At 34.4% G+C, this 72089-nt stretch overlaps 1 protein-coding gene across 1 annotated transcript; it reads left to right on the top strand.

The window, feature by feature from the left end:
* Positions 1-39133: 39133 nt before the first annotated feature.
* LOC128035477 (uncharacterized) lies at positions 39134-71408 on the top strand. The gene is made up of 7 exons (XM_052625222.1): positions 39134-39212; positions 39494-39733; positions 60871-60995; positions 61319-61608; positions 61740-61929; positions 62041-62408; positions 70937-71408. The coding sequence occupies exons 1-7, from the start codon at positions 39134-39136 to the stop codon at positions 71406-71408; spliced, it is 1764 nt and encodes a 587-aa protein (XP_052481182.1).
* The last annotated feature ends 681 nt before the right edge of the window (positions 71409-72089 follow it).

The following is a 72089-nucleotide window of genomic DNA, read 5'->3' as shown; positions in this document are numbered from 1 at the left end:
TGTTTTCATAAACCAAATATCAGAGAATAGATCTAAACCTTTTCTCTCCCAAAATTCTCTCTAAAATCTCTTGAAATAATTTTTACAGTTGGGCAAAAAGTCATCTGAATTTCTTCAAGCATTTTGATTCAAACTTCCAAATCAATGATTTGAGTTCAATTGAAGGTAATCCTCGTCTCTAAACTTATTTTTAAGTTGATTTCAATCATTATTTGTTAATTAAAGTGATTAAAATGGATTTTCAACTTTAATTTCTTCTTTCTTGAACTTGAGGATCAACAATGGTGGATCTTTAATTTTGAGTTGGAATCCAAATATTAATGGATGCCTAAGCTCAAAATAGGTCTAATAAGAGGTTTTTAATCTTAAACCAAAGATCAAACACATTTTATGGATCAATTTTGATAAAGGCAAATTTGATCAGGAACATAGATGATTTTTATGGAAAATTATGAAACGGATTAAATGATGAAATTAACACTTAGAATACATGTTATTATTCTAGGAATGAAGATTAGAAGTGGTTTGAGGTCTTGAAAAGGGAGTTTTGTTGAGGAATTCCATATTTCGACTTTAGATTCGTATACTTTTTCAAATTTTGTGTACCTTGTTGCTATTGTTAGTTTGTAATGTGTACTTTGTCTCTGTTAAAGCTCCACATCAAGATGAGAAACGTGCAAGTCAGAATTGAAGCTAAAACTTGCTTGTTTAAACACATTTTTGCTTAAAGAGCTAAGTGTGGAGGTTAGTGATATTAAGGGCAATTTGGTAAATTGGTCTGATTATGTGTTAATTTAATGGATTAATTGGTGTTATTTATGACTTAATCGCATATGGATGGTTGGATTTGCAAAAATAGGTTTTATTTTATAAAAGAGCAAAATGGCAATTGGTTTGGTAAGTTGTGTATTATGTTTTTAGCATGATTAAATTGTATGGAATAAATTAATATTTGGAGCCTGAATTGCTAACTTATTGAACATTTGATAAAGGTGTTCTAATTGGTATATGAATCTTGGGAAAATGATATTTGCTATGCTTAATTTTATTGATGTTAAAATTGCTTAGCAACATGATTTTAGTTGCATTTTAACATCCTAAATTAAGTGATTAAACAATAGATTTTATACCTAATGTATGATTATATTTGCAACATTGAATGGTGGATCCATTAGATATAGTTGGCATGCTATAGGGTTTGTGAGTACTCACCATTATTTGTGATATTGTGAGCATATGGCTCTTGGTGGACTGATTTGTTTGGAGTAGGTAAGGGAGTGTTGAACTTGAGGGTCCACTCATCGGGTTATTTGAGGCGCTATAAGGGAGCGTGTGGCTTCGACCACTCAATTCGGAGGACTGTATTTGATTTTTCGGAGTTTGGAGATCCATTTATCCAATGTATGATCACACGTTTACTTATTGCCATGGATGTATTATGCCAATATATTGATTGATTGTGCTAATATAATTTAATGTTTATATGTTAAAAGATGATTTCACATGCCAGAGAAAAATTGATTATTAAGTATTGAAATAACATGTGATGTTATTGTGAAATGTTAACATGTTGTGACTCAAAATTTAATGCTTAATTGCTTTGATTTATGCATGATTGGGTGTAAATTACTTGATGTTTTTACAATCATTCACTGAGCTTTTTAAGCTCACACCCTTACTTTTTGTGCAGAGAATTTTCGGGCGTAAGGAGTTGAAAAGCGAGTGCAAGAATGACCTAAGAATAAAGCTCGGTAGTGGCTTAAGAAATTTACTTTAGAGACTATATAGGGGAATGGTGATGCTTTTTGGACTAGTGTTATTTTACTTGTAATGGACATTGGACATTAAATTTTGAAGTTTAATTTTGGTGATTTTATAATTGCTTTAATACAAATTTTTTTTGTCTAATTGATGTTTGATTTATGGTATGTTGATGAGTGTTCATACGGTGGTTGATAACACGGTGTATGAAGCATTTATTTTATACTAACAATGTTTAATTGAAGCTTGCCATGGAGTGGATTGCTTGTGACTAAGGTATATGGCTTGTGTGAATTAATTGTTTTTGCTAAGCGTGTAATTGGGTGTTAAATTTTGATTAATTGTTACATATTTGTTGTAAATAAATTAAATTAGAGTTGTATGGATGTTTATGGTAATTAATTGTAGCAATTTCAAGTCTAATGGGTAAGTAAAATATGTAAAATCGGGTAATTAATTTTTTTTGACAAAATAGGTGCAGTGGTCTACACATGGGCGTGTGAAATGGGGACACGAGCGTGTGGAGGCTGGGTGTGATCACACACGGGCATTTGGAAATTCCACACGGGCATGTGCTATCAGCCTGAATTTTTTTCACGATTTGAACATGGGTTTTTAAACAATACATGGGCTAGGGACACAACCGTGTAGGTTTTTTGGGGGTTTGATTTCTGGTTTTTGTAATCTAGTATTCTAATTTGCTTAATTTATAATTTAGTCCTAAAACTTTATTAGATTAATTGAAGCCTTTAGTGATAGGGAAACTTGGTAATGTTTTAGGATTAGACTTGTAACTGTTAACATTTGGTAGAAACACTCTTAATTTTTAAATTGGAAACTATACTAAAAGTTTGTAAAAGTTACGATTTAATCTCTAATAATAAAACTTGAATTAGACATAGTAAATGAAATCAAATTAAACTAAAATTTTTAGTGCTTGCGTAATTTAAATAAAAGAAGGTTTGTAACTATTTAGAAATAAAATTGGGATAGTTTAACCTTAGGTGGTAAAATGACCAAAATACCCTTAGGTTTAAATACATAGAAAAACTTTAGGAATGGTTCCCAAATTGCTTCTGCATTAATAAATGATAGATAATTAGTCATGAATAAGGTGTTATAAGGTTGGGGTGTACGTCGAGTGGTCGTTATCTAGAGAGTTGCTTCGGTGGCTAATGTAACGCTTCAAATTCGGGCTAGTCCATCCCGATCGGGTTTGGGGTGTTACATTTGGTGGTATTAGAGCTATAGGTTTAACTTTAGGTTAGCCTAGATTTGTTAAGCATTAGAGGTCTCGGATTATTTAATATTGAATTCTAGCTTATCTGTAAATATTGTTTGAAATTGTATGTTTTGCCTACGCATGTTCTTTGTGACAGAAACTGTTCTATGGGGTAGGATTTAGGAATACAATGCTCTCTAGAAAATTATACTTAGTTAAGTCTTGGATCATTTTCCGCTACTCACCCCTGATATGTTTTCCCTACTTTTTCTTTAGCATACGATTTACATTATGCCTTCGAGACGCGAGTGTGGTAGTCCAGATAATGATGCGCCGCCGCAGCCCCGTGATGATGCTCAAATGGGTCGAGTTGAGCATTTTATGTTAGAGATGGTTAGGGTATTGCAGTGTATCACTGGTGCCAGTACTGCTCCTGTTCGTCAGGGATTACCATTATAGTGTTTGTCAGCTCTAGGTGGTAGGGAATTCCGAGGAGTTAGGGTTGGAGATCTTATTCGTGCTGAGTATTGGTTTGACAGAGTTGTTCATATCCTTGGTCAGATGGGCTGTTCTGATGAGGATAAGCTCAACTGTGTCGTGTCGTTCCTTATAGATGAGGCTCATCGTTGGGGGATGATTGTCGAGTATGGTACTGCACCCGAGATAATGACTTGGGACTTTTTCCTGGAGTCTTTTCGGAGGAATTTTATGGGAGAGCAGTATCTGGAGGCAAGGAGACATGAATTCATGGATTTAGTCCAAGGTACTTTGTCTGTGGACGAGTACGAATATAAATAACCCACATTGCCTATTTTCCCAATACCAATATAAATAATATAACACCTACGATGACTAACCAGTCTTTCTTGATTCACTCCCTCGGTAACCACACTGCCCACATCGTGATGTCATTAATCTGCATATGTTGAAATGAGAGGGTGAGCTTCAACAAGCTCAGTGAATGTAAAGAGTTTCCACAATGCAAACATAACATCATGCAACACAACCAATCATTTACTTACAAGTACCTTATTCTTAAATCTAACATCATGAAGTATTAAATCATGCTTCATCTAATAGTTCATTCTCACAATGCATACATACTCATTCAAGCATAGAACATATTCCATACGATTACATAAAATATGATAAAATGACATTTGGGTTATGAAACATATACTGAGCTCTATCATCACACATTGGATACACAGATCTCCATTAAGCCACATGACTCATAGAGTCAAACATGTCCCAAAAGTGAAGCATTTAGCTAACACTCTCCTTATTTCCCCTCACATATCCTGTTGAATAGAGCTTAACTCTTATTCGCTTATCCTTCCAAACATGTCCCAGTGCCCCAGCGCCCAAAACCACTATACATATAAGTGAGTACTCACAATCCTACGGTATGCCAACTATATCTAATGGTTCCAAGATCACAAGGTCAAAATATCTGAAAACAACATATATTACTTACCGATTATTCGTGCACTATCACTGCATATTAGCATCTTTTGCAAAACACCAACATAGTCATATAACACATAATTACACATTCATTTCATGTACATAATTTCACTTTACACAATAATCACCATACTCACTTATCACATTTCATGCACAATACATAACCACAATATAATTATAGATTCAAGAAAACTTATGTTTAAAGCTTAGAGTAAGGGTTTAGGCTACATATAAATTTACTCAAACCAACTAAAACACAAAAATCATATAATAACCACAGTCAAATAACAACCAAAATTCACTCAAACCAACTAAAACACAAGCTTTAAGCTAAGTTCCCATGTAACTTAAACTATTAACATAACAAACTTTCAATTCTAATATCTTGGTCTGTACTCAATCTTTTTCATAAAATCAGTTCCATTCATCTAATTAATCATCTATGCCTAATTTGCAACCTTCAAACTAGACAAATATACTCAATTGATGGTATCAATATTTTTTAACATTTTTTAGGCAATTTTCACAAAATTCATTAAAACTTGAGAAATCATCAACGAAACTTCAAGGTAAGTTTAAAAACCTTCTAATCATGACAAAATAAGTTGAAAAACACCTTGAAACCATGTTTTTATTCAAAATCCCAAAATCCACCATTAATGGCTCAATTTTCGATTTTTATTTAAAACATGCAATTTGAGGGCTAATAATTCAGTTTTAAGGACTAGATATCATAAGAAACTCATAGGAATCCAAAACGTTACCTTTGATAGAAGATTAGATGAGTTTTGACACAACTTTAAAATACCCACGTTTGGAGATTGTAATGAAATCTATGGAGTTTTAGGTGTTTTTCTTGAAGATTTATGATGGTAAATGACTTGGGAATGATAGGAAATCAAGGTATTATGGTTTGGGAATAAAAATCGATTTAAAAATAAAGGGGAATGGTAAGGATGGCACAAACTTGAAATAAGATGAGATAATCATGAAAACTGTAGGTGGGGTGACTTTTAGGTTCAATTTTAAAAACTGGTTAAATTGTTGCATAAATGCTCACTGTTTTGACCCTTTTACAAATCAGTCCATTTTCTAAAATTAATGACATTTAATACTCATTTCCAATAATTGTCTTAACTTTACGAAAACCATTGTCGAAAACATTGTCGAGTACTAACCTTACGAAATTCTGAGCTCATATAGGCCAAAATCCCTAAAATACCCCTAAAACTCTTAGGCCCTATTTTGGGGTGTGACAACTATCCCCCACAGAAGAAAAGAATTTCTTCCACTTTGTGATTGCGCCACAAAAGTTTAGCCAATGGAACTCTTTTGTTTCACAACACTTTCACTTCATGATCTAAAATCTATATTGGTTCCTTATCAAAAGTGAGATTATGTTGAACCTCAATCTCCTTTATTGGCACAATATGGGATGGATCTAAATGATACTTCTAAAGCATAGACACATGAAAACTATCATGGATTTGCTCAAGTTTTGGCGGTAACTTGAGCCGATATGCTACCGGTCCAACCCTCTCGACAACCTCATATGGTCCAACATACCTTGGACTTAACTTACCCTTCCTTCCAAACCTCAAAACCTTCTTCCAAGGAGAAACTTTCAAGAACACCTTATCGTCAATTTGAAACTCGATGTCTCGATGTTTCAAATTCGCATAAGATTTATGCCTATCTGTCGCTACCTTAAACCTCACACATATCAACTTCACTTTCTCTTCATTCTTTTCAACTAAATTCGGTCCAACAACTCGCATTTCATCCAACTCCGTCCAACACAAAGGAGTTCTACACTTCTTACTATACAACGCCTCAAATGGTGCCATGCGAATACTCGCTTGGAAACTATTTTTGTAAGCAAACTCTGCTAAGGGCAGATATCACTCCCAACTACCACTAAACTCGATCACACAACTTCACAACATGTCTTCTAGAACTTGAATTACCCTCTCAAATTGGCCATCAGTTTGGGGGTGATAAGTTGTACTAAAAGTAAGCTTAGATCCTAAAGCCTCTTGCAAACTCTTCCAAAGCCTTGAAGTAAACCTCGGATCCCTATCACAAATAATCAAAATTGGAACCCCGTGAAGACGAACAATCTCAGCAATATACAACTCTATCAACTTCTGCAATGAATAATTGGTTCCCATTGCTAAGAAATGTGCACTCTTCGAATATTGATCAACTATAACCCATACCAAATCTTTCCCCGATAGAGTCAATGGCAAACCCGAAACAAAATCTATAGTAATCTTTTCCCACTTCCATTCAGGAATCGCAAATAGGTTGCAACAACCCCGAAGGAAATTTATGTTCAGCTTTCACTTTTTGACACACTAAACATTGAGCCACAAAATCTGTAACGTTACACTTCAACCCAGGCCACCAATAAATCTCACAAAGATCATGATACATTTTACCACTACCGGGATGCATAACATAATGACTATTATGCACCTCAATAAAGATCACTTGCCTTAAATCCACATCTTGCGGCAACACAATCTACTACATCTTGCTCTACTTGTTGAATCCTTTTCAACAAATCTCCCTCTAATGGTTGTTTTTCCCTAATCTACTGCAACAAAGTCTGCCTCACTTGAATTTCAGCACACAAACCACCATTACTAGTTAAACTCAAGTGCACAAACATAGCTCTGAACTCCGTCGCTGACTTCCTACTTAAAGCATCAGCAGGGACATCTACAGTAAACTATATTCACAATAACACTATCTCCAAAGGAACTAGTTATAGTCATGCCAAAATCAATTATCCCTACAGGAATCCCTAGCTGACTAGCTAATTCACTCAAAATGTACGAATGTGTATATCTAGAATCAACTAAGGCAAACAATGGAATAGATCACAAAGTGAAAGTACCTGCAATAGCATTAGTCAAATCTTGATCCTCGGGTTCCCTAATAGTATAAACACAAGCGGGACCACCAGACTCAACCTGTGAGGCAACAGTGTGAGCAATAATTCACTGCCGAACCGGCGTCCCGTTACGTCTACTGCGACCATGGGCTCACACAGGCACAATAATAGGAAATCCCTCAGAAAATATTCTTTCAAACCACATTAAAAACTTCCACCTATCAACTTCCGACAATCTCCAGAATGCCTATGCTCATAGTGTATACAAAGTGGCCATCCAAAACTACCTACTAAACTAGTAGCACTAACCACAATACTACTCTACTACTCAGGCTGACTCAGTCGAGTCCCACGTCTCGCACCTCTACCAGAGACATGACTATCACACCTTCTCTTAGATGGTCGACCCATTGCACTATCAAAAGCTCTCTTTCTATAATAAGTAAGCATAGAACGAGGCGACTTAGCTAAGGTCTCCTCAACAGTCTTAGCTCTCTCAACTAACTCATCAAACATCTTTATATGCTGAGCTACCAAATAAACCTGAATCTCGTGGTTTACCCCAAAACGGAACCTCTTACAACGAACCCTTTCAAAAAGAATCATCTCAGATGCATACTAACTAAGTCGCACAAACTTTGCCTCATAATCAGCCACAGATAAATCACCCTAGTTCAGGTCTAAAAATTCACGCTTACGAGCCTTCATATACTGCTCGCCCATATGCTTCCTCTTAAAAACCTCAACAAAGTAGCTTCAAGTCAATTTATCAGAAACTGTACCTCTCCTAACTGTATTCCACCAACGATGAGCCTCTCCCCGAGTAAGGACACCGCACAACCCAACTTCTCCTCATCAGAACAGAACAACTACTCGAGGATCCTTTCAACTCCTTCCAACCAGTACTCAACTATGGTTGGATCAATACCTTTCACTCTAGAAAACTCTTTACCACCCAATGCACGAAGAAGTTCAAGCGGCAAACCTCGATTAACTGGTACATGATTGACAGGTGCAGGGTTAACACCAGCAATCCACTGAAACGCTCCTATCGTGGCTTCCATCACTAGGCTTACAACCTCATCAAGCATGCTCATTCTATGCGATGACACATGTGGTACAAAGGATGTACAATCCTCTTGAGCACTAGCTCTCACATGAACACGTTTATGAGGCGTATCTAATAATCAAACAAATAAAAGATGTGAGTGGCGAGAATGATCCAAATCTCGTTCCTACAAACAAACTTTAGGAAGAAGTGAGAGAGTGGAGGTAAAAGCACGAATGGAAAAAGAAAGTCAAAAAGAAAACGATAGTGGTAAAATAAGCGTGTTTGCGAGGAAAAGAGAAGTGAGGAATATTTGTTCGATACTAACAGACTTGATAATACATTGCCTTCTTCTGTTGTTTCTTTGCTTCAGGAATTTGAGGATGTACTTCCGGAAGAAGTGCCTAGTGGGTTGCCTCCTTTTCGAGGCATAGAACATCAAATAGATTTCGTGCCCGGAGCTACAATTCTGAACTGAATGACCTACCAAAGCAACCCCAAAGAGACTAATGAGTTGCAGTGACAAGTGACGGATTTAATGGAGAAATGATATATACGGGAAAGCTTAAGTCCCTGCACAGTGCCCGTTCTATTGGTGCCCAAAAAGGATGGTTCGTGGAAGATGTGTGTGGATTGCCGAGCCATCAACAAAATTATCGTCAAATATCACCATCCTATTCTTAGGCTCGACGATATGTTAGATGAACTCAGCGGTGCTAAATTGTTCTCAAAGATCGATTTGAAAAGTGGTTAACATCAAATACACATGCGTGAGGGGGACGAGTGGAAGACGGTATTCAAAACCAAATACGGTTTGTATGAGTGGCTAGTGATACGATTTGGCCTCACCAATACCCCAAGTACCTTAATGGGATTGATGAACCATGTTTTGAGATCTTTTATTGGTCATTTTTGTGTCTACTTTGATGACATTTTAATTTATAGCAAATCTCTTTCTGATCACATTGAACATTTGCATGTTGTTTTGGAGGTTTTACGAAAGAAAGTATTGTATGTCAACCTTAAGAAATGTAGTTTCTGTACAGATAAAGTTGTTTTCCTAGGTTTCGTTGTAAGTGCGGGTAGCCTTGAGGTGGATCAAGACAAGATTAAGGCGATCCAAGAATGGCCTCGTCCCACCATCAGCCAACTTAGAAGCTTTGACGGCCTTGCAAGTTTCTATAGGATGTTTGTACCAAACTTCACCACCCTAGCTGCCCCATTAACGGGTATTATAAAAAAGAACTCTCCTTTTGTTTGGACGAATGAACATGAAGCTACCTTTAACAAAATCAAGGAATGCTTGACTAACGCTCCACTTTTGTGTTTACCCAATTTTAACAAAACTTTCAAAGTGGAATGTGATGCATTAGGCATAGGTATAGGTGTGATTTTGACACAAGATGGGCGTCCGGTGGCCTACTTCAATGAAAAGCTCAATGGGGCTATGCTCAACTACCCCACTTATGACAAGGAAATGTAAGCTTTGATACGTGCATTGGAGACATGGTAGCAATACCTTTGGCCAAAAGAGTTTGTTATACACACAGACTATGAGGCCTTGAAGCACTTGAGAGTGCAAACCAAGCTAAATAAACTCCACGCCAAATGGGTCAAGTTCTTAGAATCCTTCTCATATGTGATTAAGTATAAACAAGGTAAGGAAAATATTGTTGCGGATGCACTATTGCGTAGGTATGCTCTTATTAACTGTTTGGATGTTAAGTTGCTTGGGTTTGCTTATTTGAAGGATTTATATGCTAATGATTTTGATTTTGGAGAAATTTAAAAGTTACGTGCGTAAGGTTCTTATGATAAGTATTTTCGGCAAGACGGATTCCTTTTTCGAGAAAACAAGCTGTGTATACCCCAAGGGTCAACTAGAGATGTGTTAGTTTTTGAAGCGCATAGCAGGGGGTTAATGGGACATTTTGGCATAGCTAAAACTTTGGCTGTACTTCAGGAACATTTCTATTGGCCGAAGATGAAACGAGACGTGGCTAAAGTGTGCAAGCATTGTATTGCTTGCAAGAAGGCTAAATCAAGGATCAAGCCACATGGACTATACACTTCATTGCCAATTCCGGAAGCACCATGGGTGGACATTTCCATGGATTTTGTTCTAGGGCTTCCTAGAACAAAGAACGACAAAGATTCTGTGATTGTCGTAGTAGATATATTTTCAAAGATGACGCATTTTATTACGTGTAATAAAACTAATGACGTGTTAAATGCTGCTAACCAATTTTTTAGAGAGATCGTGCGGCTGCATAGCGTTCCTAGGACCATCGTTTTGGGTCGTGATACTAAGTTCCTCAGCCATTTCTGGAGGACCTTGTGGGGTAAGCTTGGCACCAATCTGTTGTTCTCAACAACGTGCCATCCCCAAAACCACGGCCAAATGGAGGTCATTAAACGGGTTTTGTCAATACTATTACGGGAAATTATTCGAAAGAATTTAAAGACTTGGAAGGAGTGTCTACCACACATCGAATTTGTGTACAACCGATCGGTGCACTCGGCTACCAAGCATTAGCCATTTGAGGTAGTATATGGTTTCAATCCCTTAACTCCTTTGGATTTGTTGCCTTTACCTTTTGATCATTTGGTGCATGTAGATGGAAAGAAAAAGGTAGAATTTGTGAAACAATTGCATCAACGAGCTAGGGACATTATTGAAGGAAGAACCGTGCAATATGCTCGTAAGGTCAACAAGGGACATAAACGAGTAACATTTGAACCCAGTGACTGGGTTTGAATTCACATGCGTAAGGAAGGGTTTCCAACTCAATGACGTTCCAAACTCTTACCAAGGGGAGACGGTCCTTTTTAAGTTTTGGAAAGGATTAACGACAATGCTTATAAGTTGGATTTGCCAGGTGAGTATGGAGTTAGTGCTACTTTTACCGTTACTGATTTATCCCCTTTTGATGTAGGTCACGATTCGGGGACAAATCGCCTCGAAGAGGGGGGATGATGCCACCCTAGATCAGGAAGTTACGACTGATCCAATTGAGCTGCCTCAAGGACCTATAACTCGGTCTCGTGCCAAGAAGCTCCAAGATGCTTTAACAAGTTACGACGATCCAAGCTCCAAGATGCTTTAACAAGCTCCAAGAAGCTCTAAGATGCTTTAACAAGTTACGACGATCGACCAGTTCAATGGCCGTCCCATGCAGCTTATTACAAGCTGAATTTTGGCTCACTTTAACTCATTTAGTTGCTGGAATAAATTAGTTAATTTAGTTTCAGTGCATAAATGTGTCTTAATAATTTAGTTTTAAATGTGTTTAATTTTAATGCATGTTTTAAATATGTCATAGTTAGTACATGATTTTAATATGTCTTAGTCTATTACATATTTTTAATATGTTTTAGCTGAATTAATGAGCAGGTATTATGGTGTCTTAGCTCAAACATGTTTTCTTTAACGAGTCCTCACTGCTGTCGATTTATTGTGTCTTAAGCTGTTTTAATTTGTTGAATTGAATGTGCAGGTACATCAATGGAACGACATTGAAGGAGCTAATGATTCCTCTTTTTCATGTGACTATTCGTGGAGGTCATTGGAAAATGAGCTGAATTAAAACCCCAACTGCTGCCTTTAGCTTCTCTATGTGCCTTTTCATGAAACACAAACAACCAAGAAGTGTGTTAATTATTCTTCCCAAGATGACCTATCGTGAACACCATCAGGCACAACTATTTTCACCACATTCGACTGAACCATTGTTTGACTATTGGAGTGCCCAAGCTAAATTTTAATATTCCAAAGGTTGTTTAGCTAACCAAAGCAGCAAATTAAAGTCCATGCATTTTCTTTGGCCGAATCTATCAAGGACTATTTAGCTCAACATTAACTTCCAGCTCGTTAGGAAACTTCAAGGGAACTTTAAGGAAGTTTTAGCTCTTTTAGCTGAATCACAAGCTAGCCATTTAGTTTCCTATGTGGCTAATCAGCTCCCATTCATTCCAATTAATCCCAGCTGCATGTAGACATCTTAAAAGTTGTCCAATGATGTTCTCAAGGCTGGAGAAGTTTCATGGAACCTTCATGTATTAATCTGGAACTTTTAGCTCATTAAAAGTTGAAATCAAATGTCCATTTAGTTACTCATTGACTATTCTGCTAGCCTTAGGATTCTATTATAAATTTTTACCCATTTGCTGGTTGTATAGAACTTTTGCCAATTTTATGAATCAATTGAAACTTGTGAGATTTCCAATTCTCCTTGTTCTTTTCGGGACTGAATTGACTTGTCAAGTTTTCTTGTGGCGTCATTCTTTCCTTTGTTAAACCGAACTTATCACCTCTGGTGAGGCGTTCAATATACCTTTGGTTCCTATCACATTTGATAGCGGGTCAAGGTTCTTGCTAATTTCCTAAACCAAAATTCACCTAAAAGCTACTTTGAGACTCGAGTCAACAATCACTATTGTTGGTTCATTCTCTGCCCTTAGCCGAACTATCCATTCATTTTTAAACCTACTTCCTTCTAAACCTTTTTTTGAAGCCTATCATATATTCCCTTGAAACGAACTTAGTCTTACTGAAATTCACAATCAGGCAAACTAATACAACTCGTAACAACAACAACTGAGCTCGTATCACTCTCGTCTCATGTACATCAAATAAGAAACTAGATCCAAGCAAACCGATCTTTTTTTGTTAACCCGTTTAAGTTTTAAGTCATCCAATTAGTTAATTAACATTGTTACATGCAAATCATTCATTAATTAGTCTAACATACAATTAGAATAATGCATAAGGGCTATTTAGAAAAATTTCATAAAATTGCTCCTAGGTATCAATACTAACATTAAGGTATCCTTATTTTCTTTGAGTGGTATCGATACCACTTGGAAAAATGATAGCAAAGTAGCTTATAGTTTTCTAGCCAAAAATCCCAATCATCGAATATTATTGGTACTTGTTATAAATTATCAATACTTTAGTCTCGAGTATCGATACTCGAGATAAGGTATCGATACCAAATCCCTATTTTGTTTTCTGGTACATTTTAATTCATACAAGTAATGATTTTCAAAGCCAACTATCGATACCTCCGCTACTGAAGCTAAAAATGCAGCATAGAAGAGCAAATAATTCATTCCAAATAGTTCCTAAGCAATATGCATCAAGTACTTTGTTTATTCCATCATGCTATGGCTAAATTTGTTAGTGCAAAATGTCCAATCGTCCAAGCAAGAATCGTTATGCCAACATCAATGTTCAAAAATTCTAACATAAAAATAAAATGAAATTCTTATAAGTCAAATCAAAATGTTAAAAGATCAATAACCCTAAATAGTTTACCATATTACTTATTTTCCCAATACAAATATAAATAATAGAGCACCTACGATGAATAACTAGTCTTCCTTGGATCACTCCCTCGGTAACCACACTGCCCACACCGTGGCGTCACTAATCTGCATATGTTGAAATGAGTGGGTGAGCTTCAACAAGCTTAGTGAATGAAAAGAATTTCCACAACGCAAACATAACATCGTGCAACACAATCAACCATTTACTCACAATTATTTTATTCTTACGTCTAACATCATATAGTATTAAATCATGCGTCATCTAATAGTTCATTATCACAACGCATACATACACATTCAAGCATAGAACATATTCCACATAATTACATAAAATATGATAAGATGGCACTTGGGTTATGAAACATATAGTGAACTCTATCATCACAGTCAGATACACGGATCCCCATTAAACCACATAGACTCATATAGTCAAACATGTCCCAAAAGTGAAGAATTTAGCTAACACTCTCCTTATTTCCCCTCACATGTCCCATTGGATGGAGCTTAGCTTTCATTCCCTTATCCCTCCAAACATGTTCCAGGGCCTCAGCTCCCAAAACCACTATACATATAAGTTAGTACTCACAATCCTATGTCGTGTCACTATATCCAATGGTTCCAAAATCACAAGGCCAAAATATTTGAAAACAACACATATTACTTACCGATTCTCTATGCATTATCACTTCCTATTAGAACCTTTTCCAAAACACTAGCATAGTCATATAACATATATATTACACATTCATTTCATTTATATAATTGCAATTTACACAATAACCACCATACTCACTTATCACATTTCATGCACAATACATAACCACAAGATAATTATAGATTCAAGAAAACTTATGCTAGGAACTTAGAATATGGGTTTAGGCTACATCTAAATTCTCAAATAACACATGACTCGTGTTTACGAGTAGTAATTCCATACACTCACCACTTTATGCTTTTGTCGAAAAGCCGAAAGCTCAACTAACGCTTCCCTAGCTTATAACAAGCTCTAACAAATCTGAGGCTTTACACACAAAAATCATACAATAACCACAGTCAAATAACAACCAAAATTCACTCAAACCAACTAAAACACAAGCTTTAAGCTAAGTTCCCATGTAACTTAAACTATTAACATAACAAACTTTCAATTCTAATATCTCATTCTATACTTTATCTTTTTTCCTAAAATTAGTTCTGTTCATCTAATTAATCATCTATGCTTAATTCACAACCTTCAAACTAGACAAATCTACTCAATTCATGGTATCTACATGTTTCGACATATTTTAGACAATTTTTAGAAAATTCATTAAAACTTGAGAAATCATTAACGAAACTTCAAGGTAAGTTTAAAAAGCTTCTAATAATGTCGAAACAAGTTGAAAAACACCTTCAAACCATGTTTTTATGCAACATCCTGAAATCTACCATTAATGGCTTGATTTTCGGCTTCTCTATAAAACATGTGACTTGAGGGCCAATAATTTTGTTTTAGGACTAGATATTATGATAAACCCATAAGAATTCAAAATGTTACCTTTGATAGAAGATTAGACGAGTTTTGACACAACTTCAAAAAACACATGTCTTGAGAACATGATGAAATCTATAGAGGTTTTGGGTTTTTTTCTTAAAGATTTATGTGGTAAATGACTTGGGAATGATAGGAAATCAAGGTATTGTGGTTTGGGAATTAAAAAATCATTTTAAAACTTAAGGGGAATGTGATAGTACTAGAAAGAACATATGTTTTCTCCCTACTTATTTGTTAATTTGTTCCCTTTTAGTTATCTTTAGCACATATTTTAGTATTTTCAAATCAGTAATTTACATTTTATGACTCAGTGGATCTTAGCTTATTTACCCTTAATTTTTGTCATATTTGGTACTGATGTCGCTGCATAAGTAATTTCAAATTGTGCCCAGAATTATCGCCGCACTTGACAACTGTCCAGATAGGAACAAAAATACGTGAGCTATCCAGTCTGATACAACTAACTTGTACTTACAGAGGCAGCATGATTCTGATGAAAGAACATCTGGGCTATTTGGGGAAAAATATAAATGTTCACATAAAAAGAAAAAGTAGGGGAGAGAGCTTTTTGGGATCATCTTATTCAACTTATCCTTTGAAGCTTTTGGCTATGGCGGCTTAAGCTCTGGCGGGTGAACCAACGTAAAAAGGAAGTAGCTTAGCTCTTGACGAGGAGCCCTGAGTGCGACAGAAGAAGGAATAGATAGATTCAAGTTGAGTTGTCCAGGAATAGTATTCTTCACTTGTTTCTTTTATTTTTCTTTTCTAAATGCAGGTGGTTACTTTCTATTTCATGTTTGTATGGAAGTACACATGATTTTTGGGTTAATTGTTATTTTATTCAATCTTGCTTCTACGGTTTAATATTTGGGTTTGAATGCTTAGCATGGAACTGTTATTGCGGTCACTGACACTAGAAGGTGTAGTGACAGTTTAAACTAACAAGCATGATAACGAAAGTTGCTTGAGGATTAGAGGAATTTAATCTTTTTCTTAATGGTGTTTCATTTCCATCATCGGAAGGTGTGGCTAATGTGCATGTTTAAGTCTTTGAATAATTATAGAAGTTAAGCTTGGTAAGATATTAATTGCAATTTAATGCATCGACAATCACCTTTCCTTTTATACCTTGTGAGCACTTAGCATTCTATTGAATATTCACGTTGGGGATCCCAATTTATCAGTATCATATTTTATCTTATTGTTTGCAAGTTATTTCTTCGACAAATGCATTCACAATTTATCTCATTCCTATTTAATTATTGCACTGACATTGTTAGACAAAAGACAACCATCCTCGTGGGATCGATATCTGATAAACTCATATCTATCTACTATACTTGCATCGACGGTGTACGCTTGCACATTATCACTATGACGTTAAACAGCCGATCAAGTTTTAGCGCTGTAACTTGGATGCCATTTGTTTAATGTTTATTTTTTTTTTGTTTTTATTTCATAATATTTAGTTGCTACTAACTAGTTTTCTTTTTGTCATTATTTGCACATTTTATTTCAGGTGTTGTATGACCCGAAGCAATTCAAAGTTTATTGTCGATTGTGATCCAGAAATTGAAAGAACCATTTGGAGGAGACTTTGAAAAGAAAGGAATATGGCTTTGCCAAGAAACAATGCAGTCATACTCTCGATGCAGACCCAAAATGCTAATTACCCACCCTTGCAGCAAGACGCCCAAATACAAAACGGGACTATATGAGATTTTGTAGTACTTGTCTTGGATGACTTACAACCAGCAATTGTTAGGGTAGCAATCCAAGATGGAAATTTTGAACTCAAGCCAGTAATGTTTTAAATGTTGAATTCTAATAGGTAATATGCTGGGCTGCCACATGAAGATGCACAAGAACATCTTAAATCATTTTTATTTATTTGTGCTTCCTTTAGTCAACAAGGCATTCATGATGACACTTTGAAAATTCAATTATTTCCTTATTCTTTACAGGGAAGAGCTCGTACATGGTTCCTTAGGCTACCTACCGGATTAATTACTTCTTGGAATGCACTAGCAACACAATTTGTTTTACAATTTAACTCGCCGACAATGAATGTTCGTCTCCAAAATGATATTACAGCGTGTCATCAGCTGGACGATAAGAATATTCACACCACATGGGAACGTTATAAATCTTTGCTTCGATGCTGTCCCATGCACAACATTCAACAGGAAACACAAATTAGGATTTTTTATAATTGGTTGAATTCACACACGAGGAATCTTGTCGGGGCACCAGCCAATGGACCTTTTCTGGATTGTAGTTATAATGATGTGATTAGAATTCTTGAGAGAATTGCTCAGAATGATTATCAATACCCTATCTCTAGAGCTGCATAAGCAAAAGCTACTCCGAGAGTTATTAAATTGGATGCAATATCTGGACTTAGTGCTCAAGTTTCTTCTCTTGCAAATATGATAAAAATATGCAAGGGACTAGTGACATTGCACCTATACAAGTCGCTCAAAAATTTGATGTTCTTACCTTTTGTTGTGAGATTTGCAGTGACAACCACAGCTATGAAGATTTTCCACAACATGCAGAGAACGCCTTTTATGTCACTACCATTCACAAAAATTCTTATGGTAACTCTTATAGTAATTCTGCACGTAATCAAAAGTCATGGGGAACTTAGAATGCTAGACAAAATGCTACGACATTCTGATATGGGAATATATCTACTCAAGGCAATTATAATTCAAAATAAGGGAATTAGAATCAACAACAGAATAACTACAATCAACATACTCACATACAGCTACAACAAAGCTAGATGCACCCACACCAAAATCAGACGCAATCATAACACTCTTCAATGTCGAATCAGCATGGTCCAAAACATCGACGACAACAGTACACACGAGCTTCTTCTTTTGACCCATTAGCTACTATTGAGGCTTTAATGTGGAAGCATATGACTCGTACAGAAGCGATTGTGCAAGGGAATTCATCTTCCATTTGGGAGTTGGAGGCACAATTAGGACAGTTTGCTTCGAATCTGAATACTTGACAACCAAGCACACTACCTAGTGAGACGAAAAATCCCAACCGAAGGGGGAAAGAACACTGCAAGGTTATCATGCTTAAGAGTGGTAAACAAACTAGTTAGCTGACTACAGACTCTACTATCGCACCTCAAACTACTGGTGAAATGATCTCTAGTGAGAAGGTTGAATCTAAAGAGCTTGTCGATGCATCAAACATAGAAGTTCCACAAATTATCACTCATATGCCTAATGTCTGACCCTCGAAACTATCAGTGCAACCAAAGGTGTCGATGCAATCAGATGTATCTCCACCCTTACCTTTTCCACAAAGATTCAAGGAGAATGAGCAAGATAAGCAGTACCAACAGTTCCTGAACACACTGAAGCAACTTCAAGTCAATATTCTTTTAGTAGACGCTCTTGTGAAAATTTTGAATTATGGAAAATTTATGAAGGAGCTCTTGTCCAAGAAGAAGAAGCTCAGTGATATAGAAACTATTGCAAAAGGCTGTAATGGTCTTTTGACAAATAAGTTGCCCCCCAAAATGAAAGATCATGGGAGCTTTACTATCCCATGTTCAATTGGCAACAAATATTTGGGCAAGGCTTTATGCGACTTGGGAGCTAGCATCAACCTAATGACGCGATCAACTTTTAGAAAGTTGGGAGTTGGTCACATGAAACCTACTGCAGTGACATTGCAACTAACTAATCGATCTTTGGCTCAACCTAATGGGCAAATTAAAGGTACTAATTCATTTTTTGAACTGATTTTATCATACTTGACTGTGAGACAAACAAGGAGGTTCCCATAATCTTGGGATGACCATTTTTAGCCACCGAACGAACTCTTTTTGATGTTTACAAAGGTGAACTGACTAGGCGGCTTAATGCAAGGATAAAATAGAATGTCATACTGTCGATGTGATAAATGATTTAATTACAGAAAAATTCAATGACCAAAGCACAATACTTTCTGAGGAGTTTGTAGTGACATTTGATGATGAATTCTTAGATAATTGTGACAACAGGGTTGACGCTAATAATATTGAACTCAGACATGGATGGCAAATTGAATCTTTAGACTTAGCTAACAGAATAGCTCTAGTTTTCAAACCATCTATCGACGAAGCTCCTACTCTTAAATTGAAACCAATACCTACTCATCTTAAATACGTCTTTCTTGGCGATAATAATACACTCCCAGTTATTGTCTCCACAACACTGGATGTAACTCAAGAAGAGAAATTGGTCCATATTCTTAAGCAACATAAACAAGCTATTGCTTGGAGTATTGTCGATATCCGAGGCATTAGTCCATCTTTTTACATGCACAAGATCAAGTTGCAAGATGAAGGCAAGCAGTCGATTGAGCAATAATGAAGATTAAACGAAAAGATGAAGGAAGCTGTTAAGGAAGAAATTATAAAGTGGTTTGATGTTGGAATTATCTACCCTATTTCTGATAGCAATTGGGTAAGTCTAGTGCAATGCGTTCCTAAAAAGAGTGGCATTATAGTGGTTAGTGGAATGATGGAAATATGCAAGTATACACAATCGCAACAAGTAATAAAGTGACAAGTAAATGTCGAGTTATCGTACCCACAGGGATTGTGAAAAGAATTATTTATGAATGCTATTTAAAACACTTTGGGGACGAAAAATACTTTGTTTGAAGAGGGCGGTTAAAAACTAAGATTTTAAACTAAGTAAACTAAATAAATAAATCTCAAATACACGATTTCAAAATACAATTTTAATCAAGATGACATAATTGTGTTAGATTAATTACATTTCTTAACTTACAATTATTAAACTCATGTTTATATTGTTACGAATAAGTTCACAGCAACTCAGTAATTTCCTAACTTATGAACATACTCACCTAGCAAATTTCATTTATCTATTGACTATATCCCTATGTCAATTCAACCGATTAAACAAATCTTAATAGGCAAATATGTTATTGCACATACATACTTATTAAATGGAAATAATCTCTTGTACATATCACTATGTGAATTCAAACAATTAACTCGATTTAATAAGCACATAAAAGACTATGTGAGGTAACAAAGTATCTTACCTTGAAACAATTTAATCACAATAATCTTGCAAGTTATGTAAGGCAAATGTATCGTTAGATACCGTTGCTAATCTAACCCTCAGCTACCTTAGATGATTAAACATGCACCGATTAAGTACTATGTCCATTAATTACAATTTCAATCCATTTAAATAATTAATTCATCAGTTACCTAACAATTGTAATGCAAGAATAACTTAGTCATGATTTTACTTAATCAAGCATCTTATCGAGGCCTATAACAACATAAACACAATTTCAATAATTTTAACAAACAAAATGTAATCAACCTAACACGAACTAAATTCAAGCTAAATTGATTAAATTAACCATTCCAACAACATAAATATTCATAGATATGTTCAGCATAACAACAACAGAAATTAAAGAGATAAGGAACAAGAATCAAATCCGGTGTTTTTCCGTGGCTTGACTAGTTGCTCCGTTCATCCTTCTCCGTTGTCCTCGTCAACCAAGGCTGCTATGAACACTTAATTGCTACTCCAAATGGCTGATGAATGCCCCTTTCCAAAGAGGAGAAATTGGCAAGAGAGTAAGGGAATTTTGGGATGGAAAAGAAGAGAGAAAGTGGAGAGAAGAGAGTAAACATGTGAATCATTGAGGTGTGTTTCTAAAATGACCAGCCTAAGGGGGTTTTTATAGCTGGGGAGGGCTGCTAAAAATAGCTAAAGTTATCAGCCAAAGAGCCCTCCCTTGGCCAGGCACACATGTGGCAAGGTTGATAGTTTCAACTTTGCTAATTTAGGCTTGGGGCAAATCTATAAAGCTACCAATTGTGGAGGGGTTTGAATGCAACTTGAACAAGTCTTCAAGGGTCTCTTTTTCATAATTAATTAATAATAATTTATTAATCCAAATTTAATTGGATATAAATTAAAATTAATTATATTATGAATTAATACATATAATTTTGGACCATCTTAGGTTGAAATTTAGTTTCCCTCGATACTTCAAGTTGCTTCTCGATTTTGCACTTCTAGTAGTGTCTGCCGAGCCATTTTTTGCCCTTTGTGCAAATCTATTGAAAATAACAGAAATTCATCAAAATTAATTATAAAATTAACTAAAATTCAACCTGTTCATATTTTAAGTGCACTTTGATTATTTTGTAAAATTAATTATTTTTTCGACAAAAATTTTATCGAAATTGTATGATTTTATGTTAAAAATGGTATGTAAAAATGTGTAAATTTTCGTGTTTCCACACCTCCAAACTTAATTCATTTCTCGTCCCAAGTAATGCACAAATTAAAAAGAATTACTCAGAAAACACCTTTGAAAATTCCTTGAATAACATTCTTCTTAGAATTATGAATTTTATATACTTATGCTCAAAAATAAGAAATTTTATAGTTATGCAACTTAAGTATACATATCGTTCAAATTAATCTCAACAACTATTATAATAGCACAATTAGACTAAATGCTTCATTAACAAGACATGTTAACCCTTACCAATTTGATTTTCTTTCCTTATTCAAGATTAAGTTGCAATAATTAAATTTAACTTATGCCTTCGTAATAGCTAAGTCTAGGGTTTAAAAGCCTAAATTTATCTATCTTTTACCTACCTCTAGCCTAGCTACGTTACAACCTTTTTAAAATACCTATTGATTCAAGTTTTCTATGCTACCTACATTAGTGGAGAAAAATTGCTATGTTCAACATATGAAGGCATAAGTTAAATTTAATGATTGCAACTTAAGCTTGAATAAGGAAATAAAATTAAATTGGTAAGGGTTAACATGTCTTGTTAAGGAAGCATTTAGTCTAATTATGCTATCATAATAGTTGTTGAGATTAATTTGAACGATATGTATACTTAAGTAGCATAACTATAAAATTTCTTGTTTTTGAGCATAAGTATATAAAATTCATAATTGGGAAAATGTTATTCTAAAGGAATTTTTCAAAGGTGTTTTCCGAGTAATTCTTTTTAATTTATGCATTACTTGGGACGAGAAATGAATTAAGTTTGGGAGTGTGGAAACACGAAAATTTACACATTTTTACATACCATTTTTAACATAAAATCATACAGTTCCGATAAAATTCTTGTCGAAAAAATAATTAATTTTTACAAAATAATTAAAGTGCACTTAAAATATGAACATGTTGAATTTTAGTTAATTTTATAATTAATTTTGATGAATTTCTGTTATTTTCAATAAATTTGCACAAAGGGGAAATAAGGCTCGACAAACACTACTAGAAGCGCAAAACTGAGAAGCAATTTGAAGTATCGAGGTGAACTAAATTTCAGCTTAAGACGGTCCAAAATTATATGTATTAATTCATAATATAATTAAATTGAATTTATATCCAATTTAATTTGGGTTAATAAATTATTATTAATTAATTATGAAAAAGTGGTCTAGTTGAACTGAAACGAGTGAACCGAACCAACCAAGAAATGGACAGCCCAAAAATTGTCCCAAGAACTTACTCAAATCAACTTATTAGCTGATTATTTAAGCTTGCAAAGAGACCCTTGAAGACTTGTTCAATTTGCATTCAAACCCCTCCACAATTGGTGGCTTTATAGATTTGCCCCAAGCCTAAATTAGCAAAGTTGAAACTATCAACCTTGCCACATGTGTGGCTGGCAAAGGAAGGGCTCTTTGGCTGATAATTTTAGCTATTTTTAGCAGCCCTCGTCAGCAATAAAAACCCCCTTAGGCTGGTCATTTTAGAAACACACCTCAAACATTCACATATTTCCTCTCTTCTCTCCACTTTCTCTCTTCTTTTCATTCCAAAATTCCCTTGCTATTTTTTCGACTTCTCCTCTTGGGAAAGGGGCATTCAACAGCTATTTGGAGCAGCAATTAAGTGTTCACAATAGCCTTGGTTGACGAGGACAACGGAGAAGGAAGAACGGAGCAACTAGTCAAGCCACGAAAAAACATCGGATTCGATTCTTGTTCCCTATCTTTTTAGTTTTTGTTGTTGTTATGCTGAACATATCTATGAATATTTAAATTGTTGGAATGGTTAATTTAATCAATTTATCTTGAATTTATTTCATGTTAGGTTGACTGCATTTCTTTTGTTAAAATTATTAAAATAGTGTTATGTTGTTATAGGCCTCAGTAAGATGCTTGATTAAGTAAAATCATGACTAAGTTATTCTTGCATTACAATTTTTAGGTAACTAATGAATTAATTATTTAAACGGATTGAAATTGTAATGAATGGACACAATACTTTATCAGTGCATGTTTAATCATCTAAGGTAGCTGAGGATTAGATTAGCAATGGTATCTAACGATACATTTGCCTTGCATAACTTGTAAGATTATTGTGATTAAACTATTTCAAGGCAAGGATACTTTGTTACCTCACATAGTTTTTTGTGCTTATTAAATCGAGTTAATTGTTTGAATTGACATAGGGATATGTACAAGAGATTATTTCCATTTAATAAGTATGTATGTGCAATAACATATTTGCCTATTAAGATTTGTTTGATCTGTTGAATTGACATAGGAATATAGTCAATAGATAAATGGATTTTGGTAGGTGAGTATGTTCATAAGTTAGCAAATTATCGAGTTGTCGTGAACTTATTCGTAATAATATAAACTTGAGTTAATAATTTTAAGTTAAGAAATGTAATTAGTCCGACACAATTATGTCATCTTGATTAAAATTGTATTTTGAAATCGTGCATTTGAGATTTATTTATTTAGTTTACTTAGTTTAAAATCTTAGTTTTTAATCACCCTCTTCAAACAAAGTATTTTTCTTCACCAAAGTGTTTTAAATAGCATTCATAAATAATTATTTTCACAGTCTCTGTGGGTATGATAACTCGACATTTACTTGTTGCGATTGTGTACACTTGCACATTTCCGTCGTTCCAAATACGCGCCATAAAAGCAATATAGTTGCTTTCTTTCAATGTGAAACCTTTCATATAGGCCAAAATTCCTAAAATACCCCTAAAACTCCTAGGCCTTATTTTGGGGTGTAACAATATTGGCAACATTGCATGGTGGATCCATTGGATATAGTCCGCATGCGATAGGATTTGTGAGTACTCACCATTATTTGTAATATTGTGAGCATATGGCTCTTGGTGGACTGATTTGTTTGTAGTAGATAAGGGAGTATTGAGCATGAGTCTCCACTCATCGAGTTATTTGACGCGCTATATGGGAGCGTGTGACTTCAACCCGCTCAATTCGAAGGACTGTATTTGATTTGTGGGAGTTCAGAAATCTGTTTATCCAATGTATGATCACACGTTTCCTTATTTCCATGGATGTATTATGCTAATATAATTGATTCATTGTGCCAATAGAATTGAATTTTTATGTGTTAAAAGATGATTTTACATGCCATGGAAAAATTGATTCTTAAGTCTTGAAATAGCTTGTGATGTTTTGATGAAATATTAACATGTTGTGATTGAGAATTTAATGCTTAATTTCTTTAATTTATGCATGATTGGGTGCAAAATACTTGATGTTTTTGCTATCATTCACTGAGCTTTTTAAGCTAACATCCTCACATTTCATGTAGAGAATTTTTGGACGTAAGGAGTCGAGAAGTGAGTGCTAGAGCGATCCAAGAATAAGGCTTGGTAGTGGCTTAATAAATTTACTTTAGAGACTATATAGGGGCATGGCGACACTTTTGTGACTAGTATTATTTTACTTGTAATGGACATTGGACATTAAATTTTGGACTTTAATTTTGGTGATTTTATAATTGCTTTAATACCTAATTTTATGTCTAATTGATGTTTGATTTATGTTATGTTGATGAGTGTCTGTATGGTGGTTGATAACACAGTGTATGAAGCATGTATTTTATACTAACAATGTTTAATTGAAGCTTACCATGGAGTGGATTGCTTATGACTAAGGTATGTAGCTTGTGTGAATTAATTGGTGTTCAATAAGGTATGTAGCTTGGGTGTTAAATTTTGATTAATTATTGTATATTTGTTGTAAATAAATTAAATTGGAATGTGTGGATGTTTATGGTAATTAATTGTAGCTATTTCAAGTTTAATGGGTAAGCAAAATATGTAAAATCGGGTAATTAAAACAAATTTTTGACAAAATAGTAGCAGTGGTCTACATACGGACATGTGAAAAAGGGACACGGGCGTGTGAAGGCTGGGTGTGATCACACACAAGCGTGTTGAAATTCCACACTGGTGTGTGCGATTGGCCTGAATGTTTTTCGCGATTGGAACACGGGTTTTTAAATGAAACATGGGCTTGAATTAGACATAGTAAATGAACTCAAATTAAGCTGAATTTTTTATGGCTTGCGTAATTTGACCAAAAGAATGTCGGTAACTATTTAGAAATAAAATAATGATAGTTTAACCTTAGGTGATAAAATGACCAAAATACCCTTATGTTTAAATACATAGAAAAAGTTTAAGAATGGTTCACAAATTGCTTCTGCATTAATAAATGATAGTTAATTACTCATAAATGAGGTACTATAAGGTCAGGGTGTGCGTCGGGTGGTCATTAGCTGGAGAGCCGCTTCGGTGGCTAATGTAACATTTTGAATTTGGGCCGGTTTGTCGTGGTCAGGTTTGGGGTGTCACATAATCTCACCGCCACCGCTTTTTTTACACTAATCGCAGGTAAACGCACCACCCACCGTAACTTCGTATGAACTTACTTTCTTACCTTTTGTTTCTCAGGCTTGTTGACTGAAAGAAGGCTTTTTAATAAAGACTATGCTAGAGTACTACTACTATAGTGAGTTAACTGCTTTGTTTCGTATCATGCATGACTCGTGGGGGTGGCACATAAGTGTATCTGTAAATGATTTGTACAAAGAATTTATGTTTTGATAATACATTATTTTTATGAGATTTCTATGAAGTATTAATGCTTGGTTTAAAATTAATACATTTTGTTTGATGAAGTTATTTGAACTTATATGCCATATGGCTTGTACATTAATTTTAAATTGGTGATGTTTTCATTCAAACCTTGGTAAAATAATAGCTAATATATGTTTTATATTTATAACTTTGTAAGAAATATATAAAGCTTTAGCTAGAATGTTTAAAAGTTAGTTTGATATTAAGTAGTGACACACCATACTCAGATCCTATTATAGGGTCGGGTTTGGCGTGTTACACTTATACTTGTATATATTTTTTTATGGAGTCATATGTTTGAATTTCTTTGACTTGTTTTCTTTGTAACATATTGTACTAGCTTGTTTGAATGTGAAAATTGTAAATAGTTCAGACATCTAGCTAGAATTAATGGTTGAGCAAATCTTCCTATTTTTAGCACTCCAACCCAATCTCATGTATAACCATGCTCATGTAATTTAGTTATATTGCGTGTCTTTCTTTTCTTTTCTTTTTTATTGTTATCTTGTTTTCTTAAGGGCAAGCAACGAGTTAAGTATGGGGGTATTTGACTTGTCACAATTTATAGTGGCAAATTAAGTACCTTCCGGCACTTAACCAGTTTGGTTTTAAGTCGTTTTATGTTATTTTAATGCATTTTCAGTTAGTAGTGTAGATTTAATTTCTAGAAAAATAAGAATTTTTACACATAATTTAGTGTTAGTTGACCTATTGGGCTGATTAGGGCCTAAATTAGTTTTAATGAGCAAAATCGAGTGTGCAAGACATTTATTTTAGGGTCCAAAAGCATCAAGAAAAACAACCAAGACGTAACACAAGCTTTCGGGGTAGCAACACAACAGAGCCAACTCTAGAATTTCGGTTCGAACTTGTGTGTCGCGACACACATAGCCTGTGTTGGAATATGGCTATGATGAGGGCCAGAAATTAAGCTAGGGTGTTTAACCAATTTTAGGTTAGGAACTCGCATCGTTAACACTAGGAATAGGAAATTCCATTAGATTGTATTAGGTTTTATTAGGTTAATTAATTTATTTTTTTAATTAATATTTTAGTTCTACATCAACACTACTAATTAATTTAATAACAATTTTCTCCAATTTGCAACCTCTTGGGTACAATCCTTGAAATACTTACCAATGTTTCATTGTAACATTTCTATATTACAATTTGACATGTTCGCTTGTAGATACCTCACTTAATTTTATATCTTTTATTTGCACAATTATAGCCTAAACGTTCACACATTTGTGTGTGGTCATTTACACTTTCCTTTACCCAAGGTAATGTCCACCTAAGTTTTCTTAGAAAATGTTTTTAATTTTGTAGATTATAATGGGAGATTATGAAATTTTTTCTAATAAAGTTTTAACAAATCACATTTTCATTTATTGAGAATACGGTAGGGCAGGTGTAGGGCAGGTGTCCCCACCAAAAAAATACGGTAGAACTTGCAACTTCTAAATGCCCATTCAATTTATTGAGAGGTTCGATATTCCTATTTATATTATTTCAGCCTATAAATGTTAAAGCCCTATAGATTGAAGCCATGTACAAGCTTATGAGATACAAGTGGAAAGAAGAATTATCATTTCATTTTGTGTCTTAACTTTTCTCCTATATTTCTTTCTTCCTGTTGTTTCCCTTAGTTTTAAAACAAGATTGTAATTCTTTTTATATATTTAAAATGTAACATATTTTATACGACTAGAGAGAGATGGAGGGAGGGGGAGAGAAGGGTAATAAGGAAATTAAAATAACAATAATAACAATATTTTTACTTATTAGATCCATTGCATGATAATTTATTTCAAATTACACCATAAATCCCACCATTTAATTCAACCATAGGAGTATGTAGATTCTAAGACTATGGAAATGGAGGTGGATTTGAAAGGCAAGTACAAAAGTGATTAATACATTTACAATGGGCACACTTGGCACAAAAACGTCCACAGTCTTCGACTTTGTTGCATCCAAATAAAACGATAGGTCCTCTTGCCTCCACCATCATCGTTGAATCTTCAGCCAAAATTCCCTTGTATTAGATTAAAGAAAAATGATAATATTCATACGAAAGGAAATAAAAGAGTTACATAAGAAGAAACTAACGACTTGCAATGATTAAGATGGCAGCAAATATAAACAAATTGAATGAAAACTTCTCCATTTCTTTATATCTAATAACCTATGTTGGTGGAAATGTATAGCTTATGGCTTTAATATATATAGTATCTTACTTTGTGTTGCATTCTTTTAGATTATTATGGTTTAATTTTTATCCCAATGAAACTATGTCTAAAAAATAAAGTAAATCGACTAAACAACCCGGAGAAGATTTAGGGATTTTTTACTAAATATTATTATATTGTTTTAAGGGTAGTCATGGAAATAAATGCTACCAAATCTTGAATGCATGATGCCAATAAATTGATTATTAGCCCAACAATTTAGAAACAAATATGAATTATGTTTGAAATTTTTATTTGTGGTCTACAAAAAGAAAAGATTATCTTATTTTTTGTTGGCCAAAGTTATTATTTTACTAATTTTAAATATTTAAATAATAAAAACATTAAAATTTTGAAAAAAAGATTGAGAGAAAGCGGACCAAAAACTTGCCCCTTTCCTTGTAATAGCCCATTTTTAGTGAAATTAGAACATTAGTTTTGGGACCATAAATTTGACAAGTAAATTTCTATTTCATTATTATTTTTAATTTCTATGGGATGTTAGTAAGGTCGTATTAAAATTTCATTAAGATATTTTGATGTTTGCATGATTAATTAAGTGAAAAGAACTGAATTGTAAAAAGTGTAAAAGTAAAGTTCCATTTGTTAAAAGGGTCAAATGGCTATGAAATTTTAAATTGAAAGGACTTAAATGGCAACTATATGATTTGAATAGTTATTGGATATTCATGACAAGGTTTTATGCAAATTTTGATAGTTTTAAAAGGGTAAAATGGTAATTTGGTAATTAAACTTAAAATTAAATTAAAGAAAAGATGGTATCATCTTCCTCATTGATACGACCACGCCTCGGGCACACTTTTGGACCAGCTCCCTAAGCATTGTTTGCAAATCCATGCGAGCTGAATTAGTTCATTTTCTTCTCGTTGAGCTCTGTTTAGCTCGCTTCCACTCACTTGAGCTCAAGTCACTCATTCGAGATCAATTCAGCTCAATTTTAACCCAATGAGCTTATTTTTAGCTTTCTTTAGTTTGCATTTATTTTGCTGAAATAAACCATTTAATTTGTCTTTAGTTGAATTAGTTGTTTATTTTAAGTTAATTGATTTGTTAAAATCGGACCAATAATTAATTAAGTGTTTTAATTATATCTAAATTAAATACTTAATTAATTATGATGTTTTAAATATGTCTGAATTTGTTAATATGTATGGTCGAATTTAATGTGCAAATTATTGAGTTCATATGTCGCTAATTTAATGTGTCCGAAATGCATTTAACTTGTCGATGTTATTTGTTGCAGTTCATGAACGGATTGGTGCAATGTATGGGAGTGTGCATGCACAATTGAGGTTCAATGGATGGCATTTAAAGTAACACATGCATTTGGGACGTTCATGCAAGAGGGAGTTGCTGAAAGTTAATGTATTTGAAGATTCATGGATCATATTTATGGGGGAAAGTACATGGGACGTTTCATGCATTTTCAAGATGACCATTCAAGTATTTTAGGCACATTAATGCCTCATTCAGCCAAGGAGATGTAGGATCATTAAAGGGCTGCACATTCATGGAATTATGGAGATTCTTCAGGGCTAAGGATGCATGAATGCATCTAGTGAAGCAACATGATGATTCGGTCAATCCATGCATCATCTCCAGACATGAACCGAATTTTTAATGCTTAATTCATGCACATTCAGCAAATTAATTATTTCTTTCTAGAAATTTCTAGCATATTCATGGCTGAATTCTTAGCCATTAAGTTGCCCATTCGGCTAGCTTAGTCATTGCCTATAAATAGCTTACTTGTTTATTGTAAAAGGTTACAGAATTTGATTATTGAAAACTTTATTGAGAGGTATACTCCTATCCTATTTCGTACGAGTCTCGTTCTGACTTATCTAGCTCGCTAGTGGCGTCAACCCGACTCCTTGAACTTATCACCATTCTGGTGTGGCGTTCCCCACCTTTTTTATACCTTTGATTCTTACCTCAATATAGGTAACGGGTCAAGGTCCATCTTCGACTATCCATCAAATTCACCTTAAGCAACATAAGTCCCGGGGCAATACTTCATATAGTATTGAATTGTTCTTCAGCTTGAGTTCACTTTACCATCTCCATTTTAACTTTAAAATTATAAACTTTATTTTTCTTGTAAAACCCGAACCTAACATCAATCATCAAACTTCACCTATCCTTTGAACCCTTTTTCCAACTTCCGCTTAAAGTTAATCAAAATCCATTTTTCTCACCAAACGAACGACTTTTCTCATCGACGATCGGGCAAACAAGTGACTCAACTCTACATCATCGAGCCGGATCACATCATTTGGTGTCAGAGCTTGCAAAACGAGGAGCACCGACGTTCGTAACAAGGCCACAAGTAGGTTCGGAACGTGAAGAAAAAAATAAAAAAAAATTTTGAGTTGTAATTTAATTTTTTTTCCTTCCTTGTATTTACCTTACTATTGTATTGGAGTATCACAAAAAAAAAATCAAAATTCAAAAAAAAATCAAAAAAAAAGAAAAAAAAGAAGTGAGCAAAAAAAAAGGAGTAAAAAAGAAGAAGAAAAAAAAGAAGTGAAAAGTCTTGCGAGTTTTATTTTCATCTCTTATTACTCCGATCATCAAGTATCCCTTCCTACCATTATTTATCCATCCCAACGCCACACTTTAAACCAATTTTTTTCTTTGTTCAGCCTACCTTACACCTGACATTATCCCTTGTAACCCATTTTGAAACCGACCCTCAAGCAGCAAATTAAGTCTACCGAGACGAATTACGAATTTGTGAGACGAGGTTGAGTGGTAAAAGGCAAGAGAGCATGAGTTCATTCGAGAGAAGAAAAGCCAAATAAGAGTGAAACACGAGTGGTGTGCCATTTATTATTTTCTTTGCGAGAGAACTTGTGAGATTTTGTGGTGAGGATTATTTTTCTTTCTAATTTATCTTTTGTTTTCTAACATTTTGTTGAAACATGTCCAAGAATTTTACAATGTGAATTCCAAGTATGGAAGCGAGAAATGCAAAGGATAATACGATCTGAATTCCGACGAATACAAAAAGGAGAACTCCAAGTAATATCCGACAAAGATAAAGAAGATTTGATGACATCAAAATGAGTTCAAGTCTTCAACAATTGGAGAACGAACCGCAACATAAGAATCTGTTTCATACTCGATGCCGAGTCCACGATAAAATTTGTTGCATCATTGTTAATGGTGACATTAGTTCAAATGTGGCCAGCACTAGAATGGTGGAAAAACTTGGCTTACTCGTTACCAAGCATCCCCAACCTTATAAGATGCGGTGGTTTAACGACAAAGGTGAATTTGAAGTTACTCAACAAGTGCGTGTTGCATATTCCATCGGCAGATACCAAGACGAAGTCGTTTGTGATGTGGTACCTATTCAAGCTTGCCATTTGTTGCTGGGAGCACCATGGCAATTGGATCACAAGGTCACTCACGATGAACGTACCAATAGGTATTCCTTCAAGCATCAAGGAAGGAAAATCACCTTAGCACCGCTCACACCGGAACAAGTCCATGAGGACCAAATCAAATTGAAAATTTTGGTTGTAAAAGATTTTGAGCGAGAAAAGAATAAAGAAAATGAAAATGAAAGAAATGAAAAAGAAAAATATGAAAATGAGATTTCAAAAATAAAAGAGAGTGAAAAGCAAAAAGAGATTGAAAAAGAAATTGAAAGAGAAGAAAAAGAAAGAGTGGAAAAAGAAATTGAAAGAGAGCTTGAAAAGAAATCGAGTGGAAAAGAAAAAGAGTTCGCAAAAGAAACGAGTGAAGAAAGCAAGCAAGAAAAAGTAAGGAAAATTTTGCTAACCCCTGTTTGAGTTTGCCTTTTGATTCTTCTTCGTTTCAGGTTTGCAAAATTTCACCCACGGACTGGTTCCAACTTCATTATCTTTCTGACATACGACGTTTTCAATTAATTGAAAAAGGTAAGTTGGATGTTGTGAATAATTTTCAAACTTTTGAAGGTAAGTCAGGTAAGAATCTTTTTGGTCTTTATTCTGATTGTGATTTGTTTTCTATCGATCAATTCGGCCATTTTGTTGGTCTTAGAGAAAGCCCATTCAAACATTTGTTTTGTTGTTTAACCTTGGATCGAAATGTTGATTTTTCCTTGAAAGGAGTCTTGCAATGCTCTAATCATCATTTGTTTCCTACTGATTTCCATCACGATCAATTGCAAGATATCATTCTTCCAATGTTTCAAGGTAAGCAAGGTATGAATGTTGAAAATTTTAAAGCACCTCTGCCTTTTTCGATTGTTAGTGGACACTTTGTTAATGATTTGGTCTTTAGAAAAAATGTGAAATTAATGAAAAGTTAAGGGTCATATGCATTGAATGGAATGTGAAATATGTATGAGATTAATGTATTGTATTTAATTATTATATAGATAAAAACTTGGATCAAAAAGACAATTACCGACTAAAAGGGAAAATAGTGGATTAGTCCCTGCGTGTTGTTCGGAATAAAAAAGTAGGTAAGTTCATAGTGTTTCAATATGTAATTGAATTTCTACTTGCATTTTTACATTATAGTTCTTTAATTAAATGTTTATAGCTAACTAATGACTGATTGCACATACGTGCACCTATTTGTACTTCGGTACCCTTAATTGTACATACGTGCCCCTGATTGTACTTCGGTACCCCTAATTACACATATGTGCCCCTTTTAGTGTGACGGTGTTGGCTTGGAAATGGTCAATTTGTGGTATGTTTTAGTAAGTGGTTGAATTAAGTTATGATGCTTGAAATGAGGAAATTTTGTTTGTTTTGGCATGTTATGTTTGGTTGTTAATTGTGGTGCCTTTGAATGGCATATTGGTTAGTTGACTTAGGAGCTTGAAATGGCATTTTGATGTGTGTTTGAGTGATGTTTAGGTCCTTTTTAAAGTTTTCTTAAATAGGATGAAAGGTTATGCATGATGTGGTTTTGAGTTGGCTTGATTTTAGGTAAAAGTTGGACTCACACGTCCTGAGAAACGAGCATGTGATTTAGCCCTATGAGGCACACGGCCTGGCGACACGGTTGTGTGTCATCTGATAGTTTCTTAGGGTATAAGTTAGTGAGTTACACGGCCTAGCATACAGCCTAACACACGGGCATGTGGGGCTACTTAGATAGTTACACGGCCTAACACACGGGAGTGTGACACGACCGTGTGAACTTACTCAAAGAGTTACATGGGTGAGGACACAGGCTGGGACATGGCCGTGTGTCCCTATTGCAAAAGTCACACAGCCTAGGGCCATGTCACACAGCCTGGCCATACGGCCATGTAACCTCTGTTTTCAAATTTGTGACTTTTTCCTAATCTTTCCAAATTGTTTCGAATTAGTCTTGAATTTCTCCTAAGTTCTTTTTAGGGCCTCAAGTGCTTGATTTAGGGAGTGTATGCATGTGAATGAATGGTTTATGATATTTTTAATATGTTGAATGATATTACATTTAAATGTTTCTGATTGTATGGTAATGCTATGTAACTCTAATTCGATGATGGAAAAGGGTCAGGGGTGTTCCATTTAATTGTATCAGAGCTACGGTTTAGTCGATTCTAGGACTAATGTAGTAGAGTAGAGTTTAGTATATACATGCCACATATACCCTGTGATTGTGTGATGCTTTTGATCCGTTCTAATATTTTATTTTCTTATAGGTTTAAGATGTCAGCTGAATCGAACCGGGTTGTGGTTAATGAAGTTGAAAATAATGTTAAAGCTTCGAATCCTGAACCAAGTAATAGTGCATCTATTCTAGAGTCCTTTGGTGATGAAATGAACAAAGTGTTCCTTGGAATGATGAACCAGTGGTTCAATGAATTTAAGTAATCAAATCTTGTAACTCCGCTACCTCCACCCCTACTATGCCTCATCCGACACCCCTAGGTCCTCAAAATCCTGTACCTATAACAGTTACCCGAGCATCAGTGGATAAAATTGAAAATATGGAGAGGAAGAATTTAGAGGCAAAGAAGATGATGATCCTGCAAAAGCCGAGTATTGGTTAATGAATAGAAAGAGAGTTTTCGCAGAATTGATAAGCACTCTTGAAGATTGTTTGAGATGTGTTGTGTCGTTACTAAAAGATGAATCGTATTTATGGTAAGATACTTTGAGCACAATGACATCGAATGATCGTATTAATTGGGATTTCTTTCAGACTGAATTCAAGAAGAAGTATGTTAGTCGGATGTTAACTGACAAGAAAAAGAAAGACTTGATACGAGTATGAAAGGGAATTTGTGCAGTTATGCAAGTATGCTCATAATATAGTATCAAATGAGAGAGAACTGTGTATTAGATTTGAGGATGGGTTGAATGATGATATCCATATGTATGTGGCAACACTAAAGTTAAAGGGAATTTGTAAAACTTTTAGAACGGGCTCAAAAAATTGAAGAAATTTGCAAAAGTAAATGATAGTCAGATTCAAAATTTTGATATTTTAACAAAAAAGGGACGTTCAAGCCTGCTCAAATGTCTCCATCAAAGAAATTTAGAAATGACTCAAGTCAATCAGCTGCCCCTTCAGAGCTCACTGGTAGATAGAAACTAAGGCAAATCAATTTCCAGTCTGTTAATTCTCTAGCGACTAGTGTTTGTTGTAACACCCTAAACCCGGCCTAGACATTATGGTCGGATCTGATGTGTCACATCAAAGTGTCACTCGAAAATTTGAACTCGTTGGTAGATTTCCTTTTTCTTTTTCTAAGTTGAAGATAAACCCCTTTTTATTATTAATTAGCAAATCAATTAGTCGAAATGTCTGTCTTGTTATATGATATTAATTTAATCAATTAGTCTAAAATTGCGAAAGCTTTTTGAATTCTATAGTTTAAAACTCGTGTGTTTGAAAACGGTAATTATTTTAAAATTCATTTTCTCCTAAACTAGCAATTTAAAATATTAAAGTAAAAGCCCAATTAAAAATTTACACCAACTTAAAGGCCCTATTACAAAAACAAAACCCAACTTATTATTTAAATCAAAATAAAAAAAATATGAAAAACAGTGATTGTGTGGCCATCTCCGAGTCCATTGTAGCACCGAATCGCCTATGGCTGGGGATTACCTGCACAGTTAAAGGAGAGGGTGAGTTTACAAAACTCAGTGTGTAATCCCCTTCTAGACAATCACTATGCAAGATGCAGAATTAGTCTGGGCCTAAGCCCTGTACAGTATCAGTACAGTGTGGGCCTTAGCCTATTACAGTAACAGTGTGTGAGCCTTAGCCCAATACAGTAACAGTGTGGGCCTTAGCCCAATACAGTAATCAGTACAATGCAGTAATGCAACCCATCCCAATCCAGCCAACACACCACTTCGTACCACCAACACACCATGTGGGGATAAAATCGACCCACCCAGCCAACACACCAATATCCCAGCAAAGCTACCAGTAATAACGACACAGCAAAACTGCTAGTAACAGTAACGCAGAAAAGTCGCGATAAATAAAGATATGTGGCAAAGCCACCAAGATCGATGTGCTTCCCTATATTAGAATCTCAACCCCATGCAGTATGTCATGTTATAAATCAAACGTGTATGCAGTATGTTAAACTCAGTAACAGTCACATAATAACATAGAGCAAATCGATCATACACTCATTTGAACTCCTAGGAGTATAATAGCCATTTTACCCTATGGGGGTATTTCGGTCATTTTACCTTTTAGGGGTATTTCGGTCATTTTACCTTTCACGGGTATTTCGGTCATTTTACCCTTTGAGGGTATTTCGGTCAGTTCACCCTTTGAGGGTATTTTGGTCATTTTACCCTTCGAGGGTATTTCGGTTATTTTACCCTTCGAGGGTATTTCGGTCATTTTACCCTTCGAGGGTATTTCGGTCATTTTACCCTTTGAGGGTATTTCAGTCATTTTGCCCATGAATCGCAAGTTGGGCTTACCACTTGAGCGTTCGCACGCCCGTATGGTCTCAAACGCCATGTTTACGGCTTTTCGGCTTTTCACCAATCTACAGTTGTAGTGGGGTGATTACACACCTGTTTGTGAAAACGCATAAAGATCCACGAACACCCAAAATCTGCATCCAAACACGTTTTCTATTAGTCGCTAAACAAAAAGGGGTAATATCCTTCTTTTGCAACCTTAACCAGAATTGAACTAATACTTGCCTTGACTGACAAAAGTGGCTTAGCCCACTTATACCACCGACGAAGGTTGACAAAAATCTTCTTGACAGATATCTACATCACAACGGACTTCATTAAACCGTATCACATAATCATGTGATTTGAAACCACAAATGGTAACTTACAGACCCAAAGAAAGAACTCAGCCTTTACATTGGAATACTAAACTATATACTTACCTATGTTCATGTGACGACAGGAAGGTTTCGACGACTTAAAAACACTTGAATATTCCTTCCCTCCATGAGGAACTCGAATTGTCAAAGAATGGAATGGAGACAATCGGCTGAACCACAATCAATAAGGGAAAATGAAATATATCTCGATCACAAAGTTAAATAATAAGAGATAGAAATCAAAGACAGAGTGAGACGGACATTCGGCCAAAGAAATAGAAGAGAAGAGAAAAGTGATTTAGCACGGCAAAAAAAAGAAGAGGGAAGAGAAAAGGGATTCAAAAAAGATCGAATTCGGCTACAACAAACAAAAATGGAAGAAAAAGAAATTAAGGTAAAGAGAAGAAAATGAAAAAAATGAGCAAACCTGAGAGTAACTTCGAGAACTTGGCAAAATTTGACATCGAAACTAAAATGTGAAACCCAAAACTCATAGAAATCAAAGCAGACTGAGAGAAAAACTCAAAAATAAACCAAAATTGATAACCTTAAGTGAAAAATGATCAAATTCGGCACAAACACCTTCCCCCAGCCGAATTCTCAATGCTTGACTTACCCCAAACGGCACAACACTCCTCACAAAACAACTCCTTGATTTTGTCCTAAAATCTCTCCCTTTATCCCTCCTGGATTCACTCCACCCAATCACAGTCCCACTATTCTCTCCATGATTCACTTCTCTATTCAAATTCCACGGCATTTCAGTCAAACTCCACCACCTCACTGCACAAGTGGTAAAAATAAACACTCCATAGTGCAACACAGGACTCAAACCTCAAACCTTAAGAGTACTTCAAACGCCACCTACCACTGGACCAATAGGCTCTTTTGTCATAGAACAAGCACTAATATTTATAAAGCCTATGTTCCAGTGTCCAGATTCAATTTCGAGCAAAACTAAAAATTCTACAAATGCCAAGACTTGAACCCAGGCTTCTCAAACACTCCCAAGCACACCCAAAACACTTAGCCAATAAAGCAACCAAGAAATTTTTACGAAAACATACAAAAATTAGAGACTTGAATTTTGGGGCGTTACATATGAAGTGTAAGAAATGTTGAGAGAAATGTTCCTGTTTGTGATGAATGCAACAAAAGACATTTTGGTGAATGTCGATCAAAGTTGGGAACTTGTTTTCATTGTGGATCTACTAACAATTTCCTTTGTGATTGTTTGAAAAAGCAAAATGATTTTGGCAATCAATCAAACAAGCCTGAAGCAACTTCACAAAGAGGTAGATGATCTGGAAGTGGTAGGAACACTACTCCCGGTCAAGGGAAGAATAGGGAGATGAATGAACGGTCTGAAGCGAGAACACCAGCTAAAGCCTATGCAAGGAAGCTACTGCCCCAACCGTTATTGCGGGTACTTTTTCTCTCTTTGATATTAATGTATATGCATTGATTGATCCTGGATCAACTCACTTGTATATATGCACTGCATTAGTAAACAAAAAGAAATTACCTGTTGAGTTCACTGAATATACTGTAAAAGTTACGAATGCACTGGGTCAGTGTGTTTTAGTTAATCAGATATGTAAATCATGTCCACTGAAAGTTAAGGGTTATGATTTTCCCTCTAGTTTAATGTTGTTACCTTTTGATGATTTTGATATCATTCTAGGAATGGATTGGTTGTCTAAGCATGATGCAATAGTGAGTTGCCAAAGGAAGCAAGTTACTTTGAAGCGTCTGAATGGTGAATTTATTTGTGTTAGGAAAGATAGGTTGATTGTATATCAAATGTAATTTCAGCACTGTCAGCTTAAAAATTGATTAGAAAGGGATGCGAAGCTTATTTAGCTTACGTTCTTGATTCGAAGGTGACTGAGTCAAAATTTGATTAAGTACTTATAGTCAAGGATTATGCTAATGTTTTTCCTGAAGAATTTCTTGGGTTTCCACCAACTTGAGAAGTAGAATTTGTGATCGAACTTCTGCCTGCAACAACTCCAATTTCGATAACATCGTACAAGATGCCCCTACAAAACTAAAAGAGTTAAAAGTGCAGTTGTAAGAGTTGTTAGATCACGGATTTATTCGATCGAGTGTGTCACCTTGGGGTGCTCCAATTTTGTTTGTGAAGAAGAAAGATAAGTCAATGAGACTACGTATAGATTATCGAAAGTTGAAGTCCCAAAAAAGTATCTACGATTATTGAATGGAAAATTTTGAAGAATGTTTCTAAAGTCTGAAGTTTCTTGGGATTCGTCGGATACTATTGGCAATTCGTTAAAAACTTCTCAATCATTGCTTCACCAATGACTAGGTTATTATAGAAAAACATTGAATTTTTTTGGTCTAATAAATGTCAACAGAGTTTTGATTAGTTGAAAAACATGTTAATCGAAGCTCCAGTATTGACTCAGCCTGAGTCTGGGACGGCATATGTTGTCTACAGTTATGCGTCTCTCAATGGTTTGGGTTGTATGTGTTAATGAAGTCAAGGAAAGTAGTAGCTTATACTTCTCAATAGTGAAAGCCGCATGAGAAGAATTATCCTACACACGATCTTGAGCTAGTCGTGATTGTCTTCACTTTAAAGATATGGAGGCATTATTTATATAGCGAGAAATGTCACGTTTATACTGATAATAAAAGTTTAGAGAATTTAATGACCTAGAAGGAACTGAATCTGAGACAGCGACATTGGTTAGAGCTATTGAAAGATTATGATTTGGTTATTGATTACCATCTAGAAAAGGCTAATGTGGTTGCGGATGCACTCAGTAGAAAGTCATCATTGTTTGCACTTCGAGCGTTGAATGCTCATTTGGCTTTGAATGCTGATGGTTTTGTATTGGTGGAACTAAAGACTAAACCCTTGTTTCTACAACGAATTCGGGAATTGCAAAGTGATGATGGCACATTATTGGTGATAATGAAACGAAACTTGGTTCAAGATAATTTGACTGCTGAATATAGTATTGGTGATTGTGGTACAGTTCTTTACTATGAAAGAATTTGTGTTCCAGATAGATTAGATTTAAAACATGATATTCTATCAGAGGCTCACAGTAGTACCTATTCTATTCATCCAAGTAGCATGAAAACGTATTGGGATTTGAAATTGATTTACTGGTGGCCGTGTATAAAATGTGAGATTTGTGAGTTCATAGCCAAATGTTTGATTTGTCAACAGGTAAAAGTAGAGCATCAGGTGTCGTCGGGATTATTACAACCCATTATGATTCATGAATGGAAGTGAGAGCGAGTCATGATGGATTTTGTATCTGGTTTGCCTGTAACTCTAAAAAAGGAAGACTCGATCTAGGTGATTGTTGACTGATTGACTAAGTCGGCCTATTTTATTCCAGTCAGAATAGATTACTCAGTTGAGAGGTTAGTAGAATTGTATGTGTCAAAGATTGTGAGGTTGCACGTAGTTCCAACATCTATAATTTCTAATCATGATCCACGGTTTACATCGAGATTTTGGAGTAAACTTCGCGAAACTTTGGGCACTAAACTCAATTTGAGTATCCTAAGACGGTCAGATAATCAGAATGAGTAATACATATTTTGAAGGACATGGTACAATGTTGTATACTCGAGTTCAAGGGTAGCTGGGAAAAATATCTACCTGTAGATGAGTTCGTTTGTAATAACAATTATCATTCCAGTATCAAAATGGCACCGTTTCAAGCTTTATACGGAATAAAATGTAAAACACCGTTGTATTGGTCTGAGTTAAGGAATCCAAGATGGTAGGGATTGATTTGATTTGAAAAACTGAAGACAAAGTTCAAATTATTTGAGATTGTTTGAAAGTTACATCTAATTGACAGAAGTTGTATGCGGATTTGAAAAGAATATACATATAATTTGTTGTTGGCGATCGAGTATTTTTAAGAGTTTCTCCGTAGAAGAAAGTGCTACGATTCGACAAGAAAGGAAAGCTGAGTTCGAGATTTATCGGGTCGTATAAGATTACCAAAAGAATTGGTTTTGTAGCTTATGGATTAGCTTTACCTTCTAAACTCGAGAAAATTCATAACGTGTTCCATATTTTAATGCTGAGACGGTACAAATCTAGTCTTTCACACGTGATTCCTTATAGTTAGATTGAATTACAGCCAGATTTGATGTATTTTGAAGAACTAGTGAAAATTTTGGCTTGGGAAGTCAAATAACTTCGGAATAAATGAGTACCGTTGGTGAAAATTTTATGGCATCGACATGGTACTGAGGAGGCTACCTAGGAAACTGAGGAATTGATGAAATTACAATATCCAAATATATTTTCAGGTAACAATTTCGAGGACGAAATTTCCTACGATGGGGGTAGTTGTAACGACCCGTCTTTTAGTGGTGACGAAATAGTGGTTTCGAGACCCCAAATTTTTTTTGTGTCAGCTCATAAATCTTATTTATAGAATATTTATAGTCATTAAGGTCGTATTAAGGTTTGATTAAGAAATTTTAATGTTTAGTTAGCTAATTAAAGAAAAAGGACTAAATTGAAAAACATTAAAAAATGTGTTAATTATTGCATTTGGACGATTTAATAGTTTAACTTATATGAGGAAGGACTTATATGGTAATTAGACCATCACTATATATGTACTAGACGATAATGGGTAGTAATTAGCTGAAATGAAGTTTTTATTGAGGGACAAAAAGGTAAATTAATAAATGTAACTTAAGAAAAATGATAAAAATAATGCTATCATCTTCCTTGGTGCATTGTTTCACTGAAATTAAAAGAAAACACTATTGTTGAGGAGCTTTGGGTTCGTCTAGCTCAATTCTTTTGCATCTAAGCTTGTTTTAATTCTATTTCTTGTAATTTTTATGTTTTTGAGCTCGTTGCAACTAGGTCTAGCTAACCCATACCTTTGTTTTTGAATCTATTAAAAATTTTAGAAGTTTCCATTGATTAATCTTGAATTGTTTTATGATAACTATGTGTTTGTTAGATTTTAGTTGTTTTGTGAAGTGATAATTGTTAGATTTTGATTTAAGGATTAAATTGTTAAAATGTCAAAATTTAAAGGTTTGATAGTGAATTTGATGTATAATAGGGACTGTTAAAGAGCCTAGAATATTTGGTTGTAATTTGGTTCATATAAAATGGTAAAATTTGATAAAAATCGGGTTAGAGGACTAAATTTGTAACAACCCTTACCCGAGACCATTGCCGGAGTCGAGCACGAGGCGTTACCTAACTTAACTTACTAGTTCGAAGCATAAAAAATTGCTTTTAAAATTAATTCACTCATGTTCAATCAATATGTCCCTAAAAAGGCCTTCGAGACCCTAAAATATGCAACAAAAATGGTTCGAGTCCAAACCGGGAACATTAAAAATTTTCTGAATACTTAAACAAATCAAAATAATTTATTTCACTATTCACAATAAAACTATCCACTTGCGCGATAGACACTAATTTAATTATAACTCGAGTTGAGAAACTCAAAATTTAGATCCGTAAATTTTCCCTGAAACTAGACTCATAAATATTCTTATTATAAATTTTATAGAATTTTTTGGTTTACCAATTAGTACAGTTTATTCTTTAATATTTTCCCTATTTCACTATTTGACAGCTCCGACCCCTCTTCACTAAAACTAAATTATCTCATTATACAAAATTCAGATAAGGTTTTTGTTTATTTCCCATGAAAATAAACTCACTAAGGAATCTAGACATATAAATTATGACTCATAATTATTTCTATACAATTTTCAATGGTTTCCTAAAGTCAGAATAGGGGACTTCAAAAACCATTCTAACCCTGTCTCACTAAAATTCAAATATTACAAAATATAAAATTCCTTTGCCTACACCATTTCTTTCATGTGAAAAATAGACTCGATAAGATTTAAATCTATATCTCATGTACTCTCTAATTCCATTTATACTATTTTTGGTGATTTTTCAAAATCACGTCAATGCTGCTGTTCAAAAACTGTTCCATTGCAAATTTTTACTCTTTTATAATTTCTTTGTATTAACTATCATTTAGGCATACATAACACCAAAACATGTTCTTAAATAGTCATTTCAATAGATAATCATTATTTAGTATTTACATACTATACATTAGCCATATTATAAGGACACACAAAATGACTAAGTCCTTATACATGTCATAACTTAAAACGTTTCGAATCACAAAATATCGAGATGGCCTGTTGATAGTGTGAAACGATCTCCGACTTCCTTATCATCCCTGAATTGGCATGGAAATACTATAAAATGAAGGAAAATAAAGGAAGTAAGCATAAAGCTTAGTAAGTTTACAAGCAAATAAATAACAACATTTATCATAAATAATTATACTCATAAATTATCATCAAGTATCATGATCTTTACTTTCTTCTTTACTTACTCTTTTACTTGTTTACTTACTTGCTTATTTAAATAACTTAGGATTATAACTTATTCCTCCCTTGCTGAAATTTCTTTCTCAACTGATAACTGAGATATTCTTTATAACATCCCGAAATAGGGCCTAAACGGAACAGTGGTTGCGAAGCCACGAATCTGAGATAGAAAAGTTTATTGTGATTATTTTTTTATGATTTAACGATTGATTGGATGCATGTGTTAGAATACCGATAAGAAATTTCAGCGATTGCATGTCTGAATTGCATATTAGGGTTTAATTGCAAAAATGGGTAAATGTGAGTTTAGATGATAAAGGATTTAATAGAAGTGCATAATTGAAGTAGAGGTCCTTAAATGGTAATTAGACAATTAGATTTTCATGGGAAAAAATGGGCATGCATAGATAAAGATAAGTAAAGTTTTAATGAAGGTCATTTTAGTCATTTGGTAATAAATAGAATTAAAAGGGAAAAAGATGGCAAAATGTGCTCATCTTCTTCCATAACGGCCGAAATTTCAAGGGACTCCATAGCTAGGGTTTCTTCACTTTCTCAAGCTCATACTAAGTGCATCCAAGCCCAGTTTTTAATGTCTTTTATGTTTTTAGAGTCCTTGTAGCTCGGTTTAGCTTATTCTACTATTAATTCATGTTAGGGTTCATATTTGGAAAAATACCCATAGGTGAAATGTGTTTATTTTGATGTTTTATTGTAGAATATGAAGTTTGAAATTATGTTAAACAACTTTTGCTAGGCGATTTTAAGTGAGAACGAGTAAAACGACATAATCGGTAAAAATACCTAATGTTCATAAGTAAATGTTAGAGTGGGAATTTGATGTTGCCAAAGAAGGGAAAGATGTTCAACATATCCTAAAAAAAAGAATATGGGATGAAGTTTAATTTCCGAGCTTTGGGGCAAAAGTGTAAATATGCAAAAGTTTATGTACAAAATCGTAATTTTGCCAAAGTTCAAGTCAAGGATTGTTTTGATGAATGTGAGTATTAAATAAGCTAAATTTTCTATTATAGATAAAGAGGAACGAAATCCGGAGTTAGACTGGGGAAATAAAAAGGTTGAGGACTAAGTTGCTAAATTTGATCATATTTTGTACCAAGTATCGTCAAGCCAATTCAGGGATCGTAAGGGCATCGGAGATCATTTCACACTATCAACAAACCATCTCGGTATTTTGTGATTCGAAACGTTTTAAGTTATGGCATGTATAAGGACTTAGTCATTTTGTGTGTGTCCTTATGATATGGCTAATGAATAGTATTTAAATACTAAATAATGATTAGCTATTGAAATGACTATTTAAGAACATGTTTTGGTGTTATGTATGCCTAAATGACAACTAATACAAAAAAATTATAAAAGAGTAAATATTTGCAATAGAATAGTTTTTGGACAAGAAGATTGAAGTGATTTTGAAAAATCGCCAAAAATAGTAGAAATGGAATTAGAGAGTGAATGAGATATATATTTAAATCTTATCGAGTCTATTTTCACATGAAAGAAATGATGTAGGAAAATAAATTTTATATTTTGTAATATTTGAATTTTAGTGAGATAGGGTAAGAATGGTTTTTGAAGTCTCTTGCTCGACTTTAGGAAATCATTAAAATTGTACAGAAAGAATTATGAGTCATAATTTATATGTCTAGATTCCTTAGTGAGTATATTTTCAGGAGAAACAAACATAAATCTTATCTCAATTCGTACAATGAAATAATTAATTTTTAGTGAAGAGGGTTGGAGCTGTCAAATAGTGAAATAGGGAAAATTTAAAGAATAAACTCTACTAATTAGCTAAACCAAAAATTCTAAAAATTTTATAATAAGAAGATATATGAGTCTAGTTTTAGGGAAAATTTACGGATCTAAATTTCAAGTTTGATAACTCAATTTATAATTAAATTAGTGACTGTAATGCAAGTGGACAGTTTTATTGTGAATAGTAAAATAAATTATTTTGATTTGTTTCAGTATTCGGAAAATTTTTAATGTTCCCGGTTTGGACCCAAGCCATTTTTGTTGCATGTTTTAGGGTCTCGAAGGCTTTTTTAGGGACATATTGATTGAACATGAGTGAATTAATTTGAAAAGCTAATTTTTATGCTTTGAACTAGTAAGTTAAGTCAGGTAACGCCTCGTGGTCGACTCCAGCAACGGTCTCGGGTAAGGGGTGTTACATTCTTAACCCTTATAACTCACCTAATCTATTTATCATGCTTTTACCTGAACTTTCATGTAACATAGTCTATTTACTAGCCTGTTGAACCACTTGGAATACTAGGGATACTCGGGTCTCCTGTTTGATACTAACATGCCAAAGCCATGTCCCAAGCATGGTCTTACATGGGATCTAATTCCCCGAATGTCATGACATTTGTATCCGCTACATTCCTAATGTTTCAACGGGACTTTTTTACACTGATTCTCTATCATCTCATACTTGAGTTAACATTAAATAATTTCATGAAATAAGTACATAATTGCTCGAAAATAACAATCTTAATAATATTTATTGAAATATTGCTTTTTTTTACCGTAAACTTACCTCGATACAAAATACGATAAAATCTAGCAACTTAGTCCTCAACCTTTTTCTTTCCCCGGTCTAACTCTGGATTTCGTTCCTCTTGATTTATAATAGCAAATTTAGCTTAATTAATGCTGACGTTCATCAAAACAGTCATTGACCTGAGCTTTGGCAAAATTATGATTTTGCCCCTAAACTTTTGCATATTTACACTTTTTCCCCAAGCTCAGAAATTAAACTTCATCCCTTATTCTTATGTTTTATGACATGCTGAACATCTTTCCCTTTTATGGCAACATCAAATTCTCACTCTAACATTTACTTATGAACATTAGGTATTTTTACCGATTATGTCGTTTTACTCGTTTTCACTTAAAAATGCCTAGCAAAAGTTGTTTCACATAATTTCAAACTTCATATTCTGCCATAAAACACCAAAATAAACACATTTCAGCTATGGGTATTTTTCCAAATATGAACCCTAACATGAATTAATGGTAGAATAAACTAAACTGAGCTACAAGGACTCCAAAAACATAAAAAAAAACATTAAAAATAGGGCTTGGATGCAGTTAATATAAGCTTGAGAAAGTGAAGAAACCTTAGCTATTGTGTCCCTTGAAGTTTCAGCCCTATGGAAGAAGATGAGCACACTTTGCCATCTATTTCCCTTTTAATTCTTTTTATTACCAAATGACTAGAATGCCCTTTATTAAAAGTTTAGTTATTTTTATCTACATATGCCCATTTTTTTCCATGAAAATTTAATGGTCTAATTACCATTTAAGGACCTCTACTTCAATTATGCACTTTTATCTAATCATTTATCATCTAAAGCTCACATTTACCCGCTTTTGCAATTAAACCCTAATATGCAATTCAGACATGCAATCGTTGAAATTTCTTATCGGTATTCTAACACATGCATCCAATCAATCAATAAATCATAAAAATTAATCACAATAAACTTTTCTATCTCTGATTCATGGTTTCGTAACCACTATTTTATTTAGGCCCTATTTCAGGATGTTACATTTCTCCCCCTTTAGGGATTTTTGTCCTCGAAAATCTTACCTGTGAAGAGATTTGGGTATTGTTTTCGCATAGCCTCTTCGGGCTCCCATGTGGCCTCGTCTATCCCATGCCTATTCCATAATACTTTCACAAGTGCAATACTTTTGTTCCTTAGTTGCTTGACCTCTCGAGCTAGAATCTTTACCGGTTCTTCATCGTAAGTCATGTCTGGCTGAATCTCAACCTCTGTCGGAGAAATCACATGTGACGGATCTGAGTGATAACGGCATAACATAGACACATGGAACACATCATGAATCTTCTCTAACTCAGTCGGCAAAGCTAACCGATATGCTAAGGGCTCAACTCTTTCAGTCACCTCGAACGGTCCAATAAAATGTGGACTTAGTTTGCCTTTCTTGCCAAATATGAGAACTTTCTTCCACGGGGATACTTTCAAAAATACCCTGTCACTACCCTGAAACTCAATCTCTTTTCTTTTCAAATCTGCATAGGATTTCTATCTATCTAAAGCTGCTTTCAAGCAATCTGTAATAACTTTTACTTTCTCTTCTATTTCTTTAACTAGATCAACCCCGTAAATCTGATTTTCCTTAAGCTCTGTCCAATACAAAGGCTTACAACACTTACGTTCATACAAAGCTTTATAAGGTGCCATCTTCAAACTCGACTGATAACTATTATTATAGGCAAACTCTACCAACGACAAATATTTCTTCCAACTACCTTGAAATTCTAAAACACAACATCTGAGCATATGTTCAAGTATTTGAATAACTCTCTCTGACTGACCATCGGTCTGAGGATGGAAAGTTGTACAAAAACTTAATTTTGTGCCCAAAGCTTCCTGCAATTTCTTCCAAAATCGCGAAGTAAATCTCGGATCTCTATCTAAGATAATCGATAACGGTACTCCATGTAGTCTGACTATCTCTGAAATATACAACTCGGCCAACTTGTCACGTGAATAATCCATACGAACTGGGATAAAATGAGCTGTCTTCGTTAGCTTATCAATCACAACCCATACTACATCTTTCTTTCTCGGTGTCAACGGCAACCCTGTCACAAAATCCATGGTAACTCAGTCCCATTTCCACTTAGGAACTAACATAGGCTGCAATAAACCTTTCAGCCTTTACCTGCTGATAGATCAAGCATCTAGAAATAAATTCTAAAATATCTCTTTTCATTCCTGCCCACCAATACATTTTCTTCAAATCATTATACATCTTTGTACTACCTGGGTGAATAGACAAAGAACTGCTATGTGCTTCCTATAAGATCTTCTGAATAAGCTCATCAATCTTCGGTACATATATCCAATTTCTGAACATCAAATAACCATAATAACTGATCTGAAAATCAGACTCAACTTCTAACTCGCACTGAGCTCTTTTAGCTTGCAACTCACTGTCCTCTTTCTGAGATTTACAGATTTCTTCAAGAAACATCGGTTTACCTCTCAACTCAACTAAAATAGAATCGTCATTTGATAAAGCCAAACTAGTATTCAAAGCTCTCAATGTAAATAAATACTTTCTACTCAAGGCATCAGCAACAACGTTTGCCTTACCCGGGTGATAATAGATCACTAGCTCATAATATTTAATCAACTCTAGCCATCTTCTTTTCCTCAAGTTCATATCTTTCTGAGTCATCAAGTATCTCAAACTTTTATGGTCAGTGAATATTTGGAACTTCTCACCGTACAAGTGATGTCTCCAGATCTTCAACACAAATACAATGGCAGCTAGCTCTAAATCATGTGTCAGGTAGTTTTTCTCATTTGACTTTAACTGTCTGGAAGCATCTGCTATTACTTTACCTTCCTGCATAAGTACACAACCCAATACATTCAAGGATGCATCACTGTAAATCAGAAATTCTTTACCCGGTTCTGGCTATACTAAAACAGGAGCTTCAGTCAACAACGTCTTTAACTTGTCAAAACTCTGCTGACAATTCTCATTCCATTCAAACTTGACATCTTTTTGCAACAACCTCGTCAACAGGGTAGCTATCATGAAAAATCCCTCTACAAATCGTCTGTAATAACCAACTAATCCAAGAAAACTTCTAACCTCTGACACATTTCTAGGTGGTTTCCACTCAATAATTAATGAAATTTTACTCGAATCAACTTTAATACCTCACCTGAGACAATGTGTCTAAGGAATCCGACTTCTTGAAACCAGAACTCGCTTTTGCTAAACTTGGCATACAACTGATTATCTCTCAAAATCTGTAAAACTGTTCTCAAATGTTCGGCATGTTTAATCTCATTAGGAGAATAAATCAGAATATCACCAACAAACTTGTCTAAGTACGATCGAAAGATTCGGTTCATTAAATCCATGAATATGGAAGAGCATTATTCAAGCCAAATGGCATCACAAGAAACTCATGTGACCATACCAAGTTCGGAGAGCAGTCTTCTAAACATCTGACTCTTTAACCCGCAACTGATAGTAACCAGATCTCAGATATATCTTGGAGAACATAGTGGCTCCCTTCAATTGGTCAAACAAATCATAAATTCTAGGCAGTGGATATTTATTTTTTATTGTTACGTTGTTAAGCTACCGATAATATATACACAACCTCATCGAACCGTCTTTCTTTTTCACAAAAAGCACTGGTGCGCCCCACGAAGAACAACTAGTCCTTACAAAACCTTTATCAGTTAATTCCTACAACTGAGCTTTTAATTTTTTCAATTCCAACGAGGCCATTCTATAAGAAGCAATAGAAATGGGAGTGGTACCTGGAACCAACTCAATACCTAACTCAACTTCTCTAATAGGAGGCAAACCTGGCAATTCTTCCAGAAACACGTCAAAAAATTCACAAACTACTGCCATTGATTCAATTTTCTACTCTGGATCTTTAATATTCAATACAAAATCAAGATAAGCTTCATACCTTTTTCTCAAACATTTTTTAGCAAACATAACAGAAGCAACAGAACTATCTGACTCATCTGAATTAACTCGGATAATATCACCATTTTTGTATTTCAACTTAATGTATTTCTTTCCGCAATTTACTATCACATCATGGGCAGTTAACCAATCCATACCAAGAATCACATCAAACTCATCAAATGACAATAGCATGAGATTGGCCAGAAAACAGTGACCTTTCATCATCAAAGGGCAATTTTTACACACTTTGTCTACTAACACATGCTGACCTAATGGATTCAATACTTTAATCACAAATTCGGTAGATTCTATAAGCATGTTCTTACTAGGCATCAATCTCATGCAAACATAGGTACTATCCACACTTGCGACTGTAATAGTCTGAGCTCTTGAACCCACAAATCTTCTACCTCTGTTTCGGCTAGGATACCCGGCTAAAAAATTCAATCTAATAGAGAACTCTCTAGGCCTCTTGGATGTAGACTGAAATGATCTGCTCCTGTGCCTTTTCTTCGTGTCTTGAATCTCAATTTTCAGCTTTACCCTTTTCTTTTTCTTTTAACAACTCCTCTGCCTTACAGGCTCTTTCAACTAGAACAACAAACTCTTTTATCTCTAGAACGCCAACTGACAGTCAGATATCATCATTGAGCCCATCCTCAAATCTTTTGCACATGGTAGCCTCTGTAGACACACACTCTCAAGCATAATTATTGAGTCTGACAAATTCATGTTCATACTCGGTTACAGTCATCTTACCCAGCTTTAACTTAAGAAACTCTTTTCTTTTCTGGTCAATAAACCTCTGATCGATATACTTTTTACGGAACTCCTCTTTAAAGAAATCCCAAGTAACTCTCTCACTCGGTACAACTGACACAAGAGTCTTCCACCAATGATAGGCCGAATCTCTAAGGAGTGAGACAACAGACTTCATGCATTCCTCAGGTGTACAGGATAACTCATCAAAGACTCTGATAGTATTCTCAAGCCAAAATTTTGCTCTCTCTGCATCATCATCTTTAGTAGCCCGAAACTCTTCAGCCCCTTGTTTTCTGATCTTCTCAATTGGTAGCCTTTCTCCTATAAATGTACTTGTGACTGGGGGAGCTACATGGGGGATCGGAGAATCATGAGGGGGTGGAGGTCTAACAGCCAGATTCGTACGAACAAACTCGGCAAACCATTCATTCATAGCTTGGAAGAAGGCTTTTCGAGCCCCTCCTCCCTGACTAACTGTAACGGGCCTTCGACTACTATATAGTGGCACCGTCCCTTTTGTAGGAGAAGGCGTATTACTCTCTACATCATCTACACCAGCTCATTCGGGATCCATAACTATAAAAGAAAAACATTTTAAAATCGTCAAGAGTCGTCACACTATCAAAATACAAGTATGGCATGTATAGCTAGACTCTTATTCATACTGAATATTCCAATAACAAACTAAACTCTCGCTCTGATACCAATAAATGTAACACCCCTTACTCGAGACCATTACCGGAGTCTAGCATGAGGTGTTACCTAACTTAAATTATTAGTTCGTAGCATAAAAATTTGCTTTTAAAATTAATTCGCTCATGTTAAATCAATATGTCCCTAAAGAGGCCTTTGAGACCCTAAAACATGCAACGGAAATGGTTCGGGTCCAAACCGAAAGCATTAAAAACTTTTCGAATACTTAAACAAATCAAAATAATTTATTTCACTATTCATAATAAAATTGTCCACTTGCGCGACAGTCACTAATTTAATTATAAATCGAGTTACGAAACTAGAAATTTAGATCTGTAAATTTTCTCTGAAACTAGACTCATATATCTTATTATAATAAAATTTTTAGAATTTTTTGGTTTAGCTAATTAGTATAGTTTATTCTTTAAATTTCCCCTGTTTCCCTATTCGACAGCTCCGACCCCTCTTTACTAAAAATTAATTATCTAATTGAACAGAATTCAGATAAGGTTTCTGTTTGTTTCTCTTAAAAATAAACTCACTAAGGAATCTAGAAATATAAATTATGACTCATAATTCTTTCTGTACAATTTTTAATGATTTCCTAAATTCAGAATATGGGACTTCAAAAACCATTCTAACCCTATCTCACTAAATTTCAAATATTACAAAATATAAAATTCCTTTGCCTACATCGTCTCTTCCATGTGAAAATAGAGTCGATAAGCTTTAAATCTATATCTCATTCTCTCTTTAAATTCATTTGTACTAGTTTTGGTCTTTTTTCAAAATCACCTCAATGCTGCTGTCCAAAAACTATTCCATTGCAAATTTTTACTCTTTTATAATTTCTTTGTATTAACTATCATTTAGGCATACATAACACCAAAACATGTTCTTAAATAGTCATTTAAATAGCTAATCATTATTTATTATTTACATACTATTCATTAGCCATATCATAAGGACACACACAAAATGACTAAGTCCCTATACATGTTATAACTTAAAACGTTTCGAATCACAAAATACCGAGTTAGTCTGTTGATAGTGTGAAACGATCTCCGACTTCCTTATGATCCCTGAATTGGCTTGGCGTTACTATAAAAAGAAGGAAAATAAAGGAAGTAAGCATAAGGCTTAGTAATTTTACAAGCAAATAAATAACAACATTTATCATAAATAATTATACTCATAAATTATCATAAAGTATCATGATCTTTACTTTCTTCTTTACTTACTCTTTTACTTATTTACTTACTTGCTTACTTAAATAATTCATGATTATAACTTACTCCTCCCTCGCTGAAATTTCTTTCTCAACTGATAACTGAGATATTATTAACCCTTATAACTCACCTGAATCTATTTATCATGTTTTTACCTGAACTTTCATGTAACATAGTCTATTTACTAGCCCGTTGAACCACTTGGAATAGTAGAGATTCTCGGGTCTCCTGTCTGATACTAACATGCCAAATCCATGTCCCAGACATGGTCTTACATGGGATCTCATTCCCCTAATGTCATAACATTTGTATCCGATACATTCTTAATATTTCAACGAGACTTTCTTACACTGATTCTCTATCATCTCATACTTGAGGCAACATTAAATAATTTCATGAAATAAGTACATAATTGCTAAAAAATAACAACATTAATAATAATTATTGAAATATTACTTTTATTTACCGTAAACTTACCTCGATACAAGATACGATCAAATCTAACAACTTAGTCCTCAACCATTTTGTTTCCCCGGTCTAACTTCAGATTTCGTTCCTCCTGGTCTATAATAGCAAATTTAGCTTATTTAATACTCACATTCATCAAAACAGTCCTTGACTCGAACATTGGCAAAATTATGATTTTGCCCCTAAACTTTTGTATATATTAACACTTTTGTCGCCAAGCTCAGAAATTAAACTTCATCCCTTATTCTTATTTTTTATGACATGCTGAACATCTTTCCCTTCTATGGAAACATCAAATTCCCACTCTAACATTTACTTATGAACATTAGGTATTTTTACCGATTATGTCGTTTTACTCGTTTTCACTTAAAATCGCCGAGCAAAAGTTGTTTAACATAATTTCAAACTTCATATTCTGCCATAAAACATCAAAATAAACACATTTCACCTATGGGTATTTTTCCAAATATGAACCCTAACATGAATTAATGGTAGAATAAGCTAAACCGAGCTACGAGGACTCTAAAGACGTAAAGAAACATTAAAAACGGGGCTTGGATGCACTTACTATAAGCTTGAGAAAGTAGGGAAACCCTAGCTATGGTGTCCCTTGAAGTTTTGGCCCTATGTAAGAAGATGAGCACATTTTGCCATCTTTTTCCCTTTTAATTATTTTTATTACCAAATGACTAAAATGCCCTTCCTTAAAACTTTAGTTATTTTTATTTATGCATGTCCATTTTTATCCATGAAAATCTACTGGTCTAATTACCATGTAAGGACCTCAACTTCAATTATGCACTTCTATTAAACCCTTTATCATCTAAAGCTCATATTTACCCACTTTTGCAATTAAACCCTAATATGCAATTCAAACATGCAATCGCTGAAATTTCTTATCGGTATTCAAACACATGCATCCAATCAATCGGTAAATCATAAAAATTAATCATAATAAAATTTTCTATCTCATATTTGTTGTTTTGCAACCACTGTTTCGTTTAGACCTTATTTCGGGATGTTACAAAATTACATAAGTTATAACAATTTAGGAAAATATGTAATTAATGAAAAGTTAAGGGTCATAGGAATTAAATGGAATGTGAAATATATATGAGATTAGTGCATTGTATTTAATTATTATATAGATCAAAACTTGGATAAAAAAGACTAATCGGGGAGAAGGAAAAATAGTAGATTAGTCCCTGCATGTTGTTTGAAATAAATAGTAGGTAACTTCCTAGTCTTTCAATATGTCAATGAATTTCTACTTGTATTTTTACATTATATTTCTTTAATTAAATGTTTATAGTTAACTAATGACTAATTGCACATACATGCCCTTGTTTGTACTTTGGTACCCCTGATTACAGATACGTGCCTCTGATTGTAGTTCGGTGCCCCCGAATGCACTTTCGTGCCAGTATTTATACTCCGGTAACTCTAAATCAAATAATATATGAATTGTATTTTATTATTTTTAGATTAAAAGATATATTATGTCCTTACTAAGCTCTGTAAGCTTACCAGTTCTTGTGGATTATTTTGTAGCTCATCGTTGCTGACTTTGGAGGGATCATTCAACCAGCTCACACTATCCATCTAAGTTGGTAGTTTTTGTATCTCCTAGGGTAGTGGCAAGTATAAACTAATATAGAAGAATCTGTGGTTGAAATGTATAGGGTTTTTATAGTGGGGTTTGATGAATATGTAAAAGATAATTTGTTATGTTTGTGTCTTGATGTTTAAGTATGGTTGGTGGACTTATAATGTGTGATATGTAAGTCTTTTTGGTCACTTTTAGTAATTGATGTGTATGTCCCTTTGTTATGATGATGTTGGCTTAGAAATGGTCAATCTGTGGTATGTTTTAGTAAGTGGTTGAATTATGTTATGATGCTTGAAATGAGGAAATGTTGATTAGTTTTGGCATGTTATGTTTGGCTGTTAATTGTGGTTCCTTTGAATGGCATATTGGTTAGTTGAATTAGGATCTTGAAATGGCATTTTGATGTGTGCTTGAGTGATGTTTAGGTCATTTTTAAAGTGTTCTTAAATGGGCTGAAAGTTTATGCATGGTTTGGTTTGAGTTGGCTTGATTTTAGGTAAAATTTAGACTTATACGGCCTGAGACACGGGTGTGTGATTCAGCCATGTGAGGTGCAAGGCTTGGCGACACGTTTGTGTGTCATCTGATAGTTTCTTAGGGTACAAGTCGGTGAGTTACACAACCTAGGACGTAGCTTGACACTAGGGCGTGTGGGGCTATTAAGAGAGTTACACGGCTTGGCACACAGATGTGTGACACGACCGTGTGACCTTACTCAGAGAGTTACATGGGTGAGGACACAGCCGTGTGTCCCTATTTTGAAAGTCACACCACTGTGTGGCCCCTATTTTCAAATTTTGTGACTCTTTCCTAATCTTTCCAAATTTTGTGACTTTTCCTAATCACATAATCCATCGGTTATATTAGTAGATTTTGAAGATTTTGAGTCATGGTAATAATGGCATGTATAGGTGTCTTTGTTGGTGAAATTAGCCATTATGTGTGGCTTGTAAAAATGTTATTTTGGTTGATGAAATAGTTAATATGATATCATGTATATATGGTACTTTAAATGGTTGTTATCTTGGTATCTAGGTACCAAAGTGATGGTAGTGAAATGGTGATTATAATGGTATGATATGAAATGATGGTTGGTATGGAATGAGATAGTACATAAAGTTGTTAATGACTAGTTTTGGTAGTCTTGAATGTGTTTGGCAATTGGTAAATTTATTAAGGTAGATGATAGATGTGGAAATGGTCATAATGGTATTTGTTGTGCATGAGAATAGTATGTGAACATTACGGTAAATGTAGTATTTAAGTTGTTCAATTAGTTGATTGAATTATGGATAAATTTAGTAAGAGTTTTAATCAAGTTTGATTGTTGAGATTGAGGTGTCATTTTGGCATATTGGTTGAATGGTTAGTTACTATGATGATTTAGCTTGTATATGTATATGTTAGGTGTGTTTTGAATGCATGAATATAGGTACATTTGATTTGTGTTAGTGGCAAAACTTTGGGTGAGAAAAATGGCTTGGAAATGGCCTATTTTTCATCCACATGGCCAAAGACACGGGCATGTGTCTGAGCTGTGTGTGACACACGACCATGCAACACGGGCGTGTGTCTCTTGTAGCCTACAAATGGTTGCAAGTCAGGCAGTGACACGGCTTGGCACACGGACGTGTGGCTTGGCTGTGTGACCCAAGTTAGAGAGTTACACGGGCACAAACACGGGCTGGGACACCACCATGTCTCCTTACTTTGAATGCCCACACGGCTTGAGACACGGGCATGTATCTTAGTCGTGTGAGTCAAACGACCTGGCCACACGGTCGTGTGAACCCTGCAGTTTCAAAATTGCATCTTTTTTCAAAAAATCCTTTATGTTTCTGATTTAGTCCCAACTTGTTTCTAATATGTTTTTAAGGTATCGAGGGCTCGTATAACGGACTATATGCTTGAGTTTGAATAATATTGCTATGTTTTATGCTATGTTTTGTATATGTTGAATAAATGTTCGTTGTATGTTGTTAACTTCTGGTAATGCTCCGTAGCCCTAATCCGGCGACGGATACAGGCTAGGGGTGTTAAAACGGGTAATAGATCAATGATTCGATCTATACTCATAAAACTCCTAAGAATAAATCACAAATAAAATAAAGAATAAAAAATAAATTAGTAGTGTTAGAAATTAAATAAAATAAATAAATAAAAACCAAATTGTAAAAATAATTTCACAAAGAAAGATTACGGCCATAGTCCCCGGCAACAGTGCCAAAAACTTGTAATGGGGTTTATGCATCTCTACGTAGTCGTTCAAGTAATAAGTAAGTAAAGATGAGTTATTGTCTCCACAAGGACTGTATAAGTTTAACCAATTTAATTGCAAAATTATAATTAACAATTTGGTGTAAAAACTCAATAAATAGTGATGTTTAAATTTAATTGAATGCAAACAGTGATCCCTAATGCAATTTCATCTAGATGCAATTTAACTAAATGTATGAATGAAGGCTTTAGCAACTAAAACAATCAACATTTTTGGGCTAGGATAAATGTATTAATTAATTCAATTTATTTTTATCATGCTTAAGGTTGTTCAGAATTACTTCCATGGCAACTCGATCTCTTATGGGTTTGGAAACCAAATTAAGTCCTCTTGAATCTTTTCCTTAGTGAAATATACATGTTACTGATCATATTAGACTAAGGGTTTCTCAGAATTCATGCAAGGTCACAGGGACATTTACATTCGCAATAGTTTAATTACATAAACCTAAAAACCATGTAAGATAATAGAGCTAACTAAATATATTATGAACCTCAACTTAGTCGGGTTTAATGACCTAAATTGAGCATTTCACTTTTTAATTGTCGTCATCTCGTTAGGATCGCTCAGCTAATCTGAGTACACCCAATCACGTATGAATGATATATATCATGATATTAATTGAAAACATAATCGACTGAGGCACAAAACATGTTAACATGAATTAAATAAATCTTATTACATTAATATAATCATCCTAGCATATAGGAATTAAAACTTCATAGTTCATGTCAAAAACATAAAAATCAAAGAAAATATAGTTAAAATAGATAACAAGAGGAAAGAGTAAACTCTATTCAGTTTAGCAGCCTTTTGGATCTATTCTAACTGATTCAATTCAGCAGTCTTTCAGATCTATTTTGACTGATGTGCTCTTCTATTCTGCTCGACACTTCTTTTGCTAAGGAGTTCCTAAGGTGGTAGCCGGCTAAGGAGTGCTTTTGACAAAGATTTTGAGGCTAAATAATGGAAGAGGGATGAACAACTAAGCAAAGGAAAAAGGAAAAAAGAATTGAGATGAAAACTAGTGTGAGTGAGAGAGGAATGTTAAAGGCTGAGGGATGATCTTAGGAGTGAGGGATGGCAAGGTATATATAGATGAAGGTAAGGGTTTGAGTTTACTAAAAAAAAGTTTAAATTTCCTTCCTTCCCTCTCTCATGTGGCTGGCCATGCTTCAAGGAACAAGGGATGATCAAGTCTTCTCAATTTGAATTTCAAATTCAAGTTAAAAATAGTTGTAGAGTATACAATTTCAACAAAGAAGTTGTTGGGCTGAATTCTGATTATTTTCCAACTGTAAGGACCTTCAATTAATTATCCCAAAATATATTTTGGGTAGCCACCTTTAAGTGTCAAATTTAGACTCTTAGTTCCCCTTGTTCGACGGTTCTTCGGTCCAAAACTTAGTAAACATGTCCATCGTTCATCACCTTCTTTATTGGGTCAAGTAGTCAACCTCATGCCCCAAATTACATCGTCTTGTCGTCCACATGGATAACTTGTACTTGTCCCTATTTTTTTTATTTAAATCATGTCTCCAATGAACCTCCTACATAATGAAAAATACATACATTAATAACTTAACATGAATTAATATAAAATATGCATGAAAATCATGTAATTAAGCATAATTTTACAAACTTTCTAAATTCATGTCTAAAATTACTAATTAAGTAAAATTCACTTATTTCAATAATAATTACTTGAGATAAACACATTTATTAAGTAAAAAGGTGGTACAATATATAGAAAACCCCTATATAATTTTGAGTTTATGGCGACCTAGTCAACACTTAACCTTTATCATCCTTGTTGTATGTGTACCAAAAAATCAGCCTAAAAAGAGGAAAAAGATCATGGGAACATAAGATAATGGGTCTACCCTGAAGGAGGAGATACAAAACCCAAAAAATAAAAACTGAAAATAGGGGGTAAACAGTTGGAGAGTCATTTTTTGTAGGAGAAATCCCTTAAACAAAAATAGAGGGTACACGGTTGGAGAGTCATTTTTGGAAGGAGAAATCCCTTAGAAGAAAATAGAGGGTAGCGGTTGCTACAAGGATGGAGATGCAAAGGGGAAGACGAAGGCAGTTCCTCCTAGTCAACGAAAGACATTTCATAACCGGAGTTTTGGGATGGACTAGCGAAAGCTATCTTCCTGAGTTCTACCTTTGATTCTTTATTTTTTTTCTGTAATCTAATTTAAGAAAACGATGTTGATTACTATTTTGAATCTGGATTCTATTCACCAAACCATGAGCTAAATCTCATAGGGTTGGGATTACCTGATGAAACTTGTATTTTCATTATTAGCCACGACTTAGATTAGTTTTAATTTATTGTTTCATTCAATGGTATTCATGAATAGCGTGCTTGTAATCTCTAGACATAGGTGAATATGCAGCATGTTTATAAAATTAATCTAATTCTGACAAGGTTGGGTTCGTTAGATCGAAATTGAATGATACGAGCGAATACTAGAAAGAATACTCGTAGCAGACTCTAGACATAGAGCAGCGGTTTGTATAGAAAGGAGAAGAATAGTAGTAGGAAATAAACTCAAAGCCTATAGACAAATAGTGCCCTAGGTAAGGTAACTCAAGGCCTAGCTCTCGAAAGAAGCAGACCACAGTAGAACTATTCTGAGCAGTAGAATAAGATTGAACTTACCGAGGCATTATCAGTTAATGAGGGTAGATTCTTGGTAATCCCAGCCTTACAATTCAACTTCGTAGATCCTTTAACCTTTGTTGTAGCATCTCTATTTTCACATCTTTAGTTGTCACTTATTTACATATTATTCACGTAATCATTCTTGTAATTTCCATTTCATCTTACTCTTGTCTTGCCATAGAATTTTCATTATTTGTTAGAATTCACATATTACACACATTAGTATTCCTTAATTATTTCTGCATTCGTATTATTATTTTTTCCATAGCATTAAACACAGTCTTTTATAATAACTTGACCAATTTATAACTAACCGGTCCATGTGGAGACAATCACACTTATCACATTATTACTTGATCCGACATGTACACTTGCACAATTCGCTTAGCATATTCACACGCGACAGGTGCACGAGTTTTGTTTGTGAAGAAGGATAGTACAATGTAGATGTGTAATGACTATAGGCAGTTGAACAAGTTTATTATTCAGAATAAGGATCCTTTCCCTCGAATTGATGACTTGTTTGATTAGTTCCGAGGTGCAACGGTGTTTTCTAATATTGATCTTAGATCTGGGTATTATTAGTCGAAGGTAAAGGAGTCTTATGTGTTGAAAACTACCTTTAGGACTCGATATGGGCATTATGAGTTTTTAGTCATGCCATTCGATTTAACTAATGCCCCTACTGCATTCACGGATTTGATGAATCGAGTATTCCATCCGTACTTGAATCAGTTTATGGTTATCTTTATAGATGATATTTTAGTGTATTCTCGTTCTAAGGATGATCACAACGAGCATTTAAGGTCGTTTTGCAGAATCTGTGAGATAAGTAGACAACGAGCATTTAAGGGTCGTTTTGCAGAATCTGTGAGATAAGTAGTTGCATGTGAAGTTAAGTAAGTGTGAATTTTGATTTAAGGAAGTGACGTTTTTGGGCCATGTTGTGTCGACAGAAGGGATTTGAGTAGATCCAAAGAAGATTGAGGCGATCTTAGAGTAGAAATCGCCTAAGAGTGTTACTGAAGTTAGGAGTTTCTTGGGTTTGGCTGGCTATTATCGTAGGTTCGTTGAATGGTTTTCCCTTATTGTTGCACCCTTAACGAAACTACTTCAGAAAGTTGTGGTTTTTGAATGGATTGATGAAAGGCAAAAGAGTTTTGAACAACTTCAGGCAGTTTTGACTAAAGCACCTGTGTTGGATCAACCAGAGTTTAGAAAATATTTTGTGGTTTATAATGATGCTTAGTATTTGGGTCTTGGTTGTGTGTTGATCCAAGAAGGAAAAGTTGTAGCTTATGCTTCGAGACAGTTGAAGACACATGAGTGCAATTATCATACCCATGATTTGGATTTAGTTGCTATGGTATTTGCACTTAAGGTTTGGCATCATTATTTGTATGGAGAGAAATGTGTCATTTATACGGATCATAAGAGTCTTAAGTATTTTCTCACCCAAAAGGAGTTGAATTTGAGGGAGAAGCGTTGGATTAAACTTTTAAAAGATTATGATTGTATGATAGAGTACCATCCTGACAAGGCAAATGTAGTCACTGACGCTTTGAGTAGAAAGTCGATGATGGAAATGAGAGCTAAGTTTGCACGCTTGAGTTTAGCTAGTGATGGTAGATTGTTGGCTGAACTTCAAGTGAGGCCAACTTTGTCACAGCAAGTTAAGGAGAAATAGTCATTAGATGGAAAGTTGTTAAAGAGGATTCGACAGGTTCAATAAGGTGTTAAGGGAGATTTTGATATTGACAGTGATGGTATATTGAATTTTCGTGGGAGGTTCTGTGTGCCGCAAGATGTATGTTTGAGGCAAGCAATTCTTATCACGGTGCATAATAGCCCTTACACTATGTAACTCGATAGTGGTAAAATGTATCATGACCTTAGAGAGGTTTTTATTGGTGGCATGGTTTGAAACGTGATGTCATGGATTTTGTGGCTTGATGTTTAGTTTGTCAAAAGGTGAAAGCTCAACATGAATTTCCTTCAATGTTGTTACAACCGATTGCGGTTCCTAAATGGAAGTGGGAAAGGATAGCTATGAACTTTGTTTCGGGTTTGTCGTTAACTCCGACGAAGAAGGATTTAGTATGGGTTATAATTGATCAGTTTTCAAAGGGTGTGCATTTCTTGGCAATGCGTATCAATTATTCTTTGCAGAAGTTGGCGGAATTGTACATTACTGAGATTGTTCGTCTTCATGGAGTTCCAGATTCTATTATTTTAGATAGGGATTTGCGGTTTACTTCGAGGTTTTGAAAGAGTTTGCAAGAGGATTTGGGGTCAAAACTTTGTTTCAGTACGGCTTTCGTCCTTAAATTGATGGGCAATCCGAGAGGATAATACAAGTTTTAGAGGATATGTCATGAAGATGTGTGATTAGGTTCAGTGGCAATTGGGAACGATATTTTCCCTTAGCAGAGTTCACTTACAACAATAGTTTTCAAGCGAGTATTCCTATGGCACCATTTGAGGCGTTGTACGGAAAGAAGTGTAGAACTCCTTTGTGTTGGACAGAATTGGATGAAAAGCGAGTTGTTGGACCGGATTTAGTTCATGAGACTAATGAAAATGTGAAGTTGATTTGTGATCATTTGAAAGCAGCGCCTGATAAGTAGAAATCTTATGTAGATTTGAGACATCGAGATATTGAGTTTCAAGTTGACGATAAGGTGTTCTTGAAGGTTTCACCGTGGAAGAAAGTTTTGAGATTTGGAAGGAAAGGTAAACTAAGCCCAAGATATGTTGGACCTTATGTAGTTATTGAGAGGATCGGTTCAGTAGCTTATCATCTCAAGTTGTCACCGGAACTTGAGCGAATTCATGATGTTTTACATGTGTTGATGTTGCAGAAGTATCATTCAGATCCGTCGCATACTATGCTAATAGAGGAGATTGAAGTTCAAACTGATCTTACTTATGAGGAAAAACCATTTGAGATTTTAGCTCGTGAAGAGAAAGTTTACATAATAAAAGGGTTCTGTTGGTTAAGGTTTCTAGCAAAATCACAAAACAAAAGAGGCTTCTTGGGAAGCCGAAGATGCAATGAGTGGTAATATCCTTATTTTTTTAGCTCGGGTAAATTACTTGGATGAAATTTTTTTAGGGGGAGAATTGTAACACCCCCAAAATAGGGCCTAGGAGTTTTAGGGTTATTTTAGGATTTTAGCCTTAGAGTTTTCAAAATTTTTTGACATGGTATATCGGAAATGTTTTCAACTATGGTTTTTAGGAAATCAAATCAATTTTTCAAAAAGTGTTTTAGAAACCTATAATTTTAGAAAAGGGACTGATTTGCAACAAGGTCAAAGTTGAAAGTGTTTATGTTGCAATTAGACCAAATTTTAAAATTCAACCTAATATCACCCTCCCATATATAGTTTCACAATATAATTTTCCTTTAAGCTTTGTTTTGTTGTCCCTTGTTCCCCAAGCTCTTCTCTTTCAATTTCACAATATACTTTTCCTTTAAGCTTTGTTTTGTTGTCCATTGCTCCCCAAGCTCTTCTCTTTCAATTTTGTTTTGCAAACCTAAATTTATTTTGATTCCTATCATTCCCCAAGTCTTAAACTTTCCTAAATCTCAAGAAAAACATAGAAGTTTTTGGGGTTTTATAACTAAATGAACAAAATAACATAAAAAAAGACTTCAGAAAACTAATTTATAAACTTTATCAAATCTAGCTATGGCTGATTAGTTCGCTTTGGTGGACATAACTAATTCCTATTTTTGGGTTTCTATTCAATCAATTAGTCATTAACCTAGCAGGATCTCTCGATCTTCCACTAAACTAATAAGTCAACAAGAACTATTTATCTCTCAATGTAACACCCATAACCCGTCGTCTCTGTTAGCGAATTAGAGTCACGGAGTGTTACTGAGCAAAACATGACACTTAACTTCATTCCACAACAGTTAAACCAATAAAATTACTAACAAATCAATTCATAACATAAATACACTTATGGGCCTTAAATTGAGATTACGAGGCCCTAAAAATAGTTTAAAGACAATTCGAGATTAAATCAAAACAAATCAGAAAGTTTAAAAAAAACTTGAAAATTTGCAAAACAGGGGTCACACGGTCGTGTGACTCACTATGGCTGTATGGACCAGCTTGCACTAAAAACACATAATACACATGACCATGTGGGGTGACCATGTGTGGCACACTGTTGTGTGACAGCCCGTGTCCCAGCCTGTGTGCATCATTTTCAACCTTTAAAGCAAGCAAAGTCATGCATATTTCCTTGCACAATAAGACATGCCATACCTAGATCATTTCCATGGTTGAAAAACACATTCTAACCACCAAATACATGTCAAATTTCATTCATTTCATGTTTAACCAATATGTCATTCAAAGGCACCACAATAAAAGATAATTCATTCAACTATTGTTGTTAAGAAAACACATTGCATTAACCATATACTCATGGTTAAATCATCAATCACATTGGCCAAACATAAACATACCCAAAATTTTACCAAAATACTAATTAAGCTTTACATCTATAGACTCATCTCATACTTCAATTGACACAAAACATAACCATAATTTTTATGACCTATATATATACCAAAATCCTATTTACATCCCACTTATAACTGGACCAAAGTGAACAGATAGTTACCGGTCAAGTTGAAGGATAGTGTGATCTCCAAAGCCAATCCAATCAATAGCTTGTATCCGATGATCTACGAGGAAGAAAAACGAAAACGAGGTAAGCTTAAGTAAAGCTTAGTAAGTTCGAAATAAACTTTAACTTTAACTTACTGTAAATGATATTTTTTAAACAATTTTTACAAGATAACCCAATATCATATTCATGAGTTCTTTAATTACCTAAACACAACACAAGTCCCATGAAGTTATTGAGTTCATATTTGAAATATATAACTTTATCATATTATCAAACATATACCGAAAAACACATTTGATACACAACCAACCATCACATATTCATTTAACATTTAACATCTTTATTTCATGTACTCATTTAAAATGTCCCTTTTCCCATATTTATATTCATATAAATATTTTATATATACACTTCATAAAACTGTTTAATATATATATCCATATAAGCATTTCATATAGCCATTTCATCTAAATATTTAATCTTACCATTTCATCTACACATTTAACTCATAATCATTCTTTATATCACATTTTGTAACACCCTATACCCGACCCGGTCGCTGAGCCCGAATAGAGGATGCCACACCACTGTCTCATGTCACACACAATACAAATGAACTCATTATTAAGGGTACATCTTCCATTTTAACATTCGTACAGGTTTTAAGTCAAGCATACTCTTTAATCATTAGTACATGCTAAATGTACATCAAATGGTAAACATGCATAGGTCCATTTAGCAAAATTTCCAAAACAAGTACATAGGTATTGATACTGGAACATGTGTATTGATACTGGAACATGGGTATCGATATTTACCGTACACAATATCAATATCGTCTGAAAAATCGGTAGCAAATTAGCATTATGTTTCTCGGTTAAAATCAAAATTGAAGAAAATATCAGTATGTTTCAAAAATATCGGTAAAAATTACCCCGAGCATCGATACTCGTGATATGGTATCGGTCCATATTATGATTCTAACTTCCTGCACATTTCAAAAACATAGAGGTTTCATTTTTAACACACGAATATTGATACCTATACCCCAGACCTAAAAAATACAACACATATAAACCTACCGACCATTCCAACACAAAATCTATTCAACATGCATCCATTACTATATCGAATAAATATTAAATCATCCATAATAATAGTTTCAAACATCAAAATTAGGTCCAAGTAATAATCAACATAATACGAAACAAATCTGATAATCCTAAGAACAAATAGTCTATGGAATCATCCAAAAACATCATGACAAATACCAATAAAAGTCTACCACATTGCCTTGTTCCTAAAACATAAAAAACTAACAATAGTACCTATGAAAACTATAAATGGACTTGCTTGGATCACCCCTCAGAACCACACCGCTCACCTCGGCACACTACTAATCTGTATTGGTTTAAGAAGGGAGTGGGTGAGCTTAACAAGCTTAGTGAATGCATAGAACAATTTCCATGCAAATAGTTCATCAAGCATTAGTGAAACATTTAAGTAGCATAATTATAGCAACCTCAACTTAGTTGACATATTTTACTTTTCATGCATAATTAATAGTTTATTTACAGAGTCAATACATGCATATTCAAGCATACATCCCAGTACACGCAATTATATTTGTAGGTAATTTGGAACTTGAGATATGAAACATAAAATTAGGCTCTATCACCACTCATTGGATACACAGATCTCCAACACACCACATAGACTCGTAGAGTCAAATATGTCCCAAAAGTGAAGCATAAAGCTAACACTCTCCAACACACCAAACATGTCCTGTTGAATGGAGCTTCGCTCACATTCCCTTATCTCTCCAAACATGTCCCATGGCCTCAACACCCAAATCATATAACATATAAGTGAGTATTCACAATCCAATGACATGCCAACTCTATTCAACATTCTCAAGAATCACAAGGCCAAAATAATTGTTATTAACAAACACATTTTACTTACCATTCAAAGCACTTATTCATTACAAATATCACATTATAAGACAACATTATCACTTTTATCTAGCGTGTATAACATACTTACGTTTACACTTTCTCAATGGTATTCATGAATACATGCCATATAATATAGCATCCCATCTCGATTCACAATTTCACAATTAACAAGCACACATTAACTTAAGAGTACGAGAAAGCTTTGTAATAGCCTCGTTTTAAGTGGTTTCAGAAACGGTGGTTTCAAAACCCTATTTTTTGATGATTGAGTCCATAAATAATATTTATTAATATTTATGAGTCAATTATAGTATTATATCAAATTCTAGTCTGATAAATTTGTTAATTCTAAAATTAGTCAAGGTACAAGTGAATCGACTTTAAAGTCAGTAGGTTTCGAAAAGGAAGTATTGGGATCTTGTTTCGTAAATTGAGTCCAAAAATATTTTTTATCAAATATTTACGGAGTTATTATATAGGTGAATTAGATTTTGGATAAGTAATTTCATCGATCTAGTGATTAATTAAGGTACAAGGACTAGTGTGTAAGAAAAAACCCTGTAAAAGTTAATTGTTATGCATTTTAGTTACTTAAAGACTAAAAGCATATTTAAGAGACCTAAAATGGAAATTATGCCATGTTTTGTGATTGTGGACGGTTTGGTGTGAAAATTATTAGAATAATAATAAAATTTTATATTTTATAATAATAAAATAAATATTAGGTAAGTAAAAGATAGGAAAAGATGTCATTCTCTTTTTCATTTCTCTTTTCCATCAGCCAAAAACAAATAGATTAGGGAAGAAGCCATTGTTGAATGCTCCAACTTTCTTCTTTTGCTTGGTAAGCCAAATGATAATACTAGAAAGAACATATGTTTTCTCCCTACTTATTGGTTAATTTGTACCCATTTAGTTATCTTTAGCACATATTTTAGCATTTTTAGTTTAGTAAATTGCATTTTATAACTCAATGGATCTTAGAGGAATTTTGTCATGTTTTGGTACCAATGTCACTGCATGAGTATTTTCGGATTGAGCCCAGAATTATCGTCGTACCTGACAGCTGTCTGAATAATAACAAAAAAGTGTGAGCTGTCTAGTTTGGTACAACCAACTTGTACATACAGAGGCAGCATGATTTTGATGAAAGGACACCTGTGCTATTTGGATAACTATTAATATTGTCGTGAAAAGGAGAGATAAGTAGGATTATATTCTTCAAACTATCTTTTGAAGCTTTTCGGCTATGGTGACTTAAGTCTCCTACAGGTGAACTGACGTGAAAGGGATGCAGATCAGCTCTTGACGAGGAGCTCTGAGTGCGACACAAGAAGGAGTTGAGAGATCAAGTCAAGATTTTCTAGGAATAGTACTTTCCACTTGTTTCTTGTATATTTATTTTCTAACCGGTGCTGATTACTTTCTATTTCACATTTGTACGGAAGTATACATGATTTCTGGGTTAAATGTTATTTTATTCAATCTTGCTTCTATTGTTTAATCTTTGGGTTTGAATGTTTTTAGCATGGAAGTGTTATTGCGCTTACTGACACTGGAAAGTGCAGCGACAGTTCAAACTAACAAGCATGACAACGGAAGTAGCTTGAGGATTAGAGGAATTTAATCCACTTGTTCTTAATAGTGTTCCATTGCCATCATCGGAAGTTGTGCCTAATGTGCATGTTTAAGTCTTAGATTAAATATAGACTTTAAGCTTAATAAGATATTCATTGCAGTTTAACGCATTGATAATCACCTATCCTTTTATACCTTGTGAACACTTAGTATAATGTTGAATATTCATGTTGTTAGTATAATGTTGAATATTCATGTTGGGGATCCCAGTTTATCATTATCATATTTTATCTTATTATTTTCAAGTTATTTCTTTGACAACTACTCTCACAATTTATCTTGTTTCTATCTATTTCTTGCACTGACATTGATAAACAAAAGACAACCATCCTCGTGCGATCGATATCCACCATATTCATATCTGTCTACTATACTTGCATTGACAATGTATGTAACACCCCTTACCTGAGACCGTTGCCGGAGTCGAGCATGAGGCGTTACTTGACTTAACTTAAAATTTCGGGGCATAAAAATTTACTTTTAAAAGTTATTTCACTGTTCATAATAAGGCTGTCCACCTGCGCAGTACTCACTAAATTAATTATAAATTGAGCTAAAAAACATGAAATTTAGATCCGTAAATTTTCTTTGAAACTATACTCATAAATATTTTTACCATAAATTTTTCATAATTTTGTTATTAGCCAATTAGTACAGTTTATTAGTTAAAGTCTCCCCTATTTCACTAACCGAATGTCCTGACCTCGTGTCACTAAAATTCAATCATCTCATTTTACAGACTTTATATGGTGTTCTCACTTGTTTCTAAAGAAACTAGACTCAATAAGGAATCTAGGAATATAAATTAAAACTCATAAATATTTTTTTACAATTTTTAATGATTTTTCAAAGTCAGAACAGGGGATTCCAAAAACCACTTTGACCTTGTCTAACTAAAATGCAAATATCTCATAATACATAATTCCTTTGTCAACACTGCTATTTTTCTATGAAAATATACTCAATAAGATTTAATTATATATCTCATTCACTCTCTAATTCATTTTCCACTATTCTTGGTGATTTTTCAAAATCACGTCACTATTGCTGTCTCAAAACTGATTCACTACCAATTTTTACTTTTTCATGATTTCTATGCATAATTTATCACCTAGACATTTATAACAACAAACACCTTCGTACTTAGCCATTTTAGTAACTATTCATCATCAAATATTTACATATCATCTTTTGGTCACATCTTAAGAATATACAATCGAAATGACCAAGTCCCTATACATGTCATAGCTCAAAACATTTATCGTCTTAAAATACCGAGTTGTGATGGTTGATAGTGTGAACGCTATCAGACGTCTTCAAGATCCCGACTATGCTTGATAATACTATATGAAAGAAAAAGAAATAAAAGAAGTAAGCATAAAACTTAGTAAGTTTACAAGTAAATAAATGACATCATTTAACATAAATAATGATTTGCAAGTATCATGTTCTTAAGTTTTCTCTTTACTTACTCTCATTTACTTGTTTACTTACTTACCTAATTAGATAACTTAAGATTACAACTTACTCTTCTCTTGCTAAAATATTGGTTCTCACTGATAACATAATATATATTCTTAAATCTTATAACTCACCTTAAGTTGCTAATTATGCTTTTACCTGAACTTTCATGGAACATAATCTGTTTTCTATCCCGTTGAGCCACATTGGAATAATAAGGATACTTGGGTCTCATATCTGATAATAACATGCCAAAGCCATGTCCCAGACATGGTCTTACATGGGATGTTTCTTGTACTACCAATGCCATATCCCAGATATGGTCTTACATGGGAGTTCTCATATTGGTGCCCATGCCATGTCCTAGACATGGTGGGACCTCTCATCTCGATGGCAACGCCATGTCCCAGACATGGTCTTACATGGGACCTCTCATCTCGGTGCCAATGCCATGTCCCAGACATGGTCTTACATGGGACCTCTCATAATCTCAATGATGTCAATGCCATGTCCCATACATGGTCTTACATGGGATCTCTTTACCCAAATGTCATGACATTTGTATCCAATACACCCCTAATGTTTCAACGGGGCTTTTATCACTGATTCTCTATCATCTCATACTTAAGTCAACATTAAATAATTTCATGAAATAAATACATAGTTTTTGGAAAATAGCAGTATTAATAATAATTATTGAAATATCGCATTTATTTACCGTAAACTTACCTCGGTACAAAATATGATCAAATCTAGCCCTTTAGTCCTCAACGTTTTTCTTTCTCCGGTCTAACTCTGAATTTTGTTCTTCTTGATCTATAATAGAAAATTTAGCTTATTTAATACTCACATTCATCAAAACAGTCCTTAACTCGAACTTTGACAAAATTACTTTTTTACCCCTAAACTTTTGCATATTTACACTTTTATCCCAAAGCTCGGAAATTAAACTTCATCCCTTATTCTTATGTTTTATGACATGTTGAACATTTTTCCCTTCTATGGCAACATCAAATTCCCACTCTAACACTTACGTATGAACATTAGGTATTTTTATTGATTATGTCGTTTTACTGGTTTTCACTTAAAATCACTTAGAAAAAGTTGTTTAACATAATTTATAGCTTCATATTCTACCATAAAACATCAAAATAAACATATTTCACCTATGGGTATTTTTCCAAATATGAACCCTAGGTTAAATTATTGCTATAATAAGCTAAATTAAGCTACCAGGATTCCAAAAACGTAAAGAACATTAAAAACGGGGCTTGGAATCACTTACTATGAGCTTGAGAAAGTAAAGAAACCTAGCTATGACTTCCTTCAAGTTTTTGCAGCAAGCAAGGATGATGAACACAATTTTACATATTTTTCCCTTTTAATTCTATTTATTTACTAAATGAGTAAAATGCCCTTACTTAAAAAAATCCTATTTCACTTATCTCATGTCCATTTTTTTTCCATCACTAACTAATGGTCTAATTACCATATAAGGACCCCTAATTTATATTTCCATAACAATTAAATACCTTTAACATATAAAACTCAACTTTTGGACTTTTTATAATTTAGTCCTTTTGACTAAATTGAGTGCCCAAACGTCAAAATTTTTGAACGAAATTTTCATGAAATCTTTTCGTGAAATTGTAGGCCATAAAAATATAGTAAAAATAAATTTTTCCTCATCGAATTTGTGCTCCCGAAACCACTGTTCCGACTAGGCCCTAAATCGGGATGTTAAACAACCGATCAAGTTTTGGCGTTGTTACCGGGGATGGCATTTGTTTGATGTTTATTTTTGTTTGTTTTTATTTCATTATATTTAGTTATTACTAACTTGTTTTCTTTTTGTCGCTATTTTCACATTTTATTTTAGGAGTTGTATGACACGAAGAAATCCGGAGTTTATTGCTGATTTTGATCCAGAAATTGAAAGAACCATTAGAAGACTTCGAGAACAAATGAATATGGCTTTACCAAGAAACTATGAAGTCATACCCCCGATACGAAACCAAAACACTAATGACCCACCGTTGCCACAAGACGCCCAAATACAAAATAGGACTATACGAGATTTTGTAGTACCTGTCTTGGATGACTTACAATCAGGAGTTGTTAGGCCAGCAATCCAAGTTGGAAATTTTGAACTCAAGCCAGTAATGTTTCAAATGCTGAATTTGAATGGGCAATATGCTGGATTGCCACATGAAGATGCACGGGAAGATCTTAAATCATTTTTATTGATTTGTGTTTCCTTTAGTCAACAAGGTGTTCCTGATGATGCTTTGAAGATGCAATTATTCCTTGCAGGAAAGAGCTCGTACTTGGTTCCTTGGGCTACTTGCTAGATCAATTACTTCTTGGAATGCACTAGCAACATAGTTTGTTTTGTGATTTAACTCGCTGGCAATGAATGCTCATCTCTGAAATGATATTACAACTTATCATCAGTTGGACGATGAGAATCTTCACACCACATGGGAACGTTATAAATCTTTGCTTTGATGTTGTCCTATGCACAGCATTCAATAGGAAACACAAATTGAGATTTTTTATAATGGGCTGAATTCACACACGAGGAATCTTGTTGATGCATTAGCCAATGGTCCTTCGCTGGATTGTACTTATAATGATGCTATTGGAATTCTTGAATGAATTGCTCAGAATGATTACCAATATCCTATCTTTAAAGTTGCACAAGTAAAGCTACTCTGGGAGTTATTGAATTGGACACAATATCTGCACTTAGTGCTCAATTTTCTTCTCTTGTAAATATGATAAAAAAAATGAAGGGACTAGTAACGTTGCACCTATACAAGTCGCTCAACAAGTTGATGTTCCTACTTTTTGTTGTGAGATTTGCAGTGACAACAACAACTATGAAGATTATCCACAACATGTAGAGAATGCCTTTTATGTCAGTAACATCTGCAGCGATTCTTATGGCACCTTTTATAATAATTCTGCATGCAATCAACAGTCTTGGCGAAATCAAAATGCTGGACAAAATGCTGTGACATTTCGATATG

Source organism: Gossypium raimondii, chromosome 12 (genome assembly GCF_025698545.1).
Source record: "Gossypium raimondii isolate GPD5lz chromosome 12, ASM2569854v1, whole genome shotgun sequence".
NCBI classification, from domain to species: Eukaryota; Viridiplantae; Streptophyta; class Magnoliopsida; order Malvales; family Malvaceae; genus Gossypium; species Gossypium raimondii.
The sequence above is the reverse complement of the archived record's forward strand: the minus strand, read 5'-3'. Positions and strand labels throughout refer to the sequence as shown.

Coding starts and splice junctions, on each gene's coding strand:
- LOC128035477 (XM_052625222.1), top strand. CDS start 39,134: ATGTTAATCGAAGCTCCAGTATTGACTCAGCCTGAGTCTGGGACGGCA. Junction 39,734..60,870: donor ATATAGTATTGGTGATTGTG/GTACAGTTCTTT, acceptor ATTGTATGATAG/AGTACCATCCTGACAAGGCA. Junction 62,409..70,936: donor AGCCGAAGATGCAATGAGTG/GTAATATCCTTA, acceptor ATTTTATTTTAG/GAGTTGTATGACACGAAGAA.